The sequence below is a fragment of the Lactuca virosa genome, chromosome 2 (assembly GCF_052849685.1).
Source record: "Lactuca virosa cultivar CGN04683 chromosome 2, Lactuca_virosa_CGN04683_v6, whole genome shotgun sequence".
In the NCBI taxonomy this organism is placed as follows: Eukaryota; Viridiplantae; Streptophyta; class Magnoliopsida; order Asterales; family Asteraceae; genus Lactuca; species Lactuca virosa.
In genome coordinates, this window is record NC_136427.1 from 296845602 (window position 1) to 296917690 (window position 72089).

The 72089-nt window shown below is 40.8% G+C and overlaps 1 protein-coding gene across 1 annotated transcript; it reads right to left on the reverse strand.

Annotated features, from left to right (window-relative positions):
* Positions 1–24805: 24805 nt before the first annotated feature.
* Positions 24806–26015, reverse strand: LOC145157119 (putative WRKY transcription factor 70). The gene is made up of 3 exons (XM_079076244.1): positions 25651–26015; positions 25406–25504; positions 24806–25294 (listed from the first exon to the last, which is right to left on the reverse strand). The coding sequence occupies exons 1-3, from the start codon at positions 25971–25973 to the stop codon at positions 24916–24918; spliced, it is 801 nt and encodes a 266-aa protein (XP_078932370.1). The 5' UTR covers positions 25974–26015; the 3' UTR covers positions 24806–24915.
* Between the last annotated feature and the right edge of the window lie 46074 nt (positions 26016–72089).

The window sequence follows — 72089 nt, forward strand, 5'->3', positions numbered from 1 at the left end:
CTACTGGAAGGTAACTCACCTCAATGTTGTGTAGTGTCTGCGCTTCCCTCGGTATGGAAATCAACTCTTCTCGACTCCTAAATCCCTACACAACATCCTTTCTATATTACCAATCCATACTCATAACCCCTACAAGGGTCAACTCAAGTCCAAGTCCAAGTCAAGGTCAGAACCTTGGTCAAAGTCAACATCTGGTTGACTCGACTCGCCGAGTTGGTCCACCAACTCGCCGAGTCCCCATGTCCACAAAATGCTACCATCCTGTCCCTACTCGTCGAGTCTAGCAAGAGCTCGACGAGTTCGCCTTCAACAACACATAAGATTATCTTCAACCGACTCGCCGAGTTCGTCCTTGAACTCGTCGAGTTCATCTTCATCCATATAAAGGTGTTCAGTCTATAACTCGCCGAGTTCATCCTTGAAATCGTCGATTCTGTCTTCATGTGGTTGGGACATTGCCTTGAACTCGCCGAGTTTCTTCTTGAACTCGTCGAGTCCTTTGATCTTCAAGTCCATCACAAACCCCTAACAGGCTGAGTGTTCCTTCCACTCAACCAAAGACCATTTCCAGAAAACATTTGGGGGAAAACGCGATCCGACTCGCCGAGTCACCCAAGCGACTCGTCGAGTCCCTCTTTGTCCAAAATTATTCAGTCAATTATAATGGGTCTTAATGCATCAAAACCATAGATCTGACCACCTAGGGCCCATTTATACGTAAAGTTCCAATCTTGACGTCCATGCATGGGGGCTTTTGGCTCAAAAGCCATAAAAAGAGGTATATAAGAAGCATGGGTCTCCCATGGCCATAAAGTTGGCACATTTATGCCATGGGAACCCTCAATGGTTCCAGATCTGAAGTGTAACTCCAAACACACTCACAAAATCCGACTATAACTTCAAAACTCATAAAAGGGGTAGAAAATGTAACATACACGTTTTGAAATTGTGTTATGTAAATTAAAAAGTTAATAATATTATGAAATATTATGAGAAATTGAGTGTTAAGTTCTAACAGATAGTTTTTACTAGAAATGGAGTAAAACTATGTTTGGAATCACTCATAAATTATTGGAAGTCTTATGAGATTCCAATTAAAAGCCAAATAGTGAAATTTAGCGAAAATATAAACTTTGAAATAAGTAAAATTTATTATTGAAAGTTGTAGATAATCTCGTTAGAAACACGTAGGCAAAAACCTCGTCGAAATCCGAGTTATAACGAAGAAGTTATGACCAATCGAAGATCTGCGATAAAACCGGCACGGTGCCGAATGACGTAAAAAGTGAGTTTTTGATAAACTACTTTTTAGCCTTAGTGATCTAAATGAAAGTCGTAGTATTCATTAAACCGAGAAGTTCGATAAAAAGAACGCCAAAATCTGACTTCGTATGAGGAAGTTATGATTTTTACAAGTTTCAGCGTAGCAGTAGACAGCTAAAAACTCGAATTTTAGATCGAGCGATTTTTATCTGACACAACCTAAACGAGAATCCAAGGTCTCGTCATTAGCAGTACAATGGTAAAAAGTCTGACGAAAACGGACGTCGGATGAAGAAGATATGAATTTTTAACGGATTTACCAGTCCCGGTCTGTTAAAAATAATAATATAAAAATAAAGTCAAAATTTTCCGACGAAGTCTAAACGAAAGTTGTAGAGCATAATTTTCTCTACGCGTGCATATAAAGAACGTCAAAAACGGAGCCCGTATGAGAAAGTTATGGATTTTACAAGATTGGGCACATTTTCATTTAAATTTTCGCATGAATAGTGTTGATCCACGTGGCAATTTCTGATTGGACCGCAGCCTCGCTGGCACCTTCTGATTGGTCCGATGTCGTGTCCGCTTCGTTTCCGACGTCGTGACTCACCCTCGCCCGGATCCGACGCGTGTCGCGATGAGTCGTCCGAAGCTGCTTAGTCACCCGGTGACTCCTCGCATCCGAAGACGCCTGTTGCGTCCGAAGCGAGCCACCTGGAGCCCTCGCATGAGCGCCATCTGGTCCTCTCGCGAGCCGCCAGCTGCCCCTCCTCCCTTCGGCCGAATACCTTCGCCTCCTATAAATAGGAGGGTGCGAACCCTCTCGGCTAACTTTGGAAATTTCACACTTTTTCACCATTTTTCAATACTTTTACTATCCCGACATCCCCCGAAGCCCCGGTACTTATTCCAAAGCCCGAAACGCGCCCCGAGATTCCCGAGAAGCCCGAAAAATTTATCTTTTCGGTTTCGAAGCCCTACCTTCGCAGAGCCCGGTTTTCAAGAAAACTCCCGGTTTTCAACGAAGAAAGTCATATTTAAAGCCGAAGTGCTGCCCAAATTACTATTTTGACCCCCGGTTATTTCTCGGTGAGTTTAATATGTAGAAACAATTGTATGTTATGTGTTATATGTGCTATGTGCTTTTCCATGTTATCATCTCGAGTTGTTGTATCCGCTATTTTTATAGCAAGGTTGTACCTCTGACTTGAAGTGTATGACATAGGCATCACTTGGGTATTGGTATGAACCGTTGACCATGAAGTGTATGACATAGGCATCACTTTGGCTTCGGTAGAATGTTATTCCTGAGTATTTTCCCGTGTTATTTTTATTTCTGTTATTTATTATAGCAAAGCTATACCTTTGACCATGTGATCAGTTTACGAACTCAGATTCACAGTGGCACTGGTATCTAGCCTCTGGCCAGGTAGAGCATGTCCCCCAGTAAGTGAATGACTCTATTCTATGGCATTGGCATATGGTTAGACAGGGCGTGAAAACCTGAAATCTACATTAATGTTAATCAGAAATTGTTTGTCTTCAGTGCCATTTGGGCCGAAGCGTTATTGATGTTTATCAAGTATGGAAATTGTTATGTCTAAATGATGGTATATATTTAAATCAAATCAATGATTGTTAGGGAAAGCTTATCACATTATGTCTTTGTTGTTCCTTGCTTCTAATTGCTTCTGCCATATTGGTATATATGTATGACATAACGTTATATTGTGTCTATTATTGAACTCACTAAGCGTTATCGCTTACCCCTCGCAATGTTTTAACATAATGCAGGCAATAAGCACCCAATATAGTTGGAAGACTTAGAATAGTTTGTAATAATACTTTTGTACCTCAGTTCATGTATGTATAAAATTACAATATCCTGGGTAGTCATGTAAAATCTTAAAACATAGTCGGTTTGTATCCAATCTTTTGTAATGACTTTATCAATGTAAAAATATTGTTTTATGAATATGCATGTAGCATGTTTTGGAGTAACTATAATGTCAAGTATGAAAGTTTGGGACTTTCAGAAATATGAGAGTATAGAAAGGGGTTCTTTCAATCATGGTATCAGAGCAGTGGTTTAAGTGAACTAAATACCACGGATTGGTATTTAGACTTAAACTATTGGAAGTTCAATATATGAACTGAATCATTGTAAATATTTGGATACAAACCATAGGAAACACTTAACTGGGGTATTGGGTAGTGATAAACCCTAGTATTCTAAGACATTAAGCTACTTCAAAACTTTTAGAGAATTAGTATATATGAACTAGGAATTTTGAGAATTTCTAGATTTAAACATGAATTGTTAAGTAAAGATGATACAATATGTATCTGATATATTTTAGGTTGAATACCTAATGGGGTAAGCACTAGAATATTAAGAGGAGATATGCCTTATATTCTAATATGTGCTAAATGATAAGTAAATATAGCATGCTTTAGGTTTCATACCTATATTGCTATTATTTGAGAAAGTTTAAGGTCTGTTGCCGACCTTGGTTTAGAAAATTTTATGTTCAGAATTTTAAAAATTTTGGTAATAGAATTTACATGAAACTTTTCGAAGTAATAAAGATACTTATGATAGTTGATATCGATAAGTTTATAAATAAACGATTGCGGAAAATCGTAAAATAATAAATATGAAGTGAAATCGTAAATAGTGTATTAATACCAATAGAGTGGTATTATACATTTAAAATATGTAAGATAATATAATAACATCTTTGGAAGAAAGATGTGCGTTTAAAATACATTTAGATGAGATAAATGTTTTGGCATAACTGATGAAGTTGTTCCACCGCTGTCCAGATTAAAGCAGTGATAGTTTATAGAGTCGGAAGAACCGAGGATGGTGATAAATACTTCAACAGTATTGAAATTAATGTAGTCCAAGATTTAGAAGAATTAAATGAAGATCAAAGGAAAGGCTAATGAAGTTTTTAGACTTATTAGGCCAAGACTTTGTGATGAAGTATGTAGTTCGAGTAGTAACCCTATACAAGATGCTCAGACTTAGTATTTAATAATACTGAGTGATGATTGACTTCTATCACATCCTTATGGAAGTTCCATTGTGTGTTAAGCCGACTTTAACATACAAGATTGGGATAGTGAAATAGGTTATTTGGTTGTGAAAAGGCTGAGTGACTTACTTGTTAGAGTAAGATAGAGTATTTAGTTGAAGAAGATATACACTCATATTATTGTATGAGAAGAAATGTTGTAATTAGGAATGATAGAGAACCAAGTTGAAGCTAGTAGAGCTTGCTGAGATGCAACTATAATGCAGACTTCTTAGGATAGACTCCTATGAAGTAGACTTAAAAGATACAACCATGAGAAGAAGACTTACTCAGATACAGGAATGACGATGTCATGAAAGGATAATGAAACCAACAAATATGCATGATGGTTTGCATGAGTTAGAAGATGATGTAAGTAGTTGGAAACTATTTGTCTTTACACTGCTAGAGGAAATTTTGGGTGTAGTATGTCTTGCAGAGTAGACACTACCCGAGAAAGAATTTATATGAAGAAATGGAAGTAAAATTTCTATCGACCTATGGAAAAGTATTAGGATATATTAAATCGAGCATATGCATGAGAAGAATTTTAGAAGGCGAGTATAAGTAATCCAATATATGTTTGATAGAAACGCGAAAACCCTAGTTGAGTCTAGGAGAAATTGTTGTATGTACTTGTTTGAACGCACTTAAGTGTGAAAATTTGCTTTGTGAAAACTTTTGAATGGTGACTTAGGAACTGCGAGACAATACTTGGGACGAGTATGAGTAGGTGTGAATAGTAGTAGAGGCCTATACTACTGGAAGCACAGGACTCACACTTGGATCAGGAAAAGTCACAAGGTTACCAAGAAGCTAGTAAATGATTCCATTTTATTCATGTGTGTCGTTACCTTCATTTCGGTAATGACTAAGGAAATAAGTATCGTTCAAATCTTAATGTCATAAAGAATCGAGTCCGATTAGTATAAATCCGCGAAAGGAGTTGATTGGTTCAGAGAACCATGTCTTGTATAGTGACGAAACTTCAGTAGGAATACTGAAGAAGTAAATGGTCGAGGTAGTCGATAGAAATATAACGATATTCATTAAAGGATTGAGCAATCATTAGTCAGAGATGTGACTGGCTATGTAGTGTTACTGGCCACAAGAAATGTTTCCGCCCTACTCTTACTAGTCAAATGGCAGGGAGTCAAGTTTTCGTTCAACAATCAAAGAGTACTCCAACTAAAAAGGAGAAGGTGCCAAAAGCTAAAAGATGTATATGTCCGAAAGCACGAATTAGGGATATGTGGTGCTATTCTTTCTATTCCAAAGCATCCACGTGTTGTTCAAACTCTTTTCATTTTCTTTATTCCATCAGCTTGATTTATTCGATCTGATTCTAATACAAGAGTTTGGTTCGTTATGTATCTTGTGTGTTATAAATACAAATGTCATTAGAATAAAACCAATCGAGTTGCTGTTATAGCAAAAGTAAAGACCTTATCTTGGGTTTAGTCTATAAACCAAGAAGGAGCAGGAGTCTGCAATGAGAATTGAGTTTTAACTCAAAGATTAGGATTGAAAGCCCAATAGAGAATGATGAGCGGGTGTAGGTTTGAGCACCGCTAGTAATTAATAAGTTGAAGAGTTTGACAATCATTTGGCAAACCAAAAGTTAAATATCGTACATTATAGATTACCACAGAGGAAGTAAGTTAGGACTCGAATGTTGTGACTAGTAATTTTCTCGTAAACTTTAGATCTGCTCACAGCTTATTTGATTGTGATGCCTCAGATTCTTTCGTGCCTTATAAATTCGCACATTATTTTCAAATTGCTTGTTATGCAAATTGTCCAATCATTTCATATAGATAACATAGGAAATATATCATTACTTGCTGATAAAGTCCAAAGAGATAGTGTTATAGGAATTGAAAGTTATAATCTTCCTGCTAACTTAATTTCTATCTTTGATATTATTCTCGGGATGGATTGGTTGTTAAAGAACCACGTAAAACTCTTGTGTTACAAAGAGATAGTATGCATCCTTATCGAAGAAGAGGATTCTATTTATGTCTACGGTAAAAATAATAAATTTCTTTCTTAAAAACTCGTAAATTTATATCGAAGGGATATTCTACTTATCCGGCTTATACAGTTAATACCTTGAAAGAGGAGAAGAAAACTGTGAATGATAGCCTTTGGATAATTATCGACCGACTGATTAAGAGTGCATATTTTCTCGCCATACGTACAACGGTTCTAATGAAGAAATATGCACAAGTTTACTTAGACGAAATTGTGGCAAGACATGGTGTGCCACTAAAGATTATTTCCGATCGTGATACTCGCTTCACTTCTCATTTTTAGGCGAATATGAAAAGTGAATTGGGATCTCGAGTTGCTCCCAACACAGCTTATCATCCCCAGACCGATGGTTAAACGGAGAGAACAATCCAAACAGTAGAAGATATGCTTTGTGCATGTGTCTTAGAGTTCGGTAGTAAATGTGAACACCATTATGTTGGCATAATGTAGGACAGAAAATCCTTGGTGGTCCTGAAATGATTCAAGACACCACTGCTTAGATTCAAATTATACGAGAAAGAATGAAAGTAGCCCAGGATCGACAAAAGACCTGTGTAGAAATGGAGGAGACGATCCATAAAATTCAAAGTGGGTGATACTGAAGGTAACCCCGTGGAAAGGTATTATGAAATTTGAGAAGAAAAAGAGATTGAGTCCTAGATTTGTTAGACTTTTCAAAAATTATATAGAGAATTAGTCAACAAGCATATCGCTTGGAAATTGCCTGAAGATTTGGCAGGTATTCATGATGTATTTCATGTAAGATATCTACGTAAATGCTTGAGCATGTATGATGAAACGGTTCCATTATCCAAGGTGAAACGGGATAATAAAATTATACTTAGGGAAAATAAGAATGAGATAAGAGCGAAATATCCTCATTTGTCTAAATCGTTGTGATTTCGGGGACGAAATCCTCAAAAGGAGGAGGTATTTGTAACATACACGTTTTGAAATCGTGTTATGTAAATTAAAAAGTTAATAATATTATGAAATATTATGAGAAATTGAGTGTTAAGTTCTAACAGATAGTTTTTACTAGAAATGAAGTAAAACTATGTTTAGAATCACTCATAAATTATTGGAAGTCTTATGAGATTCCAATTAAAAGCCAAATAGTGAAATTTAGCGAAAATATAAACTTTGAAATAAGTAAAACTTTATTATTGAAAGTTGTAGATAATCTCGTTAGAAACACGTAGGCGAAAACCTCGTCGAAATCCGAGTTATAACGAAGAAGTTATGACCAATCGAAGATCTGCGATAAAACCGGCACGGTGCCGAATGACGCAAAAAGTGAGTTTTTGATAAACTGCTTTTTAGCCTTAGTGATCTAAATGAAAGTCGTAGTATTTGTTAAACCGAGAAGTTCGATAAAAAGAACGCCAAAATCTGACTTCGTATGAGGAAGTTATGATTTTTACAAGTTTCAGCGTAGCAGTAGACAGCTAAAAACTCGAATTTTAGATCGAGTGATTTTTATCCAACACAACCTAAATGAGAATTGAAGGTCTCGTCATTAGCAGTACAATGGTAAAAAGTCTGACGAAAACGGACGTCGGATGAAGAAGTTATGAATTTTTAACGGATTTACCAGTCCCGGCCTGTTAAAAATAATAATACAAAAATAAAGTCAAAATTTTCCGACGAAGTCTAAACGAAAGTTGTAGAGCATAATTTTCTCTACGCGTGCATATAAAGAACGTCAAAAACGGAGCCCGTATGAGAAAGTTATGGATTTTACAAGATTGGACACATTTTCATTTAAATTTTCGCATGAATAGTGTTGATCAACGTGGCAAATTCTGATTGGCCCGCAGCCTCGCTGGCACCTTCTGATTGGTCCGATGCCGTGTCCGCCTCGTTTCCGACATCATGACTCACCCTCGCCCGGATCCGACGCGTGTCGCGATGAGTCGTCTGAAGCTGCTTAGTCACCCGGTGACTCCTCGCATCCGAAGACGCCTGTTGCGTCCGAAGCGAGCCACCTGGAGCCCTCACATGCGCGCCATCTGGTCCTCTCACGAGCTGCCAGCTGCCCCTCCTCCCTTCGGTCGAAGACCTTCGCCTCCTATAAATAGGAGGGTGCGAACCCTCTCGGTTAACTTTGGAAATTTCACACTTTTTCACCATTTTTCAATACTTTTACTATCCCGACATCCCCCAAAGCCCCGGTACTTATTCCAAAGCCCGAAACGCGCCCCGAGATTCCCGAGAAGCCCGAAAAATTTATCTTTTCGGTTTCGAAGCCCTACCTTCGCAGAGCCCGGTTTTCAACGAAGAAAGTCATATTTAAAGCCGAAGTGCTGCCCAAATTACTATTTTGACCCCCGGTTATTTCTCGGTGAGTTTAATATGTAGAAACAATTGTATGTTATGTGTTATATGTGCTATGTGCTTTTCCATGTTATCATCTCGAGTTGTTGTATCCGCTATTTTTATAGCAAGGCTGTACCTCTGACTTGAAGTGTATGACATAGGCATCACTTGGGTATTGGTATGAACCGTTGACCATGAAGTGTATGACATAGGCATCACTTTGGCTTCGGTAGAATGTTATTCCTGAGTATTTTCCCGTGTTATTTTTATTTCTGCTATTTATGATAGCAAAGCTATACCTTTGACCATGTGATCAGTTTACGAACTCAGATTCACAGTGGCACTGGTATCTAGCCTCTGGCCAGGTAGAGCATGTCCCCCAGTAAGTGAATGACTCTATTCTATGGCATTGGCATATGGTTAGACAGGGCGTGAAAACCTGAAATCTACATTAATGTTAATCAGAAATTGTTTGTCTTCAGTGCCATTTGGGCCGAAGCGTTATTGATGTTTATCAAGTATGGAAATTGTTATGTGTAAATGATGGTATATATTTAAATCAAATCAATGATTGTTCGGGAAAGCTTATCACATTATGTCTTTGTTGTTCCTTGCTTCTAATTGCTTCTGCCATATTGGTATATATGTATGGCATAACGTTATATTGTATCTATTATTGAACTCACTAAGCGTTATCGCTTACCCCTCCCAATGTTTTAACATAATGCAGGCAATAAGCACCCAGTATAGTTGGAAGACTTAGAATAGTTTGTAATAATACTTTTGTACCTCAGTTCATGTATGTATAAAATTACAATATCCTGGGTAGTCATGTAAAATCTTAAAACATAGTCGGTTTGTATCCAATCTTTTGTAATGACTTTATCAATGTAAAAATATTGTTTTATGAATATGCATGTAGCATGTTTTGGAGTAACTATAATGTCAAGTATGAAAGTTTGGGACTTTCAGAAATATGAGAGTATAGAAAGGGGTTCTTTCAGAAAATAGCCCCAAAACAAGATCTAAGAGATAGATAGTCAAGGTTCAAGATTTTTACCTTGAATAAACTGAGAATGAAGCAAAACCTCTGAATCTACAAGCTTCCACTTGAACTCCCAAGCTTCCTCCTTCTCTTCCAACTTCAAATGCACACAAAAGTCACCAAAAAGCTCAAAAACATTCAAAAGAGACTTAGGGTTCGAGTTAGGGCTTTCTCTGGGTTGGGAGGAACAATGGAGGCTGTGTTGGGGTGTTATAAGTTGTTTAAATAGGGTGCAAACCCCAAATATTAGGGTTTCATCCAGACAGCTTCTACTCGTCGAGTCGGTCTCCCGACTCGTCGACTAGATCATTAAACTTCCCGGTAAATATCGAGTCTACTCGACGAGTTGGGCCTCCAACTCGTCGAGTCCCAGAGCAAAACATAAACTTACTTGAATTTAAATACGTAGCAGGAACCGGGTGTTACAAATCTCCCCCGCTTATTTTAGACTTCGTCCTCGAAGTCTGTTGCCGAATCCAAAAAAAGCTAGGGGTAGTGCTCCCTCATCTCGTCCTCCGGCTCCCATGTCCATTCCGAGCCCTTGCGGTGCTGCCATTGCACCTTCACCAGCTCCACCATCTTGTTCCTCAGATCCTTCGACTTCCTGTCAAGGATAGCTACTGGCCGCTCAATATAGTTCAGGCTTTCATCCACCTGAATATCCTCTAAAGGCACCACTGCCGAATCGTCTACCAGACAATTCCGCAGCTGACGTGGAAAGTGCTGTGAATCTGACTGAGTTCGGCGGGCAGATCCAGTCTATACGCCACCTTGCCCACCCGGGCTACAACCCTGAAGGGTCCAATGTACCTGGGCCCAACTTGCCCCGCTTCCTGAACCGAATGATGCCTTTCCAAGGCGACACCTTCAGGAGCACCATATCTCCAACCTGGAACTCCAGGTCCGAACGACGGCTGTCGGCATAACTCTTCTGTCGACTCTGAGCAGTCTGAAGCCTGCTCCGAACCTGCTGGATCCTCTCTGTAGTCTTGAGTACCACTTCGGTACTCCCCATGACCCTCTGGTCAACCTCACCCCAGCATATCGGGGTCCTGCACTTCCTATCGTACTACATCTCGAAGGGAGGATGGTCGATACTCGCGTGATAGCCTTTATTATAGGAAAACTCTGCCAAAGGAAGGTAAGTATCCCAACTACCTCCAAAGTCTAAAACGCATGCCCACATCATATCTTACAGAGTCTGGATGGTTCGCTCACTCTGACCATCCGTCTGCGGGTGAAAAGCGGTGCTAAAGTGCAGACGAGTACCCAACTCATCGTGAAACTTCTTCCAGAATCTGGAAGTGAACCGCACATCTCTGTCGGAAATCACTGAAACTGGCACCCCGTGCCGAGCCACTACCTCTCTGATATAGATGTCGGCCAACTTCTCGGCCGAAATGCTCTCCTGAATCGGAATGAAATGGGCGCTCTTGGTCAACCAATCCACGACGACCCAAATCGAATCCACTCCCCGCGCAGTCCTGGGAAGCTTCGTGATGAAATCCATGGTGATATCTTCCCATTTCCACAGCGGAATATCCAACAGCTGGGTCTTTCCACGGGGCCTCTGATGCTCGGCCTTGACCTTCCTGCAGGTCAGGCATCTCTCAACATACCAAGCTACATCCCGCTTCATACAGGGCCACCAATAATCAAGACAAAGATCCCTGTACATCTTCGTTGCCCCGGGATGGATGGAAAACCTGGATTTGTGTGCCTCCTTCATCAATACCTAGCGCACACCCCCATGATATGGGACCCACACCCTATGGTGTAGCGTCAATAATCCACAACTGTCATAATTGAAGAAGGAAACCTGACCCACAATACGCTCACTCTTACGATGTTCCTCCTTTATAGCCTCCTGCTGGGCCTCTCGAAACTTCTCCAACAGCAGTGTCACCACGGTCATCCTCAAGCAAATATCTCTGATCGGCGCTGCCTTGCGGCTAAGCGCATGGGCCACGACATTGGCCTTCACCGGGTGGTAGAGGATCTCACAATCATAATCCTTCACCACATCTAGCCATCGACGCTGCATCATATTCAGATTTGGTTGGTCCATGAGGTACCTCAAACTCTTATGGTCCGTGTAAATGGTACAACGAACCCCACAGAGGTAATGACGCCAAATATTAAGGGCAAAAACAACTTCCCCCAACTCCAAATCATGCGTCGGATAGTTCGCCTCATGAGGCTTCAACTGCCTCAAAGCGTAGGCGATAACATGCCCCCTCTGCATCAATATTGTGCCCAAACCCGAGATGGACGCATCGCAATACACTACAAAATCCTCAACGCCCTCTGGCAGGGCTAAGATTGGCGCCTCGCACAATCTCTGTCTTAGTGTCTCAAATGCGGCCTGCTGCTCAGGCCCCCAGCAAAAGACCACGAATTTCCTTGTCAACCGGGTCAAAGGAACGGCTATCTTGGAGAAGTCCTTAATGAATCTCTGATAATAACCTGCCAGACCCAGGAAGTTCCGAATCTCAGATGGAGACCTCGGAACCTCCCACCTCATCACGGCCTCCACTTTGGCCGTGTCGACAGAAATATCGTTCTGGTTGACAAGATGCCCCAGAAACTGCACCTCATGCAACCAGAACTCACACTTGGAGAACTTGGCATACAAGCTCTCCCTCCTCAGATTCTCCAACACCTCTTGCAGGTGCTCCTCATGTTGCTCTTGCATCTTGGAATAAACCAAGATGTCGTCAATGAAAACTATCACAGACTGATCCAACATCGGTCTGCACACGCGGTTCATGTGTGACAACCCGAAATTTCTATCTTGTACATTTATTCAAATCAATTAAAGTCAGACTCGTTTCTGCTACCTTCTAGCATTTTTTAGAGTCATTTTAGGTGTTCTAAGCCTAGTATCTTCAAAGTTAGGGTTTAAAATTGGGTTCCACAAGTTCACCACTTCCCAAAATGGCCAAACACTCCAACATGAGGAGTGTGCGGCCGTACACTTGGGTGTGCGGCCGTACATCCCCTTCTGGCCGTACACTCTCTTCTATAAATGAAAGAATTGGCCTTCATTCAAGAACACCAAGAACACCTACTAAGTTCTTGGGCTCCAAACACCCCTAAATGCTTCTATATCGTAAGTACCACTTCCTATGCTTGTTACCTACTAGTTATGATCCTTAGAAAACGTCCAAACCATGATCATCAAGGAGTGTACAGTCGTACACACCCCATGTGGCCGTACACCCCTTTGTTTAGTGCTTATTGGCCTCAAACTCAAGTTGTATGCTAGCACATGATCAAGAACACTTAGGGGATGCAAGATAGAACCTTGGAATACACTTTTTGACCATTTCCTCAAGGAGTGTATGTCCGTACACTCCCTGGCCTTACACACCAGGCCATACACCCAAGTGGTCGTACACCTGGTGGTCGTACACACACATGTGTGGTCGTACACCCATTATATGCAACCCTTGGTACTTCTAACACTTCAATCTAAGTGTTTCCTAAGTCCTAGGGTGTTTTCCTTACATGATTAGTTGTATAAACACTAATTATATACATATATGTGTCATTATATGCTTATTAGGATCCGTTGTGCTCAAGTCCTCACTTGGCACTTAGCATCCTACAAACCGATCTTTCATTCGTATCACTCACTGCAGGTAAGTTCATACCCCTTAATTTACCTTTTAAATGATTTTAAATGCTTTTATGGGGGGGGGGGGGAATACAAGTAGAAACATTATAGTTATTATATCAATCACATGTGATTAATAACTATCAATCAAATGGATTTCTTATACTTCAAACTGTGTTTTCAAATAAATTGGTTCAAATCGTTTTATAAACTATTTTATATGAAAAACTCTTTATCAAACTCTTTTAAACTTATATTTTGTCAAAAGCATATCTAAATAGATATAGTTATATAAGTAGGATTGAAAAGACTTAGGACTGATAAATCGCCTTACTTCTTGTTCCTTGTTTGGTTGTGGATTTAGGGTATCGGTTGTTTGTCTGAAGGTCGTTTGAATCTTAGTTATATATTATGTGTATGTATATAGATATAAAATTTCTTCATTTAGTTCAAATCCTTTGGGTAGCAAAGGTGTACAAACATGTTCATTCATACCAACAACATTGCTAGTAAACTATAATAGGTATAGTTTAGGAAGTCACTAATACTATTACTAGAACAATGAAACATACAAATAGTCAGTTCATACATGAGTCAGAACATACTATAACGAGAAACAATACTCACTATAAAGAGAAACAGATAGAGCATACTATAACGAGAAACAATACTCACTATAAAGAGAATAAGATAGAGAATACTATAACTAGAATCAATACATACTACACACTATACACTAGAGAACATACTACATACTAGACAGAGAGAACACTACACTAGAACATACTATATAAATACAAGAATACTATAACATTAATGTGAGATACTACTTCATGGCTCGGCATATACTGTTGTGTCACGTTTTGTACCCAGAGTCTCCTGGAGGGAGAGCGTGAATTTGTGTATAGATCTATACGGGACTGACCATCCTACACCTTGTTGCTAGCTACAGTGGGACCTGCAGGTCTACGGGTGACGAATGTCATATCTTTTCGACGTCTCGAACGTCGTGTTATACTAGTCAATCAAGTATGGTAACAATCATATCACATTTTACTTTAATTAAACTAACAATTTTAAGGGTAGTTAGTACATTAGTAGTTACCTAGATAAAACTACAAGTACATCTTTATTTTCCCATTTCATTCACATTGTGATCTTCTCACATAAACGGTAATGAAAAACTATATTTTGGTAATGATAGTCATACTTTGGGAAAACGCACACTTTTACAAAAGAACAAACATAGAGAACAGTTGAGTCTTGGTAGAAGACTACTTTAGTAGAAAATATAGGATTTTCTAGGAAGTTTACAAACATTTTCATCAAACACTTACAAGCTCTTTCATCAAACATTTACAAGTACTTTCTTCAAACTTATACAAACAATGACACTAAAATACTTATGAACTCACCAGCTTAAATGTTGATCTACGCTTTCAAAATAACTTGTATTCTCAGGTCGCCAGTAGACAGGTACCGATGACCAGGTTTAGAGAAGATGGAGCACATTCAAGACTCATCTCTTATTTTGATTATTCATTTTTGGTGTCTTATAAAATTCAGAACACACTTGTATTAAAATTATACTATTAATGCAATGGATGATGTTGTTGCTTGCTTACTATTATGCATTGTTGTGATATTGTACATGACGTCCTCCGCCCCCGAATGTTTCTGCCGTTTCGGTTTTGGGGTGTGACAGATTGGTATCAGAGCATTGTTTATAGTGAATTGAGTATATCAACCCATAAAAGATATACAACTATAAACACAACGGGATTAAAATACTCTGACCAAGAGTTTATACTTTTAAATAATAAAATATTTAACCAAAGTATACATACTTGCATTCATACTAAAATCAGTGTCACTAGGACAAAACAAAAGTATTACGATTGTTGGACAGTACGAGTAGTCTTGGGGACATATAATCTGATCTGGGAGTGATATAGCCTGATCAACTATATCTTTCCGAGAAGTGATTAGCATGTGTCCAGGAATGGTTGTGATGTTGCAGGAAGTCTAAAAACTTACCAACACTACTACAATGAAAACATTAGAATAGAACATAAACTTAAAATACTATAGGAGTATTTTGTGTTACTATAATTACTTATGTGCAAACTAAAAAGATCTTTATTAGTATGTCAATAGTTGCTGAGTGGATACGCTAAGGTTATATGTGACTAAGGTGTCATAGACTTAGAATCTGTGATCTTTGCTTTACTTCCTGTTCCTTGTTTGGTTGTGGACTTAGAGTTAGGACCACTTATTCGAAGGTCTATCTTGTTTTGGTTACATATGATTGGTATGCACTACGCAAATGTTGGAGTAACTGATAAGGATCATCTTATAATTATCTTAATTAGTATGTCTATTAACTATTCCATTTACCCCCATTATCGCGTAGATAACATGGCTGGATTCCATATCCCCGAAGACCCGTACTTTCCCAACAACGGCAATGGTGGATGGCTCGGTGATGAGCCAGAGGAGAATCATGAAATCCCATTGGACGATGACTTCGCAGAGAACTTCCCGGAGGAATCTGACTCCGAGCTGGAAGTCAATGATCAACCCCTGGTAGCTCCAATCCCGAATCCTAACCCTCGTCCGGCTTTTCAAGGCCCGACGCCTCTGTGGGTGGAAAACTTGGGAACTTGGAGTCAAGATCAGGGTCAACCCATGCCATACAATGGAGACCGAAGCTTCTACAACCTGAGCGAGGGAGGCTCAACGGACAGAATCCTGCCTATCCTGGTCCGTAGGGTTGCTCGTAATGAAGAGCAGGGCAGGGAAGCCATCAACCGAGTCATGCAGGTTGATGCTGATGCAGGAGTCAATACTGTCCACATTCATCATCTAGAAGATGCTCGTGATAGAGCTGCGAGAGGCCATGAGTCTCTACAGCAAGAACTAGTTATGACTCGAGCTGAAGTCATAGAACATCGCGTGCGTCAGCAAGTGTATGAGCGACGCCTTCTTGACATGGAGCGCCAGCTGGCTGACTTAAGGGTTCGCCCAAGGGGTTCCCGTCGCCAGTATGGAATGCTCTGCTCAAATTTCCTTCTTATCTGAGGATTAGCCTTCTTATCTATGCTCTAAGTAGCATTTTTCCCTGTAATTTCTTGTTTATCTTAAGACCTTGAACTTTCGGTCGATAGGTCTTTATTATGTCAAAATTTTATTATCTTGGTATGATGTAAGACCTACTCCTAGGTCACTTTTCCCGAACTTGTTACATCTGTAATACCAATATTATTGACAGATATCTAATTTCATGGAAATTATCCAAAAACTTTCATCTTTGTAGTACTAGATCTCCATTCAATCATGCTTTCATCTGTTTTGTTGGGCTATGGAGAGTTAGTCCATGTGTCACTCTCATCATTCTCTCTATTTTATTCTTACCAATATCTTCATCTTTGTGATTTTATAGCTTCAAGATGCCTCCGCGCAGATCGAACAGGCGCGCTACTCCAATAACTCTGAATCAAACTCCTCCTCCTCCTCAATACAACCATGCAGCTATTCAAGCTGCTGTGAATGCGGCTGTTACGACAGCCCTAGCACAATTCAACACCACCGCTACTAGCGGGAGTGGGACGAATGTGCCTCCCACTATTGCCGAAACTCCAGTGCGCTCTAGGGAGTGCTCGTACAAGGACTTCACCAGCTGCAAACCCAGGGCTTTCAGTGGAACTGGCGGAATCATTTCCCTCTCGCAATGGTTCGAGAAAACGGAGTCGATCTTTGAGATCTGTTCCTGTCCAGAAGGGAGCAAGGTAAAATTTGTTGCCTGCACCTTCGCGGACCGAGCCCTGACGTGGTGGAACAGCCATGTCAAGTCACTATCTCTTACAATGGCAAATGATATCGGCTGGGAAGCTCTTAAGGAGCTCATGATCGAGGAATACTGCCCGAGGGGCGAAGTTCAGAAGTTAGAGCAGGAGCTCTGGAGCCTAACCATAAAGGGCTCCGACATAGTTTCCTACACTGCCAGATTCAGCGATCTGGTAGCGCTATGTCCGGGAATGGTCCCTTCTGAAGCGAAGAAGGTGGAAATGTACATTTGGGGGCTGGTGCCTCCATTTCAGGGGAATGTTCTAGCTTCCAACCCCACTACCTTCGATAGTGCCAAGCGATTAGCACAAAGGCTCATTAACCATGGGGTCCGAACCTCGTCAGCAACAACAACCGTAGCCATCTCAGAACCCTCCAAAACCGCCGACAACAAGCAGAAGTTCTGGGATGACAAGAAAAAGAAGAAAGCTGCCAAAAAGTAGCAGGTCGTAGCGGTTCATGCTACGATAGCACCTGCCGCTGCTGCGCCGATAAATCAGTACGCGAGAAACTTGCCAAAGTGCAACAAATGCAGCTTCCACCACAATGGACCCTGCCGGGAAATGCAGTGCTCTAACTGCAACAGGAAGGGGCACACTGCCCGTTTCTGCAAGGCTCCGACAAGGCCAATTACCCAAGTCCCCGGCGCTGGTGTGGGCCAGACTTGCTACGGTTGTGGCGAGGCGGACCACTACAAAAGGAACTGCCCGAAGGCAGGGAATGCCGGAGGAGTGGGTAGAGTTTTGGCTATAGGCCATGAGGAAGCGGTTGCCGACCCCACAATGGTCACTGGTACGTTTCTCCTCGATAACTCATATGCATGCATACTGTTTGATAGTGGAGCGGAGAGGAGTTTCGTGAACAAGAAATTTGCTCATTTGCTTAAACATAAATCGCATGCACTTAAAGAACCGTTCACTGTAGAAATGGCTAACGGGAAAACAGAGAGTACTAGCTGCATTTACATAGGATGTACACTAACACTAGATATTCATTCATTTCCAATCGACCTCATGCCGGTCTCAATTAAAAGTTTCGACGTCAAAATCAGCATGGATTGGTTGAGTTCTCATCGTGCCGACATTATGTGTTACGAAAAGGCTGTTCGTCTTAATCTGCCGTCTAGCGAAACTCTAGTTATCTACGGCGACAAACCCGACACAAACCTTCGCCTCATCTCGAGCATTCAAGCCCATAAATTCTTGCGAAAGGAATGTCGCGCATTCCTTGCTCATGTTGTCGATGTGGGCCAAGAGACGAAGGACATAAATAACATTCAAGTGGTACACGATTTTCCCGACATCTTTCCAGAAGAACTCCCCGGATTACCTCCGCAACATCAAGTCGAGTTCAGAATTGACTTAGTTCCAGGGGCTACCCCAGTAGCCAAATCGCCCTATCGTCTAGCACCAGCTGAGATGCAGGAGCTATCCAGTCAACTTAACGAATTGCTCAACAAGGGCTTCATTAGACCAAACTTCTCTCCATGGGGAGCACCGGTCTTGTTCGTCAAGAAGAAAGACGGATCGTTCCGTATGTGCATCGACTACAGAGAACTGAACAAACCGTGCTCCGTGGCAGTTTTCGGATGCAGGTATGGATAAGGATAATTGCTTTGATTATGATTTGAGAGTAGGCTCAGAGTAAACATTATTAGTTATGAATCAGATCTTTAAAAGAAATTTTTTTGCTTTCGAAGTATTTAGTAGCTTTTGCTTCTACCAGCGTAAGATTAGGCTCCTTCGTTGCATTAAGTAAGATAACAATATTTTATTGCCTTTTTCAATGTTTCTTATTTCTATTAGATAGGTGGTGTGTTTGTAGAAGGCTCCATCCAAATAAAATTAAAATGGACTCAGGTGGTATTTTAATTCTTGAAGGGAGAATCAAAATAAAGTTAATAGTATGTTTAAAGTGTTGTAGCTAGATAGTTGTCTGATTTTAACTTATTTTGATGTTTTCACTTGTTTTTTTTTTTCAGTTGCTTGTACGCTTTCTCAACAATCTGCCGTTCTTTTCTTTTTCATTATATTTTCGCCATTCCAAAAATAGAAGCGAGGATTATTTGCCTCGGGGTTAACTTGTATTGTTATTGTAAAGTTCTTGACCCCGTGATTTTCCTTTATCCACTTCATTATTTGTACTATTATACAACATTTCTATTTTTTTTATAACAGTTTATTTGTTGTAAATAGAAAGGTCCATCTCCTGTGGGATTTTTTTTTCTAAATTATTTAATAAATTGTTATTACAATATGAAAATGCTTCGCATTCCTGTGTTCTTGAAGTTTTTCACATTAAGGATTGGATCTTTAAATTAAAGCATAATGTCATATTGCTACATAAGCTTTATATTAATAGGTACCAAGCCAAACAAGAAACTGATTCTTTCAAAATAAGGATAGATATTTTGAAAGTCTCGCTTAGAATTTCATAAATTCATAGTTAAAAAACTCCGAAACACAACTATTTACACCCCCCTCCCCCCCCCCCCCCCCCCCCCCCCCACCAACCCACACGCACACAAAAAACCGTCCGCTGCATAATGCCGCATTATGCAGGTTAAAAGTTATTATGATTTTGATCTAAAGCCATTTTAGACGCAACTAACATTTGTCGAATTCTCTACACAAGTGTGTACAAAATTGCTCATAATTATGGTTATTATTATCTACACTTTTGAAAATAAATGAACATTTTCTTTTGAATAACTTACAAATTTTACAGCAATTAAGAAATACTTATCAAACCATGTTAAAAAAACGTTCCATTCAAAACTCAAACATTATCATAAAAAAAGAGCAATTTGCTTCATTTATTTAAGTTAAATCAAGAGAAAACATCAAATATTGGAGGAAAAAAACCGATTGTAATTATTTGACTTAACATGTAATTTAAATTATTTTTTTTATTTAATATTAAAAAATATTGAAATACAAGAAAAACTAAAAAAAATAATTCCAAAATTATTATATACATGACCATGACCAGTATAAAGTTAGAATATTAATTTTGTTTTTTAAATAATTCAGAATATTTTTTGTTTACCAAAAGTTGTATATATTTTTTGCAAGATGAAAGAATAAAAAAACTTATGGTCTTAAAAGATTTTTTTTTCATCCATCGCCACCTCCTCCTCTTCAATCCACCCCTCCAAAAGAACATGTCCGTGGAAATGAAAATATCCATCGAAAGATAATTAGTCATAGAAATGAAACGATATGCCCATGTTGCTTTACTTGGTTATTTTTATCGACGTAAAACTTATTTGTAATTCCAAAACAATATTATAATTTCATTTTTAAGCAAAAAACAACGTATTTTCATTTTTAAACAAAAAGAAGTAAAATATTTACTTGTAAATGAATTGCATGTTACCGAATAACAATGTTTTTTTTCTTTTAAATTTGCATTTTTAAACAAAAAAAAGTAAAATATTTACTTGTAAATGAATTGCATGTTACCGAATAACAATGTTTTTTTTCTTCTAAATTTGCATTAATGATTATTTTTTCAAATATGTTATAATGATTTATAAATTATATATTTTAGATACAATGGATACAACATAAAAAAATACCTATCCAATATCCACAGAAGCAATAAATACATTAGATTTTTTTTTGAACGGCCGGTTAGTTGTTAGATGTTAAATTCACCAAGTTAGTAAATTCGCCTATCCCTCCCTGAGGTTTGAACCCAAGACCTCCTGTCTAAGAGGCTTCCACCTCTACCAAGTGGGCTAGTCCCACATTGGCAATAAATACATTAGATAATACATTGTTGTGGAAACAAAATGAATCGGTAAATTTTAACTAAGGCTTAGTGATATTTATTAATACATTGTGTCTTATTGTTAATATGACATATTTCTTAAACAAACTAATCGATGAACTGAAACTAATCATTGACCGCTAAAAAGAAATTAATTATCGAAAAAACTATTCGCCGCCCGCCGCTTTGCGCGGGTAACAACTAATATATATATATATATATATATATATATATATATATATATATAGTTTTACATACTAATGTACACAAATTACTTGTAGTTCAAACGGTTGGTGGTCTGCTTTTATTTCAATTTTTTAAACAAATTAGTTTTCTTATATTTATGGGCCTTTTTCTATTCTCCGTGACCCTCAGTATCAAAGGACCGACCTGGGTGATATCAAAGTCATCGATGGAAGCTGCTTCATGTGGAGTTGCCCGGTTCAGGTGGGTATGATAGTGAGCACGTATCCTAGATACAAAAATCCAAATATTCAGCTACAATGCTTAAAAAAAATATATAATTTTGTCATTTTTTTTCATGTACCTCTCAGTGTTGTCAATTCCAATTCCCTCCCCGATCTTCAACTCTCCTTTCGTTTTCAAGTGAATGATGTTTTTCTATGAGGGATTTTTGCTCATTATCATAAATCAAAGTAAAAAATAAAAAATAATAATAATAATTCAGGATCATCAAGATAATATCACCAAGTTATACAAAATACCAACAAATTAAAGTGGAAAATAATTATTTAAACTTTTGTTCCATCCATGGTTCAACTAAGGAGCGCACCACAGTACAATGGTGTTTGCTTATGGTCCAACTATTATTTAATTTATTTTGTTATCGTAAATTTTATGATATATCATATGCATTATATATTTTTCTACAATGTCAAGAATGTATCCCAAGATTGAACATGGTCAAGGAATATCACATGTATATGTATCTCGCCCTTTGTTCCTAGTGGTCTTAGATTGTCCTATACAATATGAGATGAAACAGAGTGCTACAACGTATGAAGTAGGACTCTTCTTTTCAGTTGCAGTCAAAAATCTATGTGATTCATATTGAGTTTGAAACATTTAGGTGCTGTTTGTTTTTTCTGAGGCAAAATGTCTGCAGTCTGCGGACAACATCTGTAGACCTCTGCAGTAGAAGAGGTGGACCAAATGTCTGCAGTCTGAAAAAAGAAGACTGTTTGTTTTTTTAACATCTGCGGGCTACTAAAATAAACTGAAATCTAAATAAACTGATTTTTTCAAATTTCAAAGTGATTTTTTAATATTTTTATGACTTTGTTATAAATAATTAACGAATCAAGATCAACTTTTATGTATTATTGTATAAAAAATAAAAATAAAAATGGTATGAATTAACGTATATATTTGATAAAAACCAACAACTTTGGTTGCAAAGTTATAACTAAACATTATAATTAGTGATCAAATAATTTGATACATAACTGGATATAAATAAACTTCAATTTTTTCAATTAAATTCATTAAAAACGTATAATAAATATTTTCTCGAGAAATTGACGATACTGTATTAAATAATGTTTTACAAAATTTGGCAAAAAAAATTTAAGAATATATTATGATTTTTTTTCATATTTATATAAACAACTTCAACGATTATTATTGTAATAATCTTTATTTATAAATTTGTCAAAAATATCATGTTTGTATCGTCGAACATTTTTTTTAAGTTTTGTAATTTTTTTTCAAATTGTTTTTCTTAATAAAGTTGGAAAAAATATAAATTTAAAAAAAATAAAGATATATATGTTTTTTTTAGGGTAGAAGATGTCTGAAGACTTTAGAAGACTCTGGTCCACATCTGCGCCAAGAAGAGGGCGCACAGATATTTTTAGGCCTGCAGTCTTCAAAAAAACAAACAGTCTGCTAAAGCTAATGTCTGCGCGTGGTCTGCACGGCGCAGACAGAAGAGATCACACAGATCTGCAGACAAAAAACAAACACTACCTTAGACTTGAACTCCAATAATTGCTAAAATTGTTTGAAGCAAACATTGGTCCACGGTTTGTCAAACATCGGAAAACACCAAACACCAACTTGACACATTCAGCAATCAACATAGTTACACCATTTAAAACTTCGATACCACCGACTAGTACAAAATACCAAGTCAAAATAAATAACGACGTTATTAAACTTTCTTATATATTCAAGTAAACCATAAGAAAGCAATTTGTCAATTATATATATATATATATATATATATATATATATATATATATATATATATATATATATAAATTAAATAGTTCTTGAAAAATAGAAAATCAAAGTGTGACATCACTCTCATTGACAAAATAAGTAAGATGGTGCGGCACACTATGACAAAATTTCACAAATGGTCTATATGGTTTTGATGTTGTCCCAAAATAGTCTTTATAAAACCATTTTTTTTTTGCATGAATGATCCATTTGGATAAAACTCATTGTTCTAAAAAACGCGTCATTGCGTGCTTCAAGGCGTGCCATGGCGGGAGGCGTGGTGTAGACGTTACGAAAACGTTCAAGGCGGGTTTGTTAAGCGTGGCGCCCAAATAACGTGTCAAGGCGCGCCTTATCGCGATATGACGCGAGTTTTTTCAAGGCGCGAGTTTTTTTTTTATGATTTTTTTTACCGGGCCTAAAATAATTGAGTTTTTGTTAACTTTTTATATTAAATACTAATATAACACTTCTAAAAACTTGATATACTTGATAAAAATCAATAATTATATGATTTATCTCTTTTAATATATATAAAATAGTCACGCCTTGAAAAACGTCATGACTCGCCAAGGCTTGTCATGACTTAACTTTTAACTTGCTGCCAAGCCACACCTCACGTTATTTAGAACTTTGATAAAACCTTACACTCTAATACTCCTTATTGTGGATGTCCGTTTGAAGCATTTTGAGGGAATTTTGGATAAGTGTCATTTCCGACATTTTGTGAAACTTCGCCTAATTACAATTTGTGAAACTTCTCATAAAAACTATTTCTAACATTTAGTTATATAAATATTACATTTTCTATATTTTAGTTTTTTACCTTTTTTGTTTGATTTATTAAACATTATAAATATATTTTATTTAATATATAAATAATTCTTGTTATCTACGCTTTATCTAAAATATTTAAACTACAATACATCATTGGATATTTTTATTTTCTATTTTTATCTAAAATTATTTAAAATATAAAAACATCATTTTATCTACTTTTAATTTTTATGTAATATTATTTTCAAAACTTATCTTTATTTTTTTCTTAGACATATATATTTATTTTGATAAAAAAATATGATACGTTATTATTTATGTATCACAAACCTTTTAAACATATAAAACATTTTTATTTTCCTGTAGAGAAAATGAATTGAATGTAATCAATAACATACTATATATATGGTTATTTATTTTAGCATGTGTAGCAGCTTAAGTGGAAAAAAAAAAGGCTAAAATGATTATAAAGAATTAATTATTTTCTTAATAGCTAACAAACAAGTTTTAATTTTGCTTTGAAAACTGAGTATTTATTAATGAATATATTTAAAATTTGATAAAACTAAATAATTTTATTAAATTAAATATCAAAAGTTTATATCGAACCAATGTAAAATTTAGCGTATGTTATCAGATTTAACTTTTATTCAAACCAATTAAATTGAATTTTATTTGGTTATGTTTCAGTTAACATTTTTAAAGTCAATACAATTCATTGATTGTTAACTTTTATTTTTAATTTAAGCCTGAATGATTATATATAATTAGTCCGTTATTTAAATTCCAAGCACAAACAAGGTGTTTCTAGAATGTACATTACGTGTATGGTAGCATTGATATTAGAGCATAAACATAAAGAATGGACTAATACAATATTTCAATATTTAAAAAGATCCAACCATCGAATCAAACTAAGAAATAAATACATTGGCGAATGGGATATCACTTAAAATCCCATAGTTCTTGAAACATTCTAAATCATTAATCATAATCTCCTTCCAAACCAATGTAGTTAATGATTCTGTGTCCTTAGGTGATGATGGATCTTTTTCCAACGAGGGGTTAATTTGGACATTTGTAATAGTCAAAGGGTTGTCTAGTAAATTGTGATATATTTTAGAATTTTTACGATCAAGGACACCTCCATGGTGTGAGAAAGTGTTTGAAGGTGAGCACGTGTGATAGCCAAAATATGTGATGTGCAACATGTTTGTTTCGTCTTCCAACTTTTGAACTTGTTTTAAAGCTTTGCACCCAAGAACATGTTTGTGTGTACATCTGAAGTAACATCTACAAAAGCAAAAATATGATAGATTTAAAATTACAAATATGTTATATTGTCTTAAAGTATCATTTTAAAAATCGATAAAATACATTAAAAGAATTAAAAAGGATTACTACCGTGGGAATTTAGAGTTAAGGATCTCTTTTTGACCATATTTTCTCCATGAATAACCATCTTCAATCGTACAACTGGTTTTGACCCTTGAATCTATGGTCCTGCAAATTTTACTCAAGCAAGAACAAATCTGTTAACATAATAACTGTACTTATAAAAGAGAAAATATTCCTAGCTAGTTGAGTATTATATATTGTGACATAAATGCATCAAGTATTTGCATATTTGTAATCAAACTTGTGTGTACCTCCTCTTGTAAGAACCTCTTCGTTTCCTTACTCCCAGCGTCAGGTTCTTCCCAGTTTCCTCGGAGCAAAATTCTAGTACCCGGTCAAGGGAGCAAGCCAAACCCATATGGGGACTCACCGGAACCCTACAAAACTTGCCGGTATGGAAAGAGTTCAACACTGAAAGGCTGTCGACGAAAGATCCCATTATTTCCATCACAATATTATCCACAGAAACTGACCCATCGTTATCAACTTTCCGGCGAAGTAAGTTCTGCAACATCTTTGCAGAATTTCTTCCTTTAATTAGGATTTCAGCCACTCTTTCCTTGCTTTTATCCATTCCAAATAAGATACTGCAATTTAGAAAGTTAGTTATGAAGAATGTGTTTAATGTAGTATGTGAACTCAGAGGATTAGACGTTTATTTATGGTATGTAAAGAAAGAAATCTAGAAGCAATAGATATGACGTCATAATTTTAAGCCAATGTGACATCATCCAAATTCCTAAAGTTTATTAAAGTAACCAAAATCTTTCTTAAATTCATAATAACAATTCGATCGAACAAATATCCAAATATTCAATCCAAATTGTTTGATATGTCTGTTCATTTATATATAAACTTTGTTCATTTATATATAAACTAGTTTATAACCCATGAAAACCACGGTTACAAAATTAATTAAATTTTTATAATAAAAATTCAAAATTATTAATTAATTATTTTAAATAAATTATTAATTAAGTGATTTTTTTAGTTATATAATTTTTAATCATTGATTTAAATAAATATGTGAAATTATATCATTTTATAATTTGTATTAATTTTATTTTAATTGTTATTAATTTAATGTAATTAGAGTGGAAAAATTTTAAATTTGAAATTTGAAATTGAGTTGACAAGTGACATTTATTAATTAGGAGACATAATGTGGTGACACATGACAAAAAGAGAATAAAATATGCATTAATTAGGATGCCTAATAAAATGACACATGTTAAAAAGAGAATAAAACTATTCTTTTATTAAAATAGGGATAGAGATCAACTTAATTCTTCCTTAATGAACATAAAATATATGCACAAACAATGTACGGTCCTGGTTTATTTACTAACGTTACACACTCTATGTTTATTATTATTAGACTAATGGTGAAATCTTCCTACAAACTTTATTATTATTTTATTTCACTAATCTTTATTATTTAATTATTATATATATATATATATATATATATATATATATATATATATATATATATATATATATATATAAATCCAAAAGAGGTTAGGAATAGTATTCTTTTAGTTTTTAGGATTTTGCCACATAAGTTTGCTGAACTTGACACTTTTAGTCCTTAAAGTCAAAAATTTTACATTTTTTGCCTTTTGATTAAGTTTTTGTGCCTTAAGGTTTTTGCCACAAATCCTTAATGACTTTGACACTTTTAGTCCTTATATTCAAAGGTATTACATTTTGGTGTTTTTGCCACAATTCTTTAATGAATTTGACACTTTTTGTCCTTGTAGTCAAAAGTTTTACATTTTAATATAAAAAACACAAAAAAACCTCCTTTAAAATTTTGCCAACATATTTTCCCAACGTTAACAACTTTAATATTATTGCCACAACATTTTGGATTTTCTCCACCAGTATCCCTTTTTTTCGTTGTATACTTTTGACATCTAATTTTAAGAGTTGTCGACTTTCTTCCCTATTTATGGTGATTTACAATTTCAGCACATATCTTTTAAAGTTTGCCGATTTTTTCCATATTACCCCAAAAACGACATAGCCGCAGGTTCTTTACTAGTTATATTATTATTATTATCTAAATTCCCCTATAAACTTTGCTATTATTTTATTATATTCAACTCAACTTTTACTAACTTTATTATTATACAAATTTTCTTTCAAACTTGTTTATTCTAAGATCAATAAGACAACAATAATATGATTTTACGATAAGATAATAATGTAAATAAAATTATAAGAAAAATATATTTGGAACAAGTACTCCTCAATTTCCTTTTTCTTAATGAATATAACATAACAAAAATCTGAACCAAAAAATTTCTTTTGTTATCATATATCGTATGCTAAATCATAAGTAAAAATAATCTAAAAAAATAGTAATCTATTTTAACCACAATGACCATTTAGTTCTGTTGCAAATACCAAAAACCAAAGTACGCGATTGTTAATACATTATGCATTAAGCATTGAATGTATCCCAAGATCGAATATAGTCAAAGAAAATCATGTGTATATTTATCTCGTCCTTGTTCCTAGTCATCGTATACTGTCCTACACAAAATGAGATGAAACAAAATTGTAACATTTTGATGATGAGTTATTTTCAATTTTAACCCTAAGAATGAAAAATTATTGCATTTTGGCCCTTGTGCATGAGAAAGCTTGCAAAATGGCCCATAGTGGCATTTTGTAATTTTGTGGCGGACTCACGTACGCGGGGCGTACCTAACGTACACGGGGTGTACGTGTGTGATCCACAAACCCTAATTTTTAGGGTTTGGACCCTATTTAAACATCCTTAAGTCCCCAACCTACCTTATTTCATCAGCCTCCAACTTGCCTTCGTCCCCAAACAAACCCTAATCCACTTTTGAGCACTATTGAGCTTTGTGTGTGTGTGTGTGCTTTTTGGTCACCTTGAAGGAGAGAGGAAGAAGAGAAGATCATCTTGGAGGAGTAGGACTCTTTGGATCCAGATTCTAATCACCATTTGACATCACTTAGAGGTAAAAAGTTTTGAACTTGATGAAGATATGCATAGATCTAAGTTAGCTATGGGGTTTGTGTCATTTTGGTCCCATTAGTTTGGTATTTTGAGTATGAGCTACTCCAACCCATTCAAGCTGTCTTTTCAGACGTTTTGAGGTGTTTAGAAGCATAAAAATGTGGTCTTGATCATTTCTTCCTTTCCATGCATGTGCTATAAGGTCTTAATGGATTAAGTAGTTAAGCTTTTTAGTGTTAAGCACTTATTGGACATGCAAGACCATAAAGTTGGAAACTTTATGGTCAAAGACGTTATTTGGGTCTTGGATCTTACTTTGGACGTAAGGACTTGATGTATTAAGCTCTTAATGAGAAAAGAGGTTGAACAAGTGTGTATGTTGGGGGTACCAAGCGGTAAGTTGCGCGTACGCGGTCAAGGTCCCGAGTTCTGGGTCAGTCGGAGTACGCCCCACGTACAAATGAGTACACCCAGCGTACTCGGCAGGGTTGAATCAGATGGTTTGTTGACTTTGACCTTTGACCAAGTTTGACCTAAGTGTATTTTAGGTAATTTGAGTGGTATTTGATATTGTTCATTATTTGGTGTCTAGGTGACCAGTTGAGTTATCATTCAAAGTTGTGTTCTGTCAGATACCTTTTTCAGACTGAGAGGTGATTTTTCCTCACTATACTCGTGGGTCGAAGACACCAATGTTGGCCCGCTAGATTATTTATCCTGGTTATAGGATACTGTTATGCGAGTATGTTATTAAGTAGTAGATCTGCATGGTTATCTGTATTTTTCGGTTCTGTGTTTATTTTTGTTTGTTACATATGTCGATATATTGTGGTTGGGTTGAGACGGTCCTGCTTTATGCTGAAGGCCAAGACACCCGGGGAGGTCCAGATAGTTTGTAGGCCCTGCGAGATAGTCCAGTCAGTTCGAAGGCCCGTAGAGCGGTCCAGATAGTTTGTAGGCCCTGCGAGGCGGTCCAGTCAGGCTGAAGGCTCATAATTGCATGCTTTGTTTGTTTTGTAGTGTATTGGTACTTTGGTGGAACTCATTAAACTTTGGCTTACAGTCTTAGTTTATTGTTTCAGGTAATTCTGACGGTCGTGGAAAAGCGAAGGTGTGATCGTGCACATCTTCCTCTTTTATGTTATTGGGTCGTGGGAAAACTCTGATTTTGAATAATACTTTTGAAACAATGACTCTTTTGTAAACAATGTTGGTTAATGGTTGATTTTAAATTTTTAAATTTCTATGATTTTTGGGGTGTTACAAGTTGGTATCATAGCCCTGGTTTGAGATAATTGGATGAACGTTCGTGTGAATCCATACTCAAACTAGGGAACTGCAAAAGTTTTTAAACTGGTTTTTACAATTGTTTTCAAAAGTAGCCAAGGAAGGATGAGATGTGTACGATCAGCCAAAGCAAGAAAATATACCCCAAGTTACCCACACTGTTATTTGATATTATGTTTATGTTAGAATAACATGCTAGTGGCAGGCTAGGGATCTTCAGGAATTGCATGATATAATTGTCTGATATGTGATTCATGATATCCTAGGATTATTTCTTGTATGGAATTGACATCATTACTGTAGTTGCTTAGTGTATGCATCATAGTTGTACATAACTAAGATTCTATAGCCTGAGAATGTTTGGTTTGGCCTTATTTTATGTTCTTGTTTTATGAAGGGCTTAGGGTAGAATCAAGTATTCAACTGTCTATAGGATCCAGTGTTATGCATGATTAGCATACACGGGTGTTGCAGGGTTGGTAGAAGTTTCATGGATGGGTTATGTGTGAGCATTGACCAATTGAGGAATGTCTAGCCTTTCTATAGGAAGTGAGAATAGGATGTATGCATATTTTAGTGTGTGTTGTTAGGGTTGTTATGATGATCTTCTAAGACAAATACGAGTAGGTGTGGATGGTAGTATGGGCCCGTACTATCGGAAACGTAGGACCCATATGCGTAGCAGGGAAGTCATAACCCCTAGGGTTTCGTTAATTAGAATAGCTCGTATGGTATGAAATGCGTCTTGTCTGATATTTTCTGGTTTAAATTTAGTATGGTGCTTACGAGGGGATCAGGTTTAGGAGTTGGAGCGGGTGGCCAACATAGGCCATGGTTAACGATCAGATTAGGGAGTTTATTTTTGCAGAGGTTGTTACTGCTGTCCGGGATACCGGTGTTGTTTGGGTCTATCAAGACCGCCATAATTGAGCTTTTCGAAGATCGTTATGTGGCACTTTCTGAGGCTGTTGTTGCTGCAGCTACCACAACTGTTGCAATCACTGGGGTTCGTGGAGAAAGAGCCTTCCAGTACCGGAACTTCGATAATATGAAGCCCCCGGTGTTCGATGGAGTGCATGATCCGATCATTGCGATGAGGTGGTTATTCGATGTTGAGGGGTGTTTCTTTACGTGATCCTACCCTGCTGACCAGAAGGTCAAGTACGCCACGAACCTTCTTCGATCAGGAGCGAAGGACTGGTAGAGATTGGTGACTGGTTCGTACACCCCTGAGCAGAGGGATGCTATGACATGGGAGCAGTTCTCTGAGATGTTTCGCATGAGATATGTTCTTTTGGTAGAGCGAGAGAGGATGACACAGGAGTATTTGGATATGAGGCAGGGCACTGAGTCGGTGAATGAGATCACCAAGATGTTTATTGAGAGGGCTCTGTTTTGTCCTGAGTTTGCTGCTTCTGAGCAAGTTCAAATGACCCGATACTTAAGCATGCTCAAGACAAACATCCGCCAGTTTGTATCCACTAAACACTATGGTACACTTGTGGAGCTTCAGGAGGCCGCGAAGAGGTGGGAGATTGAGATGGAGCTCCAGGCTAAAGAGGGGAGGCATGCTCCGGTGCGGGCACAACCTGAGGCAAAGCGGTTCAAGGCTGCTGATGTGAGATCTGGGGGTCATAGGGGCCGCACTTGTGGCAAGTACGACAAGGTTCATGATGGTTCTTGTCGATCTTCTTCTGGGCGCCACAAATATGGCAAGGAGGGGCATTATGCCAAGGATTGTCGCCAGCAGCTCCTAGGACCGATCAATATGTTCTGTTATCATTGTGAGCAGGTTGGCCATATTAAGGCCAACTATCCTTTGCTCACTGCAGGACCAACGCAGGCTCCAACACCAGCTACATTGAGGATCACCGATGGGCGCCAGGGTAGGGTGGAACCCCCGAGGGCTCGAGGTCGTGCTTTTCAGCTCACATCATAGGAGGCCAGGGCGACACACGAGTCTTTCCTTTATATCTCAGCCTTTTATTAGGGGTTTCGATATGACCCTTGGAGAGCTGGAGTGTCCGTTGCGGGTTTCTATCGCCAACGAACATGAGATTTCTGCATCGAGTGTTTTCCGGGATTGTGTTCTAGAGATTTTTGGGGTTCCTTACTCGATTGATCTGATCCCTGTTCCCATGGGAGACATGTGTGTGAATGTAGGGATGGACTGGCTGAGTAGATTCAGGGCTATGATCGATTACGAGGGTCAGCGGGTGATAGTTCAAACCCCAAGTGGGGGAAAACTGGTCAATTATGGAGAGGATACCTGATAGTTTATTTTATTTCCTTATATTTTATACTTTATTTTAGAATTTTTAGCTCTTAAAATTAGTATTGCATTATATATTCTTTATTTTATTTATCATGGATCATGTCGTGTACTTTCTATTTTGCATGAGCTATTTTGCAGGTTTTTGGAGCTCGTTGCAGTTGTGGTTAGCTTGGAGATGTGCTTTATGGGCTTTACAGGCGTAATTGAGCTCTACGGATCCATCAAAGAAGATTTGGGCTTAAATTGTTGAAGACTTGGATGAAGTGGGCTTATGAAGATGGGTCTTGGATTCTTATTTTGGGCTCGGACTATCCACATTTGAAGCTTGAAGATGATTGGCCAAATTTGAATCATGTGAGGTGTGGAGGGGACCAAGGGAATCTTGAGTAGTGGGGTGGTGTAGTGGAGAAAAAAAGAGCCAATAGCATTCCAGTAACACTTGCGAGGGTGGAGTCTCAGTCGCACAGCACTTGTGAGGATACCCGTGCAACTACATGGTTTGGGGCATTTTTGTCATTTTGCTCATGATTTACTTTGGGGGTTAGGTCTAGCAGCTCATACTTCGATTTTCCACCATTAGAGCACCTGGGAGGCGATTTTTGAGAGCTTGATACATATTCTTCTCATCTTTCTAAGTAATTGTTAGTTTCTTGATGCAAAAACACCTTTGTGATTGTTATCTTGTTTCCATGAGTGGCTAGTTTCTTTATTTTGGTTTACATTGGCTAAAACCTTTGAATATTTGTGGGTTTTGAAGGATTCATGCTTTATTGTCATTTATCTTATGTTATGATTCTGGTTCATTTTTCTTTTACTTGTTTAATACTTTGATAATGAGCTTGGTACTTGAATAAGCAATTATTGGTTTATTTCTTTGGTTTAGCATTGAATCATTGAATTTACTTAGAACAAGGGCTTTATGATGGTAGAAATCATCTCTATCTGTAACGCCCCGATTCTCAGGTATTGATTTAAATAAGAATTTCTTTGATTTCAAGGTCTACTCGACGAGTTGGTTACCCTACTCGTCGAGTAGCAGCGGGTTGGTCCACGTATTTTAGTGACATACTCACCGAGTCCAAGAAGGGACTTGACGAGTAGGAGCTGGCAGATGAAACCCTAAATCCTGGGGTTTTGCACCCTATTTAAAGAATCATAAGCCTCATTCAGCCTCTTTACAGTCTCTTGAGAGTCCAGAAAACCCTAATCCGTGTGGTGCTTCATTCTTGTGTGTTTTAAGCTTTAGAAAGTGGATCTTTGTAAGAAGAGCTTGGAGGGCAAGAGGCTAGAAGAAAGGAACGTGTGGGGATCTGATATCTACCTCAGTTAGCATCTTTTGGAAGGTATCAAGTTGTTACCTTTACCTCTTTTCATTCTAGATCTATTTTGGGTGGATTTTAGGGATTTTCTATCTAATTAGGAAGCCTTTCTTATGTTTGAGCTAAGATATGAGGTTGCAACCTCAGATCTGAACTCTCTTAGGTCTCTAAGTCCATAAAGTTTCCATATTTTGCAAGAATGAGACTCTCATAAGGTGTAAAGCTCCATTAGAAGCTTAGATTGGTCATTTAGAGTCTCTAGGGCCTTGCATGCACGTAAAGTTTGCAACTTTACGTGATAAACATGCCTTAGAAGCTCGGATCTGCAATATGGAGCCGCTGCATGGATTAAAAAGTACCTGTATTGATGAAGGTCTGAAGAGACTTGGCGACTTGCATAGTCAACTCACCGAGCCACATGAAGATGGTCCTGTACTCGGCGAGTTGGATGAACAACTCGGCGAGTCCGATGAAGATTGCCTTGGACTCGACGAGTCAGCCGAATGACTCGGCGAGTCGGTTAGGGTTTTTCCAACCTTCGGACGCGTATGAACTCTGCGAGTTGTAAGGGGAAAACTCGGCGGGTTGGACAAGGGGTTACAACCACTGACACTAGGAACTCGACGAGTCACTCGAGTGACTCGGCGAGTTGGCGAGTCATGCCAGGAACTCGGCGAGTAGCTAAGGGTACTCGACGAGGTGAGGTCAACATGGACTATTGACCTTGAAAGTTGACTTGGACTTTGGCAAGTGTTGACTATTGGACTTCTGGGAGTATCTTGGAAACCTATGAACTTTGTGATGTGTCAGATATAGGCGGTGAAGTTTGTGGTGGTGATCCGGGAGTTGAGCTTTCTAGTTTCAGACGACAGTTGCGAGGTGAGTTATCCTCACTATACTCAAGGGTCTAAGGCACCAAGGCCGGCCCTTTGGATTGTTATATGGTTATGTTATGCTAGTATGATCTGTTAGGTCAGTATCCTAGAGGGTAGGATAATATTATATGATATGTGGTATGATCTGTTAGATCGGCATCCTAGTAGATGAGAAAGTGTTATGTGCTATGTGGTATGATCCGTTAGATCAAGTATTGTCTATAGACTGTTATGTGATTATTTGTTATATGTACACATGTTTGTTTGGCGGTTGAGGCTTATCTGCTTTGTGCGAAAGCCAATAGACCTGGGCATTACAACCTGTTGGTTGTGGTCCGTGAGTATTCCATCCCGAGGATGACTGGAATCATAGTATGCGGGCATTCCAACCTGTTGGTTGTGGGCCTGGGGTATACCATCCCGAGGATGATTGGACCCATAGTATGTTGGCATTCCAACCGGAAGGTTGAGGGCCTGGGGTATTCCAACCCGATGGTTGACTGGACCCATAGTATGTTGTTTATGATTATGTGTATTGTTGTGGGTATGGGTATTTTGGGGGAACTCACTAAGCTCTTGGGCTTACAGTTTCGGTTTATTGTTTCAGGTACATTAGGGGATCGCGGAAAGGCGAAAGCGTGATCGTACAGCTCCTCATGTTTTGTTTATGTTTCTGGGAGAACTCTGATATTATACATTTTGAAAACAAAGTTGTAATGATTTTTAATGGTTTGAAATGTTTTTAAAAGTTTTAAATCGGCTTGAATTTTTGGGTGTTACAAGTTGGTATTAGAGCCTTGGTTTGAGTGAATTGGAGGAACACTCGTGTAACTCCAGTCTCAAATCAAGGAAAGGATTTTCAAAATGATTTTAAAAAGGTTTTCAAAATAAGTAAAGGAGGATGCAGGGTGTACGATCAGCCGGAGCCAGTAAGTAGACCCCAAAATACCATACAGTTATTTGATATTGCAATGTGTTAGAACAACATGCTAGTACTAGGCTAGGGATCTTCAGGAATTGCATGATAGAATTTCCTGATTGTATGATGCCTGATAGCCTAGGGTTTTCCTTATATGAAATTGACATCATTACTGTAGTTGCTTAGTGTATGCATCACGGCCGTACATAATTAAGATCTTATAGCCCGAGAATGTTCGATTTAGCCTTATGTTCTGTTCTTGTTTGATTGGGAGCTTAGGGTAGGATTGGATATTCGAAAGTCTATAGGGTCCAGCGTTATGTATGGCTAGCATACACTAGTGCTGCAAGGTTGGTGGAAGTTTCATGGATAGGTGGGTTGTGTGAGGCCGGGAGGCCAGTTATGAGATATTTAACATTCCTCTAGGAGTGAGGATTGAGCGCTCGCCATGTGTGTATTCGGTTAGAGCGTTGTGGTGATACTTGAGACAAATATGGGTAGCTGTGGAAGGTAGTAGGGGCCCATACTACTGAAAGCACAAGACCCATACGCGTAGCAAGGAAGTCACAACCCCTAGGGATTAGTCGGGAGTTGGTTCCCGGTTATTTATGCGGATTGTCTGATATCTTCCTATTATGTTTCAGTATGGCAGTTACGAGGCGTTTCACGACAGGGTCCGGATCAGGATCAGGACAGGGTGATCAGGAGGCCCCAGTGGCACCTGAGATTATCGGCCAGGAGGGGCCAGTGTTGATAGAGGATCGGGTCAGGGAGATCATCCGCGAGGAGGTGGTGGAGATTGTCCGGGGTCAGATTCCGGAGTTTTTTGGGACTATAAAGTCCGCTATGATGGAGTACTTTGATGACAGATATGCAGCCCTCGCTGAGACAGCTGCCGCTGTAGCGACTGCGGTAGGAGGGGGAGTGGGGCGAGTTTTTCAGTACAGGGACTTCGATAACACGAAGCCCCCTACTTTTGATGGGACGTAGGATACCATCAAGGGTATGAGGTGGATCTCAGATGTGGAGGGGTGTTTCTTCACATGCTCGTGTCCTACTAACCAGAAGGTCAGGTGTGCTCTGAACCTGCTAAGGTCCGGGGCCAAGGACTGGTGGAGACTTGCGACTGGGTCGTACACTGATGATCAGAGAGCTGTTGTTACTTGGGAGCAGTTCAGGGACATGTTCCGCGCCTGTTACATTCCGCGGGTCGAGCGGGAACGTTTGGCACAGGAGTTTCTGAGTTTGAGACAGGATGGGGAGTAGGTGATGGAGATCACACATATGTTCAGTGAGAGGGCGATGTTTTGCCCGGAGTTTGCTTCTGAGCAGGCCCAGATGACCCGTTATCTAAGCATGCTCAAGACGGATATCCGTCAGTTTGTGTCTACCCAACGATATGATCCTCTTCTGGAGTTGCAGGAGGCCGCCAGACGGCGTGAGTTGGAGATTGAGTTGCAGTTGAGAGAGCAGCGGCAGGCCCTAGCACAGTCAGAGTCGGTACCAAAGCGGTCCAAGGCTGCTGATACTAGGACTGGGGGACAGCCAGGCCGCACTTGTGGGAAGTGTGGGAAGGCTCATTCAGGGATGTGTCGAACAGGGAGTGGGTGTCACCGATGTGGAAAGCAGGGCCATCTGGCCAAGGATTGCAGGCAGCCGACTCTGACTTCCGGAGTCAGGCTTTGCTATCATTGTGAGCAGGTGGGCCATATGAAGGCCCAATGTCCTCTACTAGCCGCCAAGCCGGCGCAGGCTCCAGCGCTGACTACACTGAGGATTACCAATGGGAGGCAGGGTAGGGCAGAGCCCCCGAAGGCTCAGGGTCGTGCCTTTCAGCTTACGGCCGAGGAGGCCAAGGCAACACCAGATGTGGTTGCTGGTATGTTTCTATCCTTTATCTCATTTACTATATTTGTTGTATGCTTATCTGTTGTACCTGTGATTAGGTACGTTTCTAGTGAACTCCTTACCTGCATTGGTTTTGTTTGACTCGGGAGCGAGTCGGTCTTTTGTATCTTAGACATTTAGTAGGGAGTTCAGAGTGCCAGTAGGCGAGCTAGAGTGTCCGTTGCGAGTCTCTATCGCCAACGGACACGGGGTTTCTGCTTCTTCGATCTACCGAGGGTGTGAGATGGAGATCTTCGGGGTACCTTTTCCGATAGACTTGATTCCGATCCCCATGGGGGATGTAGGCATGATTGTGGGGATGGACTGGCTCAATCATTTCGGTGCCATGATTGATTGCGAGGGTCAGCGGGTAATGGTTCGAACCCCAAGTGGGGGAGAGTTGATTGTATATGGTGAGGGCACGAGAGTGGGATCAGGGTTTTGTTCAGCCGCCAAGGCTCGACAGTATATTCAGCATGGGGGTGCGGGTTACCTAGCGTATGTATTGGATACGCGAGCCAGGGATCAGATTTCGGTTTCCGATGTTCCTGTGGTCAGGGAGTTTGTAGATGTGTTTCCGGAGGAGTTGCCAGGGATACCTCCGGAGAGGCAGGTCGAGTTTTGGATCGACCTGGTGCTTGGTGCGGCCCCTTATCGCCAAGGCGCCGTACCGTTTGGCGCCACCCGAGATGCAGGAGCTGTCGATACAGCTGCAGGAAATGTTGGGCAAGCAGTTTATCCGACTTAGCACTTTTCCATGGGGAGCACCGATTCTTTTTTTTTTCGGAAGAAGGACGGTTCGCACCGGATATGCATCGACTACCGGGAGTTGAACAAGTTAACGGTGAAGAACCGTTACCCACTCCCGAGGATAGATGATCTCTTCAATCAGTTGCAGGGCGTATCTTGGTTTTCCAAGATCGATTTGAGATCCGGGTATCACCAGGTTGAGTGAGGGAGGAGGACGTGGAGAAGACCGCGTTTCGGACGCGTTATGGACATTACGAGTTCGTGGTGATGCCGTTTGGGCTCACCAACGCGCCAGCAATATTTATGGATCTGATGAACCAGGTCTGCAGACCGATGCTCGATCGTTCGGTCATTGTGTTCATAGATGATATCTTGGTGTATTCCAAGATCCGAGAGCAGCATGAGGAGCATCTACGGGAGTTATTGGGAGTCTTGAGGCGAGAACAGATCTATGCCAAGTTCTTGAAGTGTGAGTTTTGGTTACGAGAAGTCTAGTTCCTTGGACACCTCGTTAACCAGGAGGGGATTTCGGTCGATCCATCCAAAATCGAGGCGGTCATGCAGTGGGAGGTTCTGAAATCTCCCTCGGACATCAGGAGCTTTTTGGGATTAGCAGGGTACTACCGGAGATTCATTCAGGATTTCTCCAAGATTGCAGTACCCCTCACTCGTCTGACGAGGAAGGGGGTGGATTTTCGATGGGTCCCTGAGCAGCAGAGGGCGTTTGAGACCCTCCGACAGCGGTTGTGCGAGGCCCCGGTCTTGACACTCCCGGAGGGAGTTGAGGATTTTGTGGTGTTCTGTGATGCATCCATCACAGGTTTAGGGGCGGTCCTCATGCAGAGAGGACGAGTGATAGCCTACGCACCACGGCAGCTGAAGCCGCATGAGACGTGATACCCTACGCATGATTTGGAGCTGGGAGCGGTGGTGTTCGCCCTCAAGATATGGAGACATTACCTTTATGGGGTCCGTTGTACCATTTACACAGATCACAAGAGCTTGAGACATATCATGGATCAGCCGAACCTGAACATGAGGCAACGCAGGTGGCTGGATGTAGTCAAGGACTACGATTGCGAGATCCTTTACCACCCTGGTAAAGCGAATGTGGTTGCGGATGCTTTGAGCTGCAAGTCAGCTGGGTCTTCCACCCCAACGGTATGTATGAGGATAGCGGTGGATTCTCCGCTTGTGAGTTTGATCAGAGATGCCCAGGTTGAGGGCATGCGACCGTAGAATTGGAAGCTGGAGAGGATCAAGGGTGAGAATGCCCGGTTTATGCAGGATAGTCGGGGATTATTGGCCCGATGCGGTCGGGTCTGGGTTCCGATGTCTGGTGGGGTCAGGCAGACGGTCATGGAGGAGGCTCATAAGTCTCATTTTTCTCTTCACCCGGGGGCCACCAAGATGCATAGAGACCTGAGTTTGAGTTACTGGTGGCCATGTATGAAGCGAGAAATTGCTTGGTATGTCGAGAGGTGCTTGACCTGCAGGATGGTCAAGGCCGAACATCAGAGGCCGCATGGTAAGCTACAGCCTCTAGATATTCCCATGTGGAAATGGGAACAAATCACGATGGATTTCATTACCAAGTTGCCGAGGACGGCGAAGGGATTTTATGCTATATGGGTCATTGTGGATCGATTGACCAAGAGTGCCCATTTCTTGGCTATTCGGGAGAGTTCGTCGGCCGAGAAGTTGGCCGAAATATATGTCCGCGAGATTGTTGCTCGCCATGGGGTTCCAGTCTCCATTATCTCCGACCGAGATGTTAGATTTACCTCCCGCTTCTGGCAGAGGTTCCACGAGGAACTGGGCACGCGGTTGCACTTCAGCACAACATTTCACCCCTAGATAGATGGTCAGAGCGAGTAGACTATTCAGACCATCGAGGATATGCTGAGGGCGTTTGTCATTGACTTTAGTGGGAGCTGGGATTCCCACCTCCCGCTTGCGGAGTTCGCCTACAACAACAACTATCATTCCAGCATTGGCTCCCCACCTTTCGAGCTGTTGTATGGACGGAGATGTCGCACCCCAGTTTTTTGGGGTGAGGTCGGACACATGGTGATGGGACGGACGAAACTAGTCTTGCAGACCACCGAGAAGATTCAGCAGATTAGGCAGTGGCTGCAGACCACTTAGAGTCGACAGAAGAGTTACGCCGACAGACGCCGATCTGAGCTAGAATTTCAGGTAGGTGATATGGTTCTCCTAAAAGTCTCACCCTGGAAGGGTGTGATCCGCTTCAGGAAAAGGGGGAAATTGAGTCCCTGTTACATTGGGCCGTTCAGGATCATTGCCAGGGTTGGCAAGGTGGCTTATAGACTATAGCTACCGGAGGAGCTTCGTCGGATCCACAACTCTTTCCACGTTTCGTAGTTGCGAAAGTGCATTATGGATCAGGAGGCAGTGGTGTCACTGGATAATATTCAAGTCGATGAACGCCTGAATTATATGGAGAGGCATGTGGCCATACTGGAGAGGAAGACGAAAGTTCTAAGGAACAAGGAGATACCTTTGGTGAAGGTACAGTGGGAGCATCGTAGGGGGTCCAAGTGGACGTGGGAGCCAAAGGCAGAGATGCGGGAGCACTATCCGGAACTGTTCGCCGCAGCAGACTTCGAGGACGAAGTCTAGTTCAAGTGGGGGAGAATTGTAACGCCTCGATTCTCAGGTACTGATTTAAATAAGAATTTCTTTGATTTCAAGGTCTACTCGATGAGTTGGTTGCCCTACTCGTCGAGTAGCATCGGGTTGGTCCACATATTTTAGTGACCTACTCACCGAGTCCAAGAATGGACTTGATGAGTAGGAGCTGACAGATGAAACCCTAAATCCCGAGGTTTTGCACCCTATTTAAAGAATCATAAGCCTCCTTCAGCCTCTTTACAGTCTCTTGAGAGTCCAGAAAACCCTAATCCGTGTGGTGCTTCATTCTTGTGTGTTTTAAGCTTTGGAAAGTGGATCTTTGTAAGAAGATCTTGGAGGGCAAGAGGCTAGAAGAAAGGAACGTGTGGGGATCTAATATCTACCTCAGTTAGCATCTTTTGGAAGGTATCAAGTTGTTACCTTGACCTCTTTTCATTCTAGATCTATTTTGGGTGGATTTTAGGGATTTTCTATCTAATTAGGAAGCCTTTCTTATGTTTGAGCTAAGATCTGATGTTGCAACCTCAGATCTGAACTCTCTTGGGTCTCTAAGTCCATAAAGTTTCCAGATTTTGCAAGAATGAGACTCTCCTAAGGTGTAAAGCTCCATTAGAAGCTTAGATTGGTCATTTAGAGTCTCTAGGGCCTTGCATGCACGTAAATATTGCAACTTTACGTGATAAACATGCCTTAAAAGCTTGGATCTGCAATATGGAGCCGCTGCATGGCTTAAAAAGTACCTGTATTGATGAAGGTCTGAAGAGACTTAACGAGTTGCATAGTCAACTCGATGAGCCACATGAACATGGTCCTGTACTCAGCGAGTTGGATGAACAACTCTGCGAGTCCGATGAAGATTGCCTTGGACTCTGCGAGTCAGCCGAATGACTCGGCGAGTCGGTTAGGGTTTTCCCAAACTTCGGACGCGTATGAACTCGACGAGTTGTAAGGGGAAAACTCGGCGGGTTGGCCAAGGGGTTACGGGCACTGACACTAGGAACTCGACGAGTCACTCGAGTGACTCGGCGAGTTGGCAACTCATGTCAGGAACTCGGCGAGTAGCTAAGGGTACTCGACGAGGTGAGGTCAACATGGACTGTTGACCTTGAAAGTTGACTTGGACTTTGGGCAAGGGTTGACTATTGGACTTCTGGGAGTATCTTGGAAACCTATGAACTTTGTGATGTGTCAGATATAGGTGGTGGTGTTTATGGTGGTGATCCGGGAGTTGAGCTTTCTAGTTTTAGACGACAGTTGCGAGGTGAGTTATCCTCACTATACTCAAGGGTCTAAGACACCAAGGCCGGCCCTTTGGATTGTTATATGGTTATGTTATGCTAGCATGATTTGTTAGGTCGGTATCCTAGAGGGTAGGATAATATTATATGATATGTGGTATGATCTGTTAGATCGGCATCCTGGTAGATGGGATGGTGTTATGTGCTATGTGGTATGATCCGTTAGATCAAGTATTTTCTATAGACAATTATGTGATTATTTGTTATATGTGCACATGTTTGTTTGGCGGTTGAGGCTTATCTTCTTTGTGCGAAAGCCAATAGACCTGGGCATTCCAACCTGTTGATTGTGGGTCGTGAGTATTCCATCCCGAGGATGACTGGACTCATAGTATGTAGGCATTCCATCCTGTTGGTTGTGGGCCTGGGGTATACGATCCCGAGGATGATTGGACCCATAGTATGTTGGCATTCCAATCGGAAGGTTGAGGGCCTGGGGTATTCCAACCCGATGGTTGACTGGACCCATAGTATGTTGTTTATGATTATATGTGTATTGTTGCGGGTATGGGTATTTTGGGGGAACTCACTAAGCTCTTGGGCTTACAGTTTCAGTTTATTGTTTCAGGTACATCAAGGGATCGCGGCAAGGCGAAGGCGTGATCATACAACTCCTCATGTTTTGTTTATGTTTCTGGGAGAACTCTGATATTATACATTTTGAAAACAAAGTTGTAATAGTTTTTAATGGTTTGAAATGTTTTTAAAAGTTTTAAATCGGCTTGAATTTTTGGGTGTTACACTATCTTATGGATCATAACTCCTTTATGGATGTGTAAGCATTGCCATCCTCTAGGAATTGTTGGATTCCTTCATTCTTAAGGCTAATCAACTTTCTTGGGTTTAATTGCTTCAATTGAATCCTTGATTTTGATTAAGAAGGTGTGTTTTGGGATTCCCCAACCTCCATACTACCTATGAGGAATCTTGGCATATCATGCTTCATGATTGCTATAACCAATTTGGGATTAATGATAAGCTTCATATTGAATCTTAATGATAAACACACAAATGTTCATTATGTTAAATTGCCTTGGTCGACCAATTCTCTCAAATATTTGAGCATCTCACCATCTTGCTTAAGTGTAAGCTTTTTGGTTATTCAAGTCTTCTAGTTTTCAAGCAATCACTAACCCCCCCCCCCCTTTAGTTTAATTATAGTTAGTTAGTTTTATTACACCAGTTCTATTGGATTGCATTGGTGATTGAATACAACCATTTCCCCGAGGATCGATACCCCTTTTTACCAGTATATTACGTTTAATTTGCAAACAAAGGGTGTAATTTTCTTGGTGGACTTGACATCCCACCAAGTTTTGGCGCCGTTGTCGGGGAAATTGGTTATTGTTATTTGATTTTTTATGCCTAGGTCTACAGGAACCGGTGAACTACTCTACAATCCGGAGATTGAAAAAAAGCGAAAAGGTTAAAAAAGTTAGCCAAACAAGAAAAGAAAAAACAACTCGTTCAAGCTTCTTCCTCTTCTCCACTAATCAAGAAAGAAGACCAAGTTCATACTTCAAGTGATACCGACACCGAGCCGAGTTCTCCAATTGTTGGTCATTCCTTTGAAGACATTCCATTTGAAAACTACATAGCCATGAATCACACTCCACCTCACAATTCCAACCAACAACCAAACAATGAAGATGCCAATACCCCACCCCAACACCCAAGACAACAACAACACAAAGAACCTCTTATAGATATGCCACCTTGGAATCAACCACCTCCTCACCCAAATCAAACGAATTATCAACAATCACAAAACCAAAACTTCCACCAAAACAACCAACCTCAAAACAATGCTTTTCAAGATCAACAACAAAAAGCATATCAACCACTACAACCCAATTACCAACAACCTCCAATGTACCAATACCCAATGTACCCACAACAGCAACCCCTACAACAAATATCCTAACTACCAACCTTATCCACCTGTAACATCATGATTCCCATGTATGAGATTTATTCCTTTAAACATGTTTTTCCATTGGAACACGTCGTGGTGGAAGCCTCACCATGGCGTGTTGAAGGAATTTTGGGTCGCGTATTTTATGGACCAACACGACGTGTTGGTGAGGGAACTCGGCGTGTTGGCGGCTGGATGAGAAACCCTAAATTTTAGGGTTTGCACCCTATATAATCTCCTAAAGTCCCTAGAGCTGATTTTTTATCAGCCTCCAAACCCCCATATTGGCCCTTGTGAACCCTAATCGTCCTTCCCCCTCATTTGTGAGCTAGTGTGGTATTTTTGGAGCAAAATAAGAAGAAAGTTGGAAGAAGGAAGCAAGGATCTAGCAAGCAAAGCCCCCATCTTCAGTTTGGCACTCTTCTGGACCTTTGTAAGAGTCCAAGATCCGATTTTTATTCCTCTATGTAGCTAGATCTTGAGTTTTGTCCCTTTTTCTCCTTATTCTTGGATGTTGCAATGGATGGACCTCATAAAGTTTGCAACTTTATGAATCTCTAGGTCAAGGTGACCTTGTAGTGGCTTGGATCTGGTCATTAGCCAAGTTTTGATGCCATGCATGGAGTTTAGGTCATATTTTCCCCTTTTTAACCCATTTTAGGTTCAAGACATGCATTGGACATGCATGTCTATAAAGCACCAACCTTTGGGTTGATTTTGATGCTAGAATCTCTTTTGGAAAGGTTGGGTTTCAGATCTCAAGGATTTTGTGCTTATTGGTTAAGCCCTTGAATCTTTAATCCATGTGGATGGGTTTTTGAACACTTAGAGTAGCCCCAATGGATAAAGTTGGAAACTTTATCCTTTTAGATAGCATTTGAGTTTAGATTTGAGCCTTAAAGTCCATGGAATCAAAGGAACAGTTGAATGTATTAACCAGGGGCAAACACGGTGTGTTTGCCATCCAACTCGACGTGTTGGCTGGGATTTTTCCTGACCATCTGATTACCATAGAAACATGGCCTGTTGGGTCAACATGGATTGTTGACCTTGACCGTTGACTTTGACTTTGGCCATGGTTGACCAAGTTTGACTTTTGAGGGCATTTTGGGTATTTCAGAATTTCGATGGAAGAGGTCACTTGTTGGGTATAGGTTTTGATTAGAGAGCTGAGATTCGGAGTCAAACCTTATCAATTATGTTTAACTTGTGAGGTGAGTCTTCCTCGCTATACTTTCGGGTCGAAGGCACCAAGGCCGGCCCATTGGTTTGATAACCTGATATTGTATGTTAAGTATGGAGTAGTTATGCATGCTAGTTTTGATATGCTAGCTTGGTAGATCTGTAGGACTACCTGTGATACTACATGTTACCTGAATATGATATTATCTGTTATATGTCGACATATGGTATGGGTTGGGTTGAGGTTGTACTGCTCCGTGTTGTAGCCAACAAACCCTGAAGCATACCAGATATGAGCTGAGGGCCGGGAAGGGCATGCCAGACTCATACTGAGGGCTCATGAGCATTCCATATACGAGCTGGGGGTCGGGTATGGCATGCCAGACTCGTATTGAGGGTCGGGGAGCAAGCCAGACATAAGTTGTGGGCCCAGGGGGCAAGCCAAACTTATGTTGTGGGCTCAGGGGTAATCCAGTCTGTTAGCTGTGGACCCATTGCATGTTGTTATTATATTTGTGTTGTTTGCTATGTATTGGTATTGTGGGGGAACTCACTAAGCTTTGGGCTTACAGTTTTGGATTATGTTTCAGGTACCTCAGAGGATCACGGGAAGGCGAAGGCGTGATCGTGCACATCCTCATGTTTTGTTTCATGATTTTGGGATTTCTCTGATGTTTAAACCCATTTTGAAAACTATAATGTAAACAATTATGATTTTTGGTTGGTTGAAAAAGTTTAAATTTTCACGAATTTTTTGAGTGTTACAAGGTTGTATCAGAGCCTTGGTGTGAATGAATTGGAGGAACACTCATGTGAATCCAGTCTCAAACTAAAGAAAAATATTTTTAAAATGATTTTCAAACGGTTTTCAAAATAATCAAGGAGGATGCGATGTGTACGATCAGCCGGAGCCAGTAAGTAGACCCCAAAATACCTTACTATTATTTGATATTATGATATGTTAGAAAAACATGCTAGTGATAGGCTAGGGATCTTCAGTATGTTTTCATGATAGAATTGCCTGATTATATGATGCATGATAGCCTAGTGTATGCATCATGGTTGTACATAACTAAGATCTTATAGCCTGAGAATGTTTTGTCTCGCCTTATTTCCTATTCTTGTTTGATGAAGGGCTTAGGGTAGGATCAGATATTCGAATGTATATAGGGTCCAACATTATGTATGGCTAGCATACACGAGTGTTGCATGGTTGGTGCAAGTTTCATGGATTAGTGGTGTGAGGTCATCCGACCAGTTTTGATATATATAGTTATCCTCTAGGCTGTGAGGATTGAGAATATGAGTATGCTAGAAAGTATTGTTAGGATTGTTGTGATGATCCTGTGGGGCAATTACGGGTAGGTGTGGAAGGTAGTATGGGCTCATACTACTGAAAGCACAGGACCCGTACGCGTAACAGAGGATTCACAACCCCTAGGGCTTGTTGGGAGTTGGTTCCCATGTTATGTTATGCATATTATCTGATATATCCATGGTGTATTTTCAGTATAGTGACTACAAGGCGAGTTGAGATCGAATCCGGATCGGGATCAGGAGCCGGCAGGCAGATTGGGGCAAATGAGTTGGATGCTCGGATTAGGGAGATTCTTCATGATGAGGTTGTAGCCATTGTTCGAGATCAGATACCGGGGATGTTTGGGTCTATTAAAACCGCGATGATAGAGTTCTTTGATGACATATATGCAACCATTTTTGGGACTGCTGCTGCTGCAGCTGTAACAGCTGCTGGTGTTGGACCGGGTTGGGTTTTTCAGTATCGGGACTTCGACAATATGAAGCCCCTGACTTTCGATTGGGTTTAGGACCCGATCATTTCCATGAGGTGGATATATGATGTTGAGGGATGTTTCTTCACTTGTTTATGCCCTGCTGACCAGAAGGTCAGGTGCGCTCTGAACCTTCTGAGGTCTAGAGTGAAGGATTGATGGAGGCTCGCTACCAGTTTTTATTCTACTGAGCAGAGAGCTGCCATGACTTGGGAGCAGTTTTCTGAGATGTTCCGCTCCCGATATGATCCGATGGTGGAGCGGGAGAGCTAAGCGTAGGAGTATCTGGATTTGAGACATGGTTCTAAGTCAATGACAGAGATCACCAAGATGTTCACGGAGAGAGCTATGTTTTGCCCTGAGTTTGCTGCATTTGTGCAGGCTCAGATGACCCGTTACTTGATCATGCTCAAGACGGAGATCAGGTAGTTTGTTTCTACTTAGCGCTATGGTACATTGTTGGAGATACAGGAGGCCGCCAGGCAGTGTGAGATTGAGGTTGATCTACAGACGAGGGAGCAGAGGCCGGCCCCGGTGCAGTCGTAGCCTGTGCCAAAGCGGTTTAAGAGCTCTGATGTCAGATCTGGGGGCCGAAAGGGCCGCACGTGTGGGAAGTTAGGCAAGGCGCATAAGGGTGCTTGTCGAACATCGTCTGGGTGCCATAATTGTGGCCGGCAGGGCCACATGGCAAGGGATTGCCGCCAGCAGGCTCCAGTACTCAGTTCCAGGATTTTTTATGTAACGCCTGGATCCTTGTATGTATTTAAATTACTATTTATTCAATTTATAAGAGCAAATATACGAGTTGGAAGCCCCAAACTCGTCGAGTAGAAATCATATGGGACGTATGATAAGTGACCTACTCGACGAGTTGAGAGGCCTCAACTCGACGAGTAGGCTGGCAAAGGGGAAACCCTCATTTCCAGGGTTCTACACCATATTTAAAGGACTTAAACTTCCCACCAGCCCCTCATCAGCCTCACTAAAAACCCTAAATCGTATTGTGAGCTCATTGTTGAGAAACTAGAGGTCTTTAGTGGATTTTTGTGTGTTCTTGTGCTTGGTGAAGGACTTGGAAGAACTAGAAAGTCATTGAGCTTGAGGAGAAGCACCAGATCTGGGATCTCGTTCATCTTTGGCAACTTTCTGAGGTAAAAAGTCTCAAACTTGATGCTTAATAGCTTAGATCTCTCTTAGTGTTGTTTTATGGATCTTTTTGACCCCATTGTTGGGGCATGATAAACCTTCATAGTCCTGATGCTAAAAACTTCCATTCTTAGTGTTATTTGGTCCTTAGATTCATAAAAAGGGGTCCTAAACCCGTTCATGCCCAAGAAAAGACCATATCCATAGAAGTAGGTTGCTATATCTCGAGATTAGGTCCATTTAAGGCATGCAAAGCCATCAAGTTGTTGACTTTACAAATGTATACTATGGAAACAATGTAGATCTATACTCTGGAACCTTAGATCTGAGGAAAGGGCTTAATAGACTAAGAACTATGAGGAGCTCGACGAGTTCATGGAGGAACTCGACGAGTTGGGTCGAACAGTCCCGATTCTGTTGAAAGGAAGAACTTGACAAGTTCAAGAATGGACTCGGTGAGTTGAAGTGAAGTGTCCCGATTCTGTTGAAAGGAGGAACTCGGCGAGTTCATGGATGGAATCGACGAGTTGTATCGCGATTTCGCAATTATGTGATTCATGGGAACTCAATGAGTTGAAGGGTAAACTCGACGAGTTGAGTCAACTCGGAGCGTTGACTTTGAATTTGAACTTTGACTTGACCTTGACTTTGACCATAGCTGACCCTAAAGGAGTTATGAGCATGAAATGGTATCTAAGGGGTGTTTTGTTTCAAGAAGTGAGTAGAGCTGATTACCGGGCAGAGACGTTTCAACTATCATGCAACATTAGAGGAGAGTTTCCTCCTGGTTTGAACGGGTCTAAGGAACCAATGCCGGCACGTGCATAGTATGTGTGATGATTAGTAGCTAAGTGTGGGAAGGGATCTTATCTTAGCATTATTTAAGTGCGGATATGGATTCGTAGAGTTTGATTATACTTGATGTATGTGTGATACTTGTATGCATGTTTTAGTTAGCAGAGTGTGGGCGAGGCCCGTATCTCCTAGACAGTTGAGTGTGGGCAGGGCCCGTACCTCCTAGTTAGCAGAGTGTAGGCCGGGCCCGTATCTCCTTGAGTGTGGGTGGCGCCCATATCTCCTAGTAGCATGATTATGTGTATGGTATGTGGTTGTTTGGGTGAAATTCACTACGCTTCGTGCTTACGGTTTTCGGTTTTGGTTTCAGGTACTTCCGGTAGCAAAGGGAAGAGCTCGGGATGATTGCATCGCACACACCTTGATGATTTAGCCTGGGATGTTTACTCTGATATATTGACAGATGTTTTGATATGAATGGTTTTGAGATACTATAACTTATATTTTGATGAGATGATTTTGATAATAATGGTTTTATTTAATGATTAAAAATGAAATTTTTGGACTGTTTTTTTGGGATGTTTCATGTTATCATTGCGACCAAGTTGGCCATGTGAAGGCCAACTGTCTATAGCTCGCTGCCAGGCCGATGCAGGTTCCAGCGCCGGCTACTTTGAGGATCACTGACGGAAGTCGGGGCAGGGCGGAGCCCCCGAGGGCTCGAGGTCGCGTTTTCCAGCTTACTGCCGAGGAGGCCAGGGCAGCACCAGATGTTATGACTGGTATGTTTCTATCCCTTATCTTATTGATTATTTTCGTATTATGCTTATATATTTGTACCTTTGGTAGGTACGTTCCTAGTGAACTCCTTGCGTGCTTTAGTGTTGTTTGACTTGGTTGCGATTCAGTCCTTTGTTTCTCGGTCTTTTAGTAGGGAGTTTGCTATGCCCTTAGGGGAGTTGGAGTGTCCGTTAAGAGTTTCTATCACCAACAAACACGGGGTTTCTACTTCTTAGATATATCAGGGTTGCATTCTGAAGATCTTCGGGGTATCATTTTCGATCCATTTGATCCCTATCCCCATGGGGGATGTCTGCATGATTGTGGGTATAGATTGGTTGAGCCGTTTCGGTGCTATGATTGACTGCGAGGGTCAGTGCGTGGTAGTTTGAACCCCAAGTGGGGGAGAACTATTTATTTATGGAGAGGGCACCAGGATGGGTTCAGGGTTCTGTTCTGCAGCCAGGGCTCGACAGTATATTCAGCACGGGTGTGCAGGTTATTTGGCTTATGTGGTGGATACGTAGGTTGGGGATCAGGTGTCGGTTGCTGATGTTCTAGTCATCAGGGAGTTTGTTGATGTATTCCCAGAGGAGTTATCCGGTGTGCCTCCATAGAGGCAGGTCAAGTTCAGGATTGACCTCGTGCCAGGTGTGGCCCCAATTGCCAAGGCGTTGTACCGTTTGGCACCACCTGAGATGCAGGAGTTGTCATCGCAGTTGCAGGATCTGCTAGGCAAGCAGTTTATCTGACCGAGTAGTTCTCCGTGGAGAGCGTCGATTTTATTTGTCAAGAAGAAGGATGGTTCACACCGGATATGTATTGATTACCGGGAGTTAAACAACTTAACGGTGAAGAACCTTTATCCCCTTCCGCGGATTGATGATCTCTTTGATCTCCAAGATAGATCTAAGGTTCGGATATCATCAGGTCAGGGTGAGAGAGGAGTATGTGGAGAAGACCACGTTCCGAACTCGTTATGGGCATTACGAGTTCTGGTGATGCCATTTGGGCTCACCAATGCGTCTGCAATATTCATGTATTTTATGACTCGGGTATGTAGGCCAACGCTTGATCGGTCGGTTATCGTGTTTATTTGTGATATCTTGGTATATTCCAAGACCAGAGAGCAGCATGAGGAGCATCTTCGCGAGCTTCTGGGGGTTTTAAGGCAAGAACGACTTTATGCTAGGTTCTCGAAGTGCGAGTTCTGGTTACGAGAGGTTAGTTCCTTGGAGACCTCGTTAACCAGGATGGGATTTTGGTCGATTCGGCCAAGATCGAGGCGGTGATGCAGTGGGAGGTTCCTAAATCTCCCTCGGATATCAGGAGTTTCTTGGGATTAGAAGGGTACTACAGGAGAATCATTCAAGATTTCTCCAAGATTGCAATACCCCTCACTCGTTTGACGAGGAAGTGGATGGATTTCGGTGGGGGCCCGAGCAGCCGTCAACATTTAAGACCCTTCGGCAGAGACTATGTGAGGCCCCAGTTTTGACCCTCCCGGAGGGAATTGAGGATTTTGTGGTTTTATGTGATGCATCCATCACTGGGTTGGGAGTAGTCCTCATGTAGAGAGGATGGGAGATAGCTTATGCTTCGCGGAAGCTAAAGCCGCATGAGTCGAGATATCCCACGCATGATCTTGAGTTGGAGGCTGTGGTTTTTGCCCTTAATATTTGGAGGCATTATATGTATGGGGTCCGCTGTACCATCTACACGGATCACAAGAGTTTTAGACACATTATGGATCAGCCGAACCTGAACATGAGGTAGCGCAGGTGGCTGGACGTAGTCAAGGATTATGACTGCAAGATCATTTACCATCCGAGTAAAGAGAATGTGGTGGTGGATGCCTTGAGCTGCAATTCGGTTGAACCTTCTGATGGGGTGTCATGTATGAGGATATCATTGGATTCTCTACTTATGGGGTTGATTAGGGAGGCTCATGCCAAGGGTGTTCGGGAAGAGAATTGGAAGATTGAGAGGATCAGGGGTGAGATCACCATATTTGTTTCGGACAGTCGTGGTTTGTTGATCTGTTGTGGTCGGGTTTGGGTTCCTATGTCTGGTGGTGTCAGACAGATTGTGTTGGAGGAGGCTCATAAGTCTCGTTTTTCTATTCATCCGGGGGCCACCAAGATGTATCAGGATCTGAGATTGAGCCACTGGTGGCCGTGTATGAAGAGGGAGATCGCTTGGTACGTGGAGAGGTTCTTGACCTGCAGGATGGTCAAGGCCGAGCATCAGAGGCCGCATGGCAAGCTGTAGCCTCTGGAGATTCCTATGTGGAAATGGGATCCGATTTCGATGGACTTCATCACCAAGCTACAGAAGACGACAAAGGGTTTTCATGTTATTTGGGTCACCGTGGATCGATTGACCAAGAGTACCTATTACCTGGCGATTCGGGAGAGCTCTTCGGCCGAGAAGTTAGCCAATGTTTATATTCGCAAGATCATTTCTCGCCATGGGGTTTCGGTCTCCATTGTTTCAGACCGTGATGTTCGGTTCACCTCCTGATTTTGGCAGAAGTTCCATGAGGAACTGGGTATGAAGTTGCATTTTAGCACAACTTATCACCCCTAGACCGATGGCTAGAGTGAGTGGAAGATACAGACTCTTGAGGATATGTTGTGATCATGTGTCATTGATTTAGGTATGAGTTGGGACTCCTACCTGCCTTTGGCGGAGTTCTACTACAACAACCGTTTTCACTCCAGCATTGGTGCTCCACCTTTTGAGCTCTTGTATGGGCTGAGGTTTAGTACCCCGATCTGTTGGGGCGAGGTTTGTCACAGGGTTATGGGGTGGACCGAGTGGTCCTTCATACTACAGAGATGATTCAGCAGATCAGGCAGAGGTTTGCAGACTGCTTAGAGATGGCAGAAGAGCTATGCCGACCGACGCCGATCCAAATTGGAGTTTCAGGTCAGCGACATGGTGCTATTGAAAGTATCACCTTGGAAAGGTGTCATTTGCTTCAGGAAGAGGGGGAAACTGGGTCCCCGGTATATTGGGCCATTCCAGATTATTGCCAGGGGTTGGCAAGGTTGCTTATAGATTGGATCTTCCTGTGGAGCTTAGTCAGATTCATAACACTTTCCATGTTTCGCAGCTGCGAAAGTGCGTATTGGATGAGGATGCAGTAGTATCATTGGACGATGTTCAGGTTGATGAGCGCCTGAACTATGTAGAGAGGTCAATAGTTATTCAGGAAAGGAAGGTAAAGGTTTTGCGTAGCACGAAAGTACCATTGGTAAAGGTACGGTGGCAGCACCGGAGGGGCTCTAAGTGGACCTGGGAGCCGGAGGCTGAGATGCGGGAGGATTATCTGGATTTTTTCACCGCAGAAGGCTTCGAGGATGAAGCCTAGTCCAAGTGGGGGAGAGTTAAAACATCCTAATTCCTAGGTATGAGATTTACTCCTTTAAACATGTTTTTCTAGTGGAACACAGCGTGGTGAAATCCTCACCACGACATGTTGAAGGACTTTTGAGCTGCGTATTTTATGGACCAACACGGCGTGTTAGTAAGGGAACTCAGCGTGTTGGCGGCTGGATGAGAAACCCTAAATTTAAGGGTTTTGCACCCTATATAATCTCCTTAAGTCCCTAGGGTTGATCTTTTATCAGCCTCCAAACCCCCATATCGGCTCTTGTGAACCCTAATCATCCTTCCCTCTCATTTTGAGCTAGTGTGGTATTTTTGGAGAAAAAGAAGAAGAAAGTTGGAATAAGGAAGCAAGTATCTAGCAAGAGAAGCCCTCATCTTCAGTTTGGCACTCTTTTGGACCTTTATCAGTATCCAAGATCCGATTTTTATTCCTCTATGTAGCTAAATCTTGAGTTTTGTCCCTTTTCTACTTATTCTTGGATATTGCAATGGATGGACCTCATAAAGTTTGCAACTTTATGAATCTCCAGGTCAAGGTGACCTTGTAGTGGCTTGGATCTAGTCATTAGCCAAGTTTTGATGCCATGCATGGAGTTTAGGTCATATTTTCCCCTTTTTGACCCATTTTGGGTTCAAGTCATACATTACACATGCATATCTATAAAGCACAAACCTTTGTGTTGATTTTGATGCTAGAATCTGTTGTGGAAAGGTTGGGTTTTAGATCTCAAGGATTTTGTGCTTATTAGTTAAGCCCTTGAATCTTCAATCCTCGTGGATGGGTTTTTGAACACTTGGAGTAGCCCGAATGGATAAAGTTGGAAACTTTATCCTTTTAGATAGCATTTGAGTTTAGATCTGAGCCTTAAAGTCCCTGGAATCGAGGGAACAACTGAATGTATTAAGTTGGGGCAAGCACGACGTGTTTGCCAACCAACTCAACGTGTTGGTTGGGGTTTTTCCTAACCATCTGATTACCATCAATACACGGCGTGTTTGTTAGTGCACACGGCATGTTGGGTCAACATGGACTGTTAACCTTGACCGTTGACTTTAACTTTAGCCATGGTTGACCAAGTTTGACTTTTGAGGGCATTTCGGGTATTTTAGAATTTTGATGGAAGCGGTCACTTGTTGGTTGTAGGTTTTGTGTAGAGAGCTGATATTCGGAGTCGGACCTTTTCAGTTCTGTTCAGCTTGTGAGGTGAGTCTTCCTCGCTATACTTTCGGGTCGAAGGCACCAAGATCGGCCCAGTGGTTTGATAACCTGATATTGTATGTTGAGTATGGAGTAGATATGCATGCTAGTTTTGATATGCTAGCTTGGTAGATCTGTAGGACTACCTGTGATGTTGCCTGTTATCTGAATATGATATTATCTGTTATATGTTGACATATGGTGTGGGTTGGGTTGAGGTTGTACTGCTCTGTGCTGTAGCCAACAAACCCTTTAGCATACCAGATATGAGCTGAGGGTCAGGAAGGGCATGCCAGACTCATACTGAGGGATCATGAGCATTCCAGATATGAGCTGAGGGCCGGGTAGGGCGTAGCAGACTCATACCGAGGGTCGGGGAGCAAGACAAACATAAATTGTGGGCCCATGGAGTAAGTCACACTTATGTTGTGGGCTGAGGGGTAATCCAGTCTGTTATTTGTGGACCCATTGCATGTTATTATTATATTTGTGCTGTTTGCTATGTATTGGTATTTTGGGGGAACTCACTAAGCTTTGGGCTTACAGTTTTGGATTATGTTTCAGGTACCTTAGAGGATCGCAGGAAGGCGAAGGCGTGATTGTGCATATCCTCATGTTTTGTTTCATGATTTTGGTATTTCTCTGATGTTTTAACTCGTTTTGAAAACTATAATGTAAACAATTATGATTTTTGGTTGGTTGAAAAAGTTTAAATTTTCACCAAATTTATGAGTGTTACACCACCACAAACGTTCAATCACCAACTATACCCATACGAACAACCTCCTAATTACATGCAACAAAACCCCAATCCACCCAATCCTCCTCAAGAGTTGACACTTAGACAAATGATGGAGACGGATGTTACCCACACACCTCTTGGTATTGTTTATCCCGCAAACCGCCGAGGAATTGAATTAAAGTCAACTTTCATACATCAACTCACCAAGTTCCATGGTTTGGATAGAGAAGATCCTTAAAAGGCATTTAAAGTCCTTTCATATGATATATGTTAGCATATTGCCCGAATATGTGACATTGGATGTCCATTCATTACCAAGAGTTTAACAAGTTGACGGTGAAGAACCGCTATCCCCTTCCGCGGATTGATGACCTATTCGATCAGTTGCAAGGTGCGTCTTGGTTCTCCAAGATCGACTTGAGGTCAAGGTATCATCATATGAGGGTCAGAGAGGAGAATGTGGAGAAGACCGTGTTCCAAACTCGTTGGTCATTACGATTTCGTGGTGATGCCATTTGGGTTCACCAATGCGCCTGCAAATTTTATGGATATGATGAACCGGGTATGCAGGTCGATGCTATATCGACCAGTCATTGTCTTTATTGATGATATCTTGATGTATTACAAGACCACGAAACAACATGAGGATCATCTTCGAGAGCTTTTGGGAGTGTTGAGGTGAGAACGGTTGTATACCAAGTTCTCGAAGTGTGAGTTTTGGTTACGAGAGGTCTGCTGGATTAGGTGTCTAAGCCCATAACTATTTTTGGTATTTAATTGATTTGATTATGAGTATGGTCCTTTTGGGTTGCCTTCACTCATGCAATTTGATAGGATGATAAGTGGAGAGAAAGAGTAGGATTTATTATATGAATAATAAATTTGTACTGAGGATGATTTTATTAATATATTATATGATTACTATATTATTTGGAAATCATATTATTAATTAGTAATTAATCAGAAATTAATCTAGTATTAATTTTGGGATTAAAGGAACTGATTAATAATGGAGGGACTGATTATGTAAATTAGTAATAATTATAGTTTGGGCTAATGGACCTTATTGATATGGGGTGGACGAAAACCTATGGAAAGCCCTTGGGTATCCACTCTTACCCACCGCACCCTTGACCAATGGAGGGTCGTTAGCCGAATGGGTTTGATAGGACACTAAATCCTCATTAAAAGTATAATGAAATATAAAGTAACTAAACCTTTTATAAATTCCCAATCTTAGTTACTTTAGGAAAAATGTGAATTTGACGCTAACCCATGAAATTGCACATATTATTGGTCGTTAGTGGAGCGTGTGTCGCTAACCGGCACACTAATATGGGACTAATGAAGGATGGCAATGGGTAGCTCGTAAATTATCGTTGATTGATGGAGCGTGTGTGGTTAATCGGCACATCGATTAGATGATAAATGACATCGATAGTACCAAACTAATTTGCATGGTTATTCACACCTTGTTTGTGATCCTCGGTATCCCAGTCACAAACTTGAAGGACATAATCGATATTAAACATGCCATTGAAAAGTTCAATGAATCTTAATAGATCTAGGAGTTTCATTTAAAACCTAATTTGTTTAAAATTTCGTTTTCGTGGTGGAATTGGTAAATCGTCATTTACCTACCGACAAATAGTTTACAATTGGATTACGACATCTCTCTTCCGAATTGTAAATTATTGTGTTGGGTCCTAGCCTTAGTATTTCATTTGGGTGTTATATTAAGGATTAAATCAACTAACTTGAATTTCTCCCCTTTTGTAGATGTCTAGTTCTGACAACTATGGTCTTCCTCAATCCTTTGTAAAAGGCTTTCCATTCGAAGATGATATTCCACATGTCGATGAAGGTGAAAGATCATTCCCTTCTTCGTGCGAAGGTGGAAATGGAAATCATACTTCACTTCCTCCACCTCCTCCAATAGTTCTCCCTAACCTACATGTTCGCCAGCTTGAAATTTTCAAGGTCACTTAAGCCCTATTGGCAAGCAAACATGAAGATGGAAGGTCTGTGTGTGCACATGTCTTGGAGATGAAGTCACACATTGACATGATGGGAATGTTAGGAGTCGTTGTGTATAGGAAGTTGGTTATTGACTTGGTTCTTCAATCACTTCCAAAGTCATATAGTGAGTTCATTAAAGATTACTACTTGACAGACTGGGACGAGACCCTTATCGATCTTACCTATTTGCTAATTGCTGCTGAATCAGAAATGATTTGGCGCACTGGTAAAGCAAATTTTATTGGAAGATCTAATTCCCGCACTTCCATGGACATTGACAATGGAAACATTGGAAGTCCAGAAAAGTGTTCTCTTCCCAATGGAAAGGGATCGGCCATGGTCAAGCCGTTTGACCAAATGGTAAAGAGAAAGGCTGAATATGAGATAGTCCCATGTACCATTCCGAAAGAGTCCATTTGTTTCTATTGTCAAGAGGAAGGGTATTGGATGCGAAGCTGCCGTATCTACTTAAAGGATCGCAAGGATGGTAAAGTCAAAATGTATGACTCTGTTTCAGGTAAGTCCACTATCTAACTCTATTAAGTTCCTATTTATAGATTCTTAATACATGATGTGATAAGATTGCATTTTGATGTTTTGTATGATCGAAGAAAAGAAATGAAGAGTACGTTGAGTCTGGTTGCAAAGAGATGGATTTCGATTGCATGGTTTGATGACTAGATTTTTTAGCTGCTTAGGAGTTATGATAGATTGCTTAGGAATATGAGTAACATAGTTTTCATTAGTATTTGCATTGTAAGGACAAGTTTTTCCGCAATTTTATAAATAAAATTTTTTTTGATTTTATATTATTTTATGGTATCCTTGCAATGGCATTCGTGAAAATTGGTGTTTATGTTTCTATTAATAGAAATGTTGAAAATGTTTGATTCTTAGTTATATCGATTGTGGTAGTGTCGTAATTTTCTAAGTAAGGAAAGATTCTCATCACCCAAGTTTCAATTGGACAGAAACTTGGAATCATATGATTTGAATTATGTGATGTATGAAAATCTTGGTACTTGGGGAAATTAGGACTAATTCATTGTTCACATGTAGATGTGAGTCAAGTGAAGGACTGAAGGATCTGGTACACATTGATGTGTACTGGTCAAGTCCGCCACAAAGAACGATAAGACTATTCGTCATGATTTGCTAAAAGTTTAGTAAATATGGTTATGCTTACAAGATTAAGTGTGATTCTGAATCATTGAAATAAGTTTCAATGTATAGCAGAACGAATAAGAAGAATCAATTAGGCAGAAAGATAAAAGTTTCTCTAAACTGAAAGGAAAGGAGAGTACTTTTTATATCATGTTTTATGATCATCTTAGTGATCATGAAACCATGTCACAATTGATCCTCTAAGGACACCTTAGTACATTTGTATGGCTAAGAAGAGGAATCAGGAATTGTTGAAATGGTTGAATCAAAAAGGATGAGACATACTTCGTTTCAAAATCGAGTCTTAGAGTTGTACTCCAAGATTGCACCTTGAGTGACATGTATAAAGTAGGTTTATAACACCTCATGAAATGTGGAGTAGAAATGTTTCTTACTCTTGCACATTTGAAATTGGTAGTTGTGATGTGTTGGATAAGACGAAGACCAACGAAGACCAATTGTGTGAAGTGTTTTTCTTAATAAGAATCCGCACTAACTCTTGAATATTTGTTTGTCAAGGAATGTTTCTTGACAGAGAACCTTATATGTAAAGAGGTCAGTGGGAGTCTTAAAGGTCTTGAAAAGTTTCAAGAACTAATCAAGAATAAACCTATTGTTCATCACTAGCACACGACTTGAGGTTTGTAACCTATCGTGTTGACACATAGTTGTTTTTGTGCCCATTCCTGTTGACTATGCATATGAGTTCTATGAGTTCTCATTTGATTGCACAAGGCAAAGAACCTTAATCAATGAAAGTACATTGACCAATATAGGTGAACTGCTCAACAACCTGAAAGCAATGGTAGGCCATGTACTACTAAATGGCAAGAAATTAAGATTGAACAAGTTCGGTCCATATGAGTTTGGATTTGTCACAGACCTTGTCTTGTGATTATGGTTATGACAAATTCACATGGATTGGAATACATACACCTTAAAATCTAAGTGGCAAAGGTTTCTCTCCGCTTCATAAAAGGATTGTGAGAAAACGCTTTCACTGAGTAGATTTAAAGAGATGACAGTTGTGTTAATTACATTCTCTAATTCGATTATGATTACGAAATCCCTCTTCATAGTTCGAATTGTGAGAAATGGAAAACAGTTTGAACATTCGGACTTATTGCTTTAATTTATGAAAGGTTTAAGCGCACACTTGTGCAATCTGATGAATGGTGTATGAGCTTCAGAAGTCTAGATAGAGACTTGTAAGATCCGGAGTCCCAGGTACATCATTTTGATTATTTACTTTTGAAGTTTATAGTATGACTCGACGAGTTGGTGCTACAACTCGCCGAGTAATATCGCGAATGGCCACGTGGGTTTAATGACCTACTCGACGAGTTTGAGAGACTACTCGCCGAGTAGGCGTTGGGATGAGAAACCCTAAATCCCCAGGTTTGGGGCCTATTTAAAGGCATTTATAGCCTCATTTGCGGCTACCATTCCTTGAGAGAAAACCCTAAATGACCGGTGAGCCTAGAGAGAGAGAGAGATTGCTTTGCTAACTGTGAGTGTTTGGTGCATTTTGTGAAGAGAAAAGAAGATTTCCAAGCCAAGGGACAAGAGGGTGCTGCTAGATCTGAGGTTATTTCACTTCAAAGCTTCTGGGAAAGGTATAAAGCTTTCACCTTTCTCATCCTATTGTATAGATCTTATGATTTTGTGAATCTAGGGTTTTTCCACCCAAATGTGAGGACCTTGAGGGTTCCATGTTCAATGAAAGGGTTGAACTTCAGATATGGACCATGTGAGGTCCCTAGAGTCCAAAAGTCCCTGCTTTATCCAACCATAATAGTGATCTTGAGTGAAAACCCTTTTTGGGGTGTGTTTTGGCATTTTAAGCTCAAAATGTCATGCATGAACGTAAAGCATGTGACTTTACGTTATAGATGAGCCTTAGGAGTGTAGATCCAGAGTTTGGGGAAGTTCCCTGCCTTGAAAACGACTGAATGAGAGTTGAGTTAGATTGGACTCGCCGAGTCAAGAAGCCAACTCGACGAGTCGGATGGGGTTGTCCCGATGGATTAGATCGTGCAGCAACTCGGCGAGTTCACTGGTCAACTCGGCGAGTTAAGCCAGACTTTTGAGTAATTCTGGGAATGGCGAGCAGACTCGCCGAGTTCCATGAGTGCACTCGACGAGTAGGGTCAACATGGATTGTTGACTCGAGTTTGACTTCTGTTGACTTAGGGTTTGGTCAACCCTGTCTTTGGGAAGCCATGGAGGGGTAAAATGGTATTTTCCCACTTCAAGAGAGAGAGAAAGAGAGATAACTTAGTGAAATGTGCAATATTAAGAGTTAATTAGATATACTTATCTTATGTGATTAGGAGGAGGCTAGACTGGTGATTTGTGTGCGAGAGTATTCATTCACTTAGCTTACTTACGAGGTGAGTCTTCTCACTATACTTTCCTTGAGTGGTACATTGTATGATTGAGCTGTTTATTGTGTTTATCTGTGTATTTGATATTCTGCATTATGTCCTTGTGGTTTATGCTGAATATTGTTACTATGAGCTTACTGAGCTGGGACCGGAGGGTCCCATTGAGACACACTGACCGGAGGGTCTTATCGAGTTATAGCCTAGAGTGGCTAATGAGTTATATGTGGTATTTTGGGGAACTCAGTAAGCTTTATGCTTACCGTGTTATGTGTTATGTGTTTTAGGTATTTCCGATGATCGCGGAAAGGCCCCGACTTGATTGTACACACACTCGCTTTGGGGATATATTTTGGAGGATCCTGGTTTATGTGATAAACAACTTTTGATAAATAAATTGTACTAATTTTGATACTTGAATTTTCGGGAAATATGATATGTGATTTTTATGTTCAAAAATGAAAATTTTGGTTTGAAAATTTCGGTGTTACAAGTTGGTATCAGAGCCTTGGTTTGAGGGATTTGGATGCACCTCCGGGTGTGTTTGGACTCAAACTGAGGATTTAAGAAAAAATTTCAAAAGAAATGATTTTGTTCTAAAACCGAGAAAAAGCTTTAAGAGAAAACGAGTTGGAGCGGTGTGTACAATCAGCCAGAGCCCGAACGATGATTTCCCAAGATACCCTTACTTTGTGTTATGAGATATTTATGAAATGTTCTGTTAGGGTTGCATGATAGGAAAATTAGGCTAGGTATTTCATATCCTAGGGCTAGAGTTGCTTGATTTGTGATGCCTTAGCCTAGGAGGTGTTCTTAATTAGTATTACCTGCTATTTGCTCTGAGTTTTGATTCGAGAGATAATCTAGGAGGAGGTACCTAGATGAGCATGGGAGGAGTCTTCTGAGAGAGTAGTCTGTGAATCGTGAGGTATAGAATGTTGTGAAGTAGAATCCTAGGAGTAGGACTTGGGGTGACCACAGGTGGGGTGTGGAAGGTAGTATTGGGCCCGTACTACTGAAGGCACCCGGTCTATGTGCAATCCAAGTAAGAATCCTTAGGATGCTGAAGAGCAAGTAAGGATGAGTAGTCGTGTGTGATTATGATTGAGCGAGTCTCTAATGATTTTGTGTTGTCAGAGACATCATGGTAGGTACACGCCACAACCCCGGGAGCAGTGGGACTAGTGATGATGAGATTCGCAGGATTATTCACGAGGAGGTGGTTGCAGCTATTCGAGCGGAGATTACTGAGATGTTTGGGTCTATTATGACCACTTTGATTGAGACTTTTGATGAGCAGTATGCTGCTGTTTCTGAGGCCGCTTCTGCTGCTGCCACTGCAACTCTCGCTGCTGCCAGACCGCAGGGAGGTGACTCGTTGCTGTACTGGGAATTCAGCAACACGAAGCCACCGGAGTTTGATGGGGCTCAGGATCCAATTGCTGCGATGAGATGTATCTTTGATATTGAGGGTTGTTTCTACACTTGTTCATGCCTGGAGCATTTGAGGGTACGGTTCGCGCTGAACCAGCTTCGATTGGGATCGAAGGACTGGTGGAAGTTTGTGACAGCTAGTTTCGCCCCTGCAGAGCATGCTGCGGTGACTTGGGAGAGATTTGTGGGGATGTTCCGAGATGAGTATGTTCCCCCTGTGGACAGGGAACGGTTGGCCCAGGAGTTTCTGTCTCTTCGACAGAAGACAGAGTCGGTGACTGTGATTGCGCGGATGTTTCACGAGAGGGCGTTGTTTTGCCCTGAGCATGTGTCGACTGAGTAGGCTCGCATGATTCGGTACTTGAGCATACTGAGGAGGGATATTCGGGAATTCGTGGCGAACTCGTCTTACCGTACATTCGCTGAGTTGCAGGCGAATGCTAGGAGGAGAGAGATCGAGCTGGAGACTCAGGCGATGGAGGACGCGGAGTCTCAGGGGAGGGACCGGCGACCGACACAATCACAGCCGGTAGCCAAGCGGGCTAAACCCGCTGATCCGAGACCAGGAGGCAAGAAGGGCCGTACTTGTGGCAAGTGCGGAAAGAGTCACGAGGGATCTTGTCGGGCAGGGATTTGCTACAAATGTGGAAAGGAGGGGCATATGGCGAAGGATTGCCCCAAGGATTTTGCAGTATGTTTCCACTGCAATCAGACCGGCCATCGGAAGGCCGAGTGTCCTCAGCTTGTTCAGGGATCAACCCAAGGTTCCAGTCCTGATGCATTGTGTGTTACTGGTGCTAGGCCGGTGAAGGCCGAGGTTCCGAAGGCTCGTGGGAGAGCTTTCCAGCTGACAGCGGAGGAGGTCCGCACACCACTAGATGTTGTGGCTGGTATGTATTCCTCTATTTATCCATTTATTGCTCTGTGCTTCTTTTATGATTATCCGGTTCTATATTTAGGTACATTTCTTGTGAGTTCTGTACCTGCTTTAGTGTTATATGATTCGGGTGCGAGTCGATCCTTCATATCCATAGCTTTTAGTCGTCACATTGGCAACCAACGTGAGGCGTTGAGTCGACCTCTGAGGGTTTCTATAGCTGATGAGCATGCGGTTTTTGCTACCGAGGTGTTCCGAGGATGTGTGCTGGAGATTTTTGGCGTCAAGTTTCCGATCGACCTGGTACCGATCGCGATGGGAGATGGCTGTGTCATTGTGGGTATGGATTGGTTGAGCCGTTTTGGAGCAGTGATCGACTGCGAACGTCAGTTGGTGACTATACGAGACCCTAGTGGGGGAGTGCTTACAGTGTATGGCGAGGGTACCAGATCTGGGTCAGCTTTCTGCTCTGCCGCCAGCGCAAGGCAGAGTTTACAACAGGGTTTTATGGGATTCCTGGCGTATGTGATGGATTTGTGGACCATGTCAGAGAGGCCGAGTTCTGTATCTGAGGTTCCGATAGTATGCGAGTTCCCTGATGTGTTTCCCAAGGAGTTACCGGGTGTGCCTCCCGAGAGGCAGGTGGAGTTCAAGATTTATTTGATTCCGGGTGCAGCACCTATTGCCAAGGCACGCTATCGCCTTGCGCCACCAGAGATGCAGGAGTTATCCTCTCAGCTCCAGGAGCTGCTGGGGAAAGGGTTCATTAGACAGAGTAGCTCACCATGGGGAGCTCTGATCCTTTTTGTCAAGAAAAAGGATGGTTCGCACTGGATGTGCATTGATTACCGGGAGTTGAACAAGTTGACGGTCAAAAACCGTTATCCACTTTCGAGGATCGGCGATTTGTTCGATCAGTTGCTGGGGACATCTTGGTTCTCCAAGATTGATCTGAGGTCCGAATATCATCAGATGAGATTTTGCGAGGAGGATATTCCGAAGACGGCCTTTAGAACTCGTTATGGGCACTATTAGTTTGTAGTGATGCCCTTCGGGCTCACCAACGCACCGGCGACGTTCATGGACCTCATGAACCGGGTGTGTAGGCCTATGTTGGATCGATCGGTGATGGTGTTCATCGACGATATTCTTGTGTACTCAAGATCCAGAGAACAGCACGAGGAGCACCTTAGAGAGGGTTTGGGAGTTTTGAGATCGGAGAGGCTATATGCCAAATTCGCCAAGTGTGATTTCTGGTTACGAGAGGTCCAGTTCCTAGGGAATCTCATTAATCAGAATGGGATATTAGTCGACCCATCCAAGATTGAGGCAGTCATGCGATGGGACGTGCCGAGATCCCCATCCGAGATTAGGAGTTTTCTGGGATTGGCCGGTTACTATCGGAAATTTATCCGGGATTGTTCCAAGATTTCAGTTCATCTCACCAAATTGACCCAGAAGAGTGTTACTTTTGTTTGGGGGCCTGATCAGCAGGCATCATTTGAGACCCTCCGCCATAGATTGTGCGAAGCTCCAGTGTTAGCCCTTCCGGAGGGAGCGGAGGACTTTGTGGTTTATTGCGATGCGTCTATCTCAGGGATGGGTGCATTGTTGATGCAGAGGGGTCACGTGATAGCATATGCGTCGAGGAAACTGAAGCCTCGTGATACGAGGTATCCCACCCATGATTTGGAGTTAGGGGCGGTGGTGTTCGCCCTCAAGATTTGGCGCTACTATCTTTATCGTGTGCGGTGTACTATATACACGAACCACAAGAGCCTGAAGTATCTCATGGATCAGCCCAACTTGAATATTAGACAGAGGAGGTGGTTGGATGTGGTGAAAGACTATGACTGTGAGATCCTGTATCATCCGGGCAAAGATAATGTGGTAGCCGACGCCCTGAGCCATAGAGCCGAGAGCTCTCCGATCCGAGATGTGTGTATGAGGATGACGGTGATAACTCTAGTTTTAGATACCATTCGAGAGGCCCACGCGGAGGCTGCGAGACCGGAGAACCGCAAGAGGGAGCGGGTGATTGGGCAGGTGCCTGAGTTTGTGACAGACAGTCGTGCGCTTAAGACTTTCCGAGGGCGGATTTGGGTGCCCTATACTGGCGGAACTCGCCGTGTTCTGATGGAGGAGGCGCATAGATCGATATTCTCGATCCATCCAGGAGCCACTAAGATGTACTTGGACATGAAGAGGGACTATTGGTGGTCTTGTATGAAGAGGGACGTGGCTTGGGTAGTCGAGAGGTGCTTGACCTGTCGCCAGGTTAAGGCCGAGCACCAGTATCCTCATGGAAAGCTGCAGCCATTAGAGGTTCCCCAGTGGAAGTGGGAACAAATTTCCATGGATTTTAAGACCAAATTGGCGAGGAACGCGCAAGGAGTCGATGCAATTTGGGTGATTGTGGACCGGTTGACGAAGAGCGCTCACTTCCTTGCTATTAGTGAGAGTTCTTCAACAGAGAAACTAGCCGAGGTATATGTAAGAGAGGTGGTAGCTCGGCATGGAGTGTCGACGTTGATAGTGTCAGATCGGGATGTGCGCTTTACTTCCAGGTTCTGGAATAAGTTTCATGAGGAGCTGGGTATGAGATTGCACTTCAGTACAACCTACCACCCACAGACGGACGGCCAGAGTGAGCGGACGATTCAGACGCTCGAGGACATGCTTGAAGCATGTGTTATGGACTTCGGTGGAAGTTGGGACACATATCTGCCCTTGGCTGAGTTTTCTTACAACAACAACCACCATTCCAGTATCGGTATGCCTCCTTTCGAGCTCCTTTATGGGAGAAGGTGTCAGACTCCTATCTGTTAGGGAGAGGTGGGGAAACGAGTGATGGGTAGCACTAAGATAGTGCTCAAGACGACTGAGCAGATTTAGCAGGTCAGACAGAGGTTACTGAAGGCCCAGAGTTTCCAGAAGAGTTATGCAGACAGGCGACGATCCGAGCTTGAGTTTTAGGTTGGAGACTTTGTCCTCCTGAAGGTATCCCCTTGGAAAGGGGTGATCCGATTTAGGAAACGGGGCAAGCTTGGGCCCCGATACATCGGTCCTTTCAGGGTGACCGCCAGAGTGGGTAGGGTAGCGTACCGTTTGGAGCTACCTGCGGAGTTGACTCATATTCATAACACCTTCCATGTGTCTCAGCTAAGGAAGTGTGTAGCCGACGAGACGGCGGTAGTACAATGAGAAGACATGCAGGTGGATGCGAGCCTGAATTACACTGAGAGACCAATTGCGATCATGGATCGAAAGGTGAAGGTTCTGAGGAACAAGGAGGTACCCCTGGTTCAGTGGTCCGAGTTAACGTGGGAGCCGGAGTCCGAGATATGAGAGCAGTATCCAGAGTTATTTCCCGATCACGACTTCGAGGGCGAAGTCTGACTCTAGTAGGGGAGAATTGTAACATCCGGAGTCCCAGGTACATCATTTTGATTATTACTTTTGAATTTTATAGTATGACTCGACGAGTTGGTGCTACAACTCGCCGAGTAATATCGCGAATGGCCACATGGGTTTAATGACCTACTCGACGAGTCCGAGAGGTGACTCGCCGAGTAGGCGCTGGGACGAGAAACCCTAAATCCCTGGGGGTGGGGCCTATTTAAAGGCACTTATAGCCTCATTTGCGGCTACCATTCCTTGAGAGCAAACCCTAAACGACATGTGAGCCTAGAGAGAGAGTGATTTGCTAATTGCGAGTGTTTGGTGCATTTTGTGAAGAGAAGAGAAGATTTCCAAGCCAATGGACAAGAGGGTGCTGCTAGATTTGAGGTTGTTTCACTTCAAAGCTTCTTGGAAAGGTATAAAGCTTTCACCTTTCTCATCCTATTGTATAGATCTTATGATTTTGTGAATCTAGGGTTTTTCCACCCAAATATGAGGACTTTGAGGGTTCCATGCTCAATGAAAGGGTTGAACTTCAGATCTGGACCATGTGAGGTCCCTAGAGTCCAAAAGTCCATGCTTTATCCAACCATAATAGTGATCTTGAGTGAAAAACCCTTTTCGGGTGTGTTTTGGCATTTTAAGCTCAAAATGCCATTCATGAACGTAAAGCATGTGACTTTACGTTATAGATGAGCCTGATGAGTGTAGATCCAGAGTTTAGGGAAGTTCCCTGCCTTGAAAACGAATGAAGGAGAGTTGAGTCTGAATGGACTCGCCAAGTCAAGAAGCCGACTTGACGAGTCGAATGGGGTTGCCCCGATGGATTAGATCGTGCAGCAACTCGGCGAGTTCACGGGTCAACTCGGCAAGTTAAGCCAGACTTTTGATTAATTCTGGGAATGGCGAGCAGACTTGCCGAGTTCCATGAGTGCACTCGACGAGTAGGGTCAACATGGACTGTTGACTCGAGTTTGACTTCTGTTGACTTAGGGTTTGGTCAACCCTGTCTTTGGGAAACCATGGAGGGGTAAAATGGTATTTTCCCACTTCAAGAGAGAGAGAAAGAGAGATAACTTAGTGAAATGTGCAATATTAAGAGTTAATTAGATATACTTATCTTATGTGATTAGGAGGAGGCTAGACTGGTGATTTGTGTGCGAGAGTATTCATTCACTCAGCTTACTTACGAGGTGAGTCTTCTCACTATACTTTCCTTGAGTGGTACATTGTGTGATTGAGCTGTTTATTGTGTTTATCTGTGTATTTGATATTCTACTTTATGTCCTTGTGGTTTATGCTGAATATTGTTACTATGAGCTTACTGAGTTGGGACTGGAGGGTCCCATCGAGACACACTAACCGGAGGGTCTTATCGAGTTATATCCTAGAGTGGCTAATGAGTTATATGTGGTATTTTTGGGAACTCACTAAGCTTTATGCTTACCGTGTTATGTGTTATGTGTTTCAGGTATTTCCGAAGATCGCGGAAAGGCCTCGGCTTGATTGTACACACACTCGCTTTGGGGATATATTTTGGAGGATCCTGGTTTATGTGATAAACAACTTTTGATAAATAAATTGTACTAATGTTGATACTTGAATTTTCGGGAAATATGATATGTGTTTTTTATTTTCAAAAATGAAAATTTTGGTTTGAAAATTTCGGTGTTACAAGACTTATCGAAGCACCACGTATCAGAAATCTGAACTTTGGTAAGAAAGTCAATATGTATTGATTTCTAGAAGTCCATCTGATTTCTGGGTACATGTCAAAGCTAGTGGGAGCATAAGTGTTATGCTAGTAAGGACATAATTATTGTGCTAGTGGGAGCATAATCATTATGATAGGTGTTGCTAGTTAGCAATGCTATTTATAGGAAAAAAGTTTTGATTTGCATAGTTGCAGAGTTTGAAAAGTTGTTTTGCTATACTAAGGGAGAGGATACTTATACTTTATTTCGAATCTAAAAGTTTAGATTGAAGTATTAATCGAACTTAGTCATGAGCATATATGAATACCAAGTTGAAATGTTTCAACGTTGGAAATTCCATATATGGAAATATTATAACGAGAGATTGGTAAAGTATCATATCTTTATTATGAATCGTATAGGATCGATTACATATGTTATAATATTCGCATGTTCTGATTTTCCAAATGCCTAGGGCATTAAGAGGGAAAAAGGACCAGAACCGGATATGACTAAAGTAATTAAACAACTGTCAAGGACGATCTAAGGTTTGCTAAGGATTGGTCGCTTGTGGGCAGTTGAAAGTAGTAATGGATGGGTCATATTGACATAATTATGAATAGATGGGATTCTATTAAGAATGAATTGTCATATGGAAAATATGGAAATGTTTCCATAATGGGAGTTGGATATTAAGAATCTATGTGTAGAAACTTTTATGCAAGAAGGATGTTCAAAGGAATGTACTTTGAATATGAGACTTCGTTTGTATGGAATTGTCTTGTAACAATATCCAATGGAATGTTTTGTAATTGGCAAAGTCTTTGTGACTTTGGTGCCTAGACATTACAAAATGATCATTGCATGATAGCTTAGAATCTAACACATTCTAATAGTGGAAGAATTTGGTATTCTTACACTTATGATAAGGACTTGGAATTGTGAAATGAGCATCATTGGAAATGTGTTCAATTGATCTATTTCACAAAGTAAGAACCATAGGTAAACATAGTGTGCATTCTTGGAGCATGGGATAACTATTGTTTTAATTCAAGTATTAAGTTGATTAATCGAAACATTATACAATGAATAATGTGTAATCAATATGGTGATTAAATAAAAGGTGTTTTATTTATATTCAAAAGTTTTGAGACCATATTGGATTCGACTATTCTTGTGTTTCACTTCGCATGTTTTGACTTCCCGAATAATAAGATTATTCAAACCATCCACAGTCAATCATACTTTGGAAGAAGGTAATGAGGTAAGACTGTCATGAATCCGACTGTAGATTGTCTAATTATTTAGACATAGCACAAGTTTGATGCAGTGTTCATGAGTACTCCTGAAATAAGATTTGAGTATTGGATTAAACCCACGCTCACATGAATCACTTCATGGATTTTATCACGAGTGATTGTGAGACGATAATATCTTATATTCTTGAAATGGAGACATATGAGTTGTTGTTCACGAGTCGATTGCGCATTGATAATACGTAAACGCATCTGTAACTTGATGTTATAAAACGTATTGTTATGTGTGATTTGATGAGTAAATAGTACAAGCATATGAGTCCAATTTTATCCATTCCATTTACCCAATGTGGGATAAAAGCGATATCTGTGGGCCCCTCGACGGTTTAGTGATGACACCTGAAGCGCTTGGCCAAGCCTGGACTGAATTGATTTGTTCAATTAGTCGGTCATCATAAATCGGAAATCGGGAAACAAACCTTGGACAGAGAGAATGATTATAATCCATGTCTCATGTCCATACGATATCTTGTAGAATGGAGGAATATTTGATCCCTTATCTAAAGGACGCGTTGCTGATAAGATCAGAGTTCAACAACGGCTTTTGAGAGCTACGATTGTGATGTGTGTAAAACCAACTAGTTTTAATCCTAATTTTTAAATATAAATTTAACACACAAAAGGCAGTGTAGCTGTCAATTGGTGGTATAATTAAGCAAGCAGGGTATCGAACACAGGGAACGGCAAATTAAACTAACTACTAGAATTATCTAAAAAGCTAATAATAAAAGGAAGGGTTTTCTCAAGTTTTGCAAGACTAGAAACTTAACTAAAACTTAACTAAAACTTAACTAACACTTAACTAAGCAGCTAACAATTAAATTGCAACTAAATTCAATGATAAAAAGGATTTCTGTCTAGGTTCGAGTCATTTGATCCTATGGTTGATTTTATGGTAAATATTTCGAATTAACTTTTCATTGGCTACCGATTAAGATGATTAGGTTCACGTTCGTTATTGTTAATCCTTAGAAAACAGATTAACTCAAGCAGTGGCCAGTTGTCTAAATTAATAAGTTCCCTAGTTAATTAATTCGGGTTAAGTAAGACTTGCAATGGTTAATTGAATTGGTGATTCAATTAACCTCTTGTTGATGGTGTATCACACAAGCTCACGTATTAATTTACCTATCTTCTAGTTAATTCTAGTTTCACATTCGTTATTCCTAGACATATAACTATGTGGTTACATAAATCATATGAAATTAATAACTAAGAGATGTTCATACAACTTAATTACTGATTTATTAACAGAATATAGTTGTCATTAATCTATAAGGTTTTTTAACAAGCTTAGCAAAACAATATCACCAATTAAAATTCATTCTAACCATAAAACCAATCCATATTCACAAAATCATCTACCCTAGACAGAAGACAAAGGTTTTTAGCTCATAATTATAGTAAAAAAAACTCAAAAACGAATTCAATTAGTCTAAACATAATTCAATCAAAAGCTTAACTAAGGATGAATTAGAATTTGCCTTAATCCTCTTCAAAATCGAACTTAGGGTTGATTCCTCAGCTTCTCTCGGTCTAGCAGTGCCTTTAGTCGCAAATTGAGCCTCTTAGAGTTCCAGAGTTTTTTTTCATCTTGATCTCAAAGTCCCTATTTATATTTTTCTGGAAACAGAGATGACTCGTCGAGTCCAGTGACCGACTCGACGAGTACCTCATTAAAAATCCGTGTACGGCAAGGACTTCTATAGCTTCGTGAATCTTCGATTCAACTCATCGAGTCAGGCTTTGACTCGCCGAGTTCTTCTTGTTTTTGGCATTTTTCTTCTTTGTTTCAACTCCCGAACTTCCAACCGCTTCTCCTGCTTCCTTTTGCTTCTGAGCATATCTTTTGGACTGAAAATACAATTTGAACACTATTAAGTACCTTTGTCCATAATATGTAAATAATTGGCTAATAAATGATGAAAAATTATACTAAATATATAGCTACATATGCACATATCAAAATACCCCACACTTGACTTTTGCTTGCCCCCAAGCAAAACTGAATTTTAACATACTAAAACTACATAAGACAATCCCAATCAAACCCAACCATTATGCCAAGACCACAACGCATGCATTTGTGTCTAAAGTTTTTCCTAAGGACCCCCCTCAATTCTAAATACTCCCAATCCTCATAAGCACTCGCCCATTTCTTTTGAACAATGCTCATTTTATGCATCCCCCCGAATCCATTCGCAGAAAACCTCCTAGCCTCAAGGTATTTTTGGTTTAGCAACCCAAGCATACATAATCTAGAAAATTACAACTTTTCGATACCACTATGGACCTATTTTTGGAATTCTTCACTCTTTGATAACTTGATCTTGATTTCTTTGAATTCATCACTTTTTGATTTTTGGTATCTTCACTTTTTGAATTTCATCAGAACTTTGATCTTTTGATCTTCTCTTTGTTGCTCCAAAATTCTTCAAACTTTTCTTGTAATTCTCTCTTTTTTTTTTTTTTTCATGTAACTCACTTTTTTCCTTTCTCTCAAACCCTACATGCTTAAGCAGGGGTGCTCAACTTCAACCTTTATTGATTAAAGATAAAAAATTTCCTGGATACATTTCTGGTACACGATGCTAAACATATTGCATCCCTCAAACTAAGTGAGGTTATGTTTTTGTCCCATGATTTCACTAAAATAAAGGGGGCCACAAATGCACTAGAACGTGTATAAGCTCAACTAAACATTTGGGTCTTCATGCAATCATCAAACATAACACTTAGCATGATTCCTAATTGCCTTTACCAAAATTTTCTAAATTAAATTCTAGCAATTTTTAGGCAAAAATTTCAAAAATTTCAATTTTAACTAAAATTTCAACTAATATTACCAACCCCTACCCCACACTTAATTTATGCAATGTCCCCATTGCATGTTATGCATGATAAAGAACAATAAAGTAAAGAGGGAATTGGAACAAACTCCCCTGGGATAGAAGTTGCGAGGTTGATTTTCTTCTTTTGAGCTCCATCTTCAGCTGACTTTAGACATGGGAACAGCTCATCCATGCTTCGGGCGTCGAATCTCGTGTGGTTAGCTCCAAATATGCAGGAAAGACTCTCGGAAATCTTCAGGAATTGATCTTTATAAGTGCAGCCAATTGCCGTGTGAAATAGTCATCAAATCAGAAGCTTGGGAAGTAAAATACGTATCAACTCGTCGAGTGTGGTATATGACTCG

Excerpts from the sequence above, each read along its gene's own strand:
- LOC145157119 (XM_079076244.1), bottom strand. The coding sequence starts at position 25,973 with ATGGATAAAAGCAAGGAAAGAGTGGCTGAAATCCTAATTAAAGGAAGA. Across the intron at positions 25,505-25,650 it reads AGAGGTTCTTACAAGAGGAG|GACCATAGATTCAAGGGTCA; the intron begins GTACACACAAGT and ends TAAAATTTGCAG. Across the intron at positions 25,295-25,405 it reads CTTAACTCTAAATTCCCACG|ATGTTACTTCAGATGTACAC; the intron begins GTAGTAATCCTT and ends TTGCTTTTGTAG.